The 53,181-nt window shown below is 32.9% G+C and overlaps 3 protein-coding genes and 1 pseudogene across 3 annotated transcripts; 3 read left to right on the top strand and 1 right to left on the bottom strand.

Annotated features, from left to right (window-relative positions):
• Nucleotides 1-7,257: 7,257 nt before the first annotated feature.
• Nucleotides 7,258-8,608, bottom strand: LOC145013875 (transcription termination factor MTEF18, mitochondrial-like). The gene has a single exon (XM_078972223.1). It carries the CDS (start codon nucleotides 8,532-8,534, stop codon nucleotides 7,374-7,376), a length of 1,161 nt encoding a protein of 386 aa, XP_078828349.1. The 5' UTR covers nucleotides 8,535-8,608; the 3' UTR covers nucleotides 7,258-7,373.
• A 947-nt stretch (nucleotides 8,609-9,555) lies between these two features.
• LOC145015483 (Pentatricopeptide repeat (PPR) superfamily protein) lies at nucleotides 9,556-11,690 on the top strand. The gene has a single exon (XM_078973961.1). It carries the CDS (start codon nucleotides 9,659-9,661, stop codon nucleotides 11,516-11,518), a length of 1,860 nt encoding a protein of 619 aa, XP_078830087.1. The 5' UTR covers nucleotides 9,556-9,658; the 3' UTR covers nucleotides 11,519-11,690.
• A 1,710-nt stretch (nucleotides 11,691-13,400) lies between these two features.
• On the top strand, nucleotides 13,401-17,281 carry LOC145017885 (NEDD8-activating enzyme E1 regulatory subunit AXR1-like). Its single transcript, XM_078975839.1, has 14 exons — nucleotides 13,401-13,562; nucleotides 14,516-14,688; nucleotides 14,796-14,959; nucleotides 15,031-15,141; nucleotides 15,217-15,296; nucleotides 15,374-15,524; nucleotides 15,590-15,686; nucleotides 15,774-15,862; nucleotides 15,962-16,035; nucleotides 16,110-16,272; nucleotides 16,361-16,446; nucleotides 16,538-16,621; nucleotides 16,714-16,894; nucleotides 16,967-17,281. The coding sequence occupies exons 1-14, from the start codon at nucleotides 13,501-13,503 to the stop codon at nucleotides 17,048-17,050; spliced, it is 1,599 nt and encodes a 532-aa protein (XP_078831965.1). The 5' UTR covers nucleotides 13,401-13,500; the 3' UTR covers nucleotides 17,051-17,281.
• A 3,144-nt stretch (nucleotides 17,282-20,425) lies between these two features.
• On the top strand, nucleotides 20,426-24,856 carry LOC145016204 (UDP-glycosyltransferase 76H1 pseudogene; annotated as a pseudogene).
• Nucleotides 24,857-53,181: the final 28,325 nt, after the last annotated feature.

Here is a 53,181-nt window from a genome sequence, read left to right on the forward strand (position 1 = left end):
GTGTTTGTTTGATCGTATACCTAACAAAGGTATGCAGGAAATAAGATCGTTTTTAAAAGAGATTGATATGCACGTATAAACTCAATATCCGTACCAATGAGCTTAGATACTCATGTCATTCGATATACGTATGAATTATAATTACATAAAATATCTGATGACATTAAAATCAACAAACACATGTTTACATCACTTTCATTCCTTTTGTATAAATAAAAAAAAAAAAAAAAAAAAAACATTGGAATAACTTGACTGACAATATAATATAATCTTATAAACACTTTATTGTTATGAAGTGTATTGATAAATAAACTTTTATTCCGAGATGCGTGAAATATCAAGCGTAATCTTATGGATGTGTAAGGTTTAGAGCATAATTTATAAACCATTTTAGTTTCTTTAAAATTTTAATTAAAAAACTATGATAATCATATAATATTATTAATGTTAGACTTATAATATGATGTGTAAATCACAACACATATATAAAAATAAAAAGTTGTGGTGTCAGACATGCATAAAACATCATAAATCTAAAATATTTTCAAGTGGCGATTACATCTATATTTAAAGATGTATTTATCAAACTTGATAATATATAATATAAAATAGTAGTTATCTAAATTATGAATAAAATACGTTCTATATCATCATATTTTCCGAGCGATTCTTCTGAACCCATAGATGCTGCCTCATCAGTCGGTTCCTACTCAAAACGTTGTTCATATCCACGATCTGTTTATTTGAAGCTCATTGATGGCATTTAAGTGCATTTGTTCATTTAAATAAAACTTAGATTGAAAATTGCTAAAAGTTGATGTATTTTGATTATCGATATATGACAATCAACTTTGCCATTAACCAAGGCCACAAGATATAACAATTCCCATGCTTTTTTGGTAACTATATTTGACCCGTCATGTTCATTTTCATGTATAATCTTTAGAGTAAATTACAATTTTGGTCCCCATTCTTTACTTCATTTTCAAATTGGATCTATTTTTGGTAATCTTCTCAAGATCATTCTTATTGTTTGCATTTTATTGTGGATTTAGTCTCTATGACAATGAAAAACAAGTATTTAAATAAAATACAATGGAACAGACTTGTAATTTTGAGTAAATCACATAATGCAAACTTAAGCACGACATCGGGTATATTTTGATAAATTGACCATATCTGTACTTTTGAGTAAATAGTGGGACCATATCTGTAACTTACTATATTCTTTATATAACTTTTCAGGTTTAGGCAAAAGTAACCCCACTCATAAAAGTCTCAAATTTGATGAAAACAAATTTATCATTGCCACCAACTCAAAATCATATTATTTGACATTATGTTCTTGAGATTTTCTTTTCAAGAAAGGAAGGAAAGATAAGAGAATATTTTTCTCATTTTGATTTTATAATCTTTCCTTCCAATTCCTTAGGAAAGAGAAACAATGTGATGAAAGGTATTTAGAAAAAAAAAATGTATAATGACAAAAATATGTATTTTTAGAATGGCTACAAAACGTTCTTTTATTTTATCATTTTCATAATCTACTTTAATAAAATATATATTTTGCCATTTGTCACACTTTTATTTAATTTGTCAACTATAATTTTATGGTTATTTTGAATTATTTTTTTTTTTTTCCATATGTTATTTTATGAGTTTTTCTATTTTATTAAAATTCATATAATATTTTAATGTAATAATTACAATAAATATAGTAATAAATAAATATCATTTTATTAATCAACTTACCTTTTAATTTCAAAATTCTCAAAATTAAAGCTCATTACTTTTTTTGTTTATTTATTTAAATTTAAAAGATAAAAAATATTTTCATTATAATAATTCATTATTTTTCTTATTTTCTTATAAATTCAAAGTTTTTAAATATTTTAACCTTTATATTTAGGTTTTTTTTTAATTAACTCACGTAATAGATGGATCACAAAACTAGTTAATTATATATTTACAATATAATGATCAATGATCCTTTTTTTATTATTTTCTCTTCAAATTAAGAACACAAAATGATTTCACTTTCCCTTCTTTATTTGCACTCAATAAAATAATTATTTTTTCATCCAAATAAACTCAAGACGATATGTAATTTTTATGTTCGTATATAGCTCGCTGAATTTATTATATAATTGATTAAAACTCTCTACAAAGTACATTTTGTATGCCAATATAATTAATTAAAATTCTTTCCAATAGTTTTTGTTCCCCACTAGGTATCGTGATGTTACAATTTTGCTATGATATTTTTATTGGTTTACATTAATATATGTATTTTAGTGTATGTAATATGTATTAAATACAAAAATAAAATGGATAGACCACCAATCAATTATGTTCCATATTTTAGTTTCGTCATCAAAGCTTGTAAATCGTCTAATAAAAAAAAGTAAATTTCAGAACAAGTTATATTTATGGAAATATAAACAACTTTGTCATTGTAAATGGTGATATTGTTCATTTTCATTATTATTTCTCATTTTTTTTCCTCAGTATTCAATCAATGGTTATGGTAACTTTTGTTAGCTTATATGCCATTTTAAAATATTGAAAAGTTTGGGTGATTACAAGATTATACCCAATTTTCATAAAAATAAGCATTAATTTTGTTTCTGAAACATATATAATATAATAACATTTTTTGAATGAAAAGAAGATTTTATAAAAATAAAAAGACCAACGAATAACTGAAAACGGTATCACGGATAATACAATTACTTGTATAAACTTTTATTTAGTTATTACAAATATGTCTTCTTTCATTTGATTCCCTTTTGATATGATCAATTAATACCGATAACACGATTAAGATAGCACTGTAAACGTATCTTTTTATAGGGTTTTTTTTTTATCTAAAAGATAAAAAAAGTAGAATCTTTATTTCTTTTCTTGTAAATATTAGTAAAAAGCATATCTCACCTTAAGTAAGTTGCTTCCCTGTTTTGACAACTAATGAAGTGTATAGTTGACATAAACAACAACAAAAGTAGAATCAAAGTGTGATTAACAAATTCATAATGACTCATTAAAGAAAAAGTGATTCTTGATCCAAGAACTTAGAAAGATTTATACCTCAAAACCTAACTATTCACCCCACTTTTTGACTTTGGCCAAGAGTTCGTGAACTAAACAGCATTGTTCTTTCAAATGTGGAAAGTAAAAAAGAATTATAGGTCTAACTTGTGTAATTAATCACCATATAATTTTAGTCTTTGTAAGTGTAAGATTTATTCATGTTCATTGCTTCACAATGTTTTCTAAAGATACGAAGTAGAGATAATATAAATTCATCATACTTAGGATATATATATATATATATATATATATATATATATATATATATATATATATATATATATATATATATATATATATATATATATATATGATACCCTTAAATACTTGACATGATAAAAAAAAAATCTTATGTCATGTTTGTTTTGTTTTTAATAAACCACTTAGTGGTTTAGTCATTTTAAATTCATACACAATTATTTTTGAAGATAATAATAAATAAATAAATAATTTCTTTTTATTGATTAGACATTAGAAAATAAAGATTGTTGGGTTATATTGGGCACAAAGAGGAATATATTATATATGTGATTTATAGGAATAGCTACCAATTGGGAGTTGATTTCTTTTGTTGAATGGGTGGTGTTTAAAGCGAATCTTGAAGATGACATTTCCCCACCTTAAGGGTCCCAAGTGTTGGTTCATAAGATGAGGGGATTATGTGCAAACATCACTAGATTGTGGGAATCAAAAACAACATTCTTAATGCAATTTAATACCTCACAATGCTTCTTCTTTCCTTAATGAAACAATCACTAGATTGTGGCTATCTATTAATACCCCTCATAATCAGTTTTCCAAAATTACAAATATATCTTTCCATAAATATTTTATTGCTCATTACACATGTATATCACAAAAGATTGCCTATAATTAACATCATTTTCGTTTTTCGGTATTAACTTACTTAACTCCAAAATCATTTATTACATTAAAGATGACGGTACGAATAATATAACATCGAATATGATAATAAATAATAAAAATCAAATGTAATATACTATTTGTTAACATCAAATTTAATGTAAATTTAATACTTCGAATTTAAATTTATGCATTTCCAATTTCTTTTAACTATTTCAAGTTTATATATATATATATATATATATATATATATATATATATATATATATATATATATATATATATATATATATATATATATATATATATATATATATATATATGGGAAAAGTGAATATACCTAACAACCTTATATAAGCTTAGGTACCTAACTCCATAAAACTACATCGGTTTGTATCATATTTACATTGTAATTGCCTAAGGTTCTTAAACTTCAACCCCATAACTTTATTACTTCCAAAATCTTTAGATTTTCACCAATATCTTTCTTTCACATCACGTATTTGTATTGAATACCGCCTGATAGGTTTCATATCCTACCGCTACAAATGAAATGATGTAGGAGAAATATAATGATGAATTTCCAAATTTTTTTTGAAGTAAATCAAGTTTATGGATAAAGTATAAAAACCTTGCATGATTGCAATGAAAATTTAATGCAAAATGACATAGGTTGATGAGGTTAGGTACCTAAGCTTATATAAGGTTGTTAGGTATATTCACTTTACCCTATATATATATATATATATATATATATATATATATATATATATATATATATATATATATATATATATATATATATATATATATATATATATATATATATATATATATATATATATATATATATATATATAAGGTTCTAAAAGATGTGAGGCGTGGCGGCAAGATCAATCTTCAAGCTTAATAAGTCATGACGTTTTTCAAAATGTGATATAAGACAACGATTTTGTATTAATTTATAATTATATTACCACATAAATATCGATTTATGTCAACAACTAATAACAAAATGTTAACAAAAAACACAATATTTGTATATCTGATTAGAAAAGACATAAAAAAAAGCAAAAAACTTGTCTCAAATGAAAAACACGTGCCATGTCACGCTATATCACATCTTCCTACGCACCACACCTAACAACAATTTTATGATGCTTTTCGTAATGGCGAAGTTGCGCTTCACGCCTTGGCGCGCCATGACGCTCCTTTTAGAATATATATATATATATAGAATATTATATTTTAAATATTAAATATTTTTAAATTTTAAAGTTAATATAACAAAAAGGTATAAAACAATTAAAATATTGTTACGAAGATCATAAATTTACTTATGATCGTTTTATGTTTTGCAAAAATGAATAAGGATCGAAAGGTCCTAACAACATAGGTTAGGTTTTTTTTTTTAAAGAACACTTATGACTATTTCTGGCTGCTTTGGGTACAACACGTGATATTTTATAGTTGTTCGTTTTTTAAAAGATTTTTGACTTCAAAATTGTTGCGTGTATACTACGCAATGATACACTGGACGTTCATCTTTAAACCAATTCCCACCATATTTTAAGCTGTATTATTCAACATAAATTTAAAAAAAAAAATCAACATGTTTATTATTTTAATAATATTACGAAGGATATTATAAGCAATTCAAGTATAATTTATAATTTACATAATTTCATATAAATGTTTTTTTTGTATTATATTGTCTATAACCAAATACTAATAAATTATAAAATTAATCACTAAAATTACCAAATCAATTGAAGATAACCGACGAAATAACCATTGTCGTGGAAAATTTAACAAAATGAACATGTTGTTCGTTAAATTAACAATTTTATTTATTGTTATATAATAATTATTATGTTTAATTATTTTATATAAACATCTTTAAAAATTATATCGTTACAATGATCTTTATATTCGATTTGCATATGATTAAAACTAAATAATATTTTGATTTAGAATTATTTTAACTATTGTATGGTTAATTTCAATAATTTTCGAATGTTAAAAAAAACATACTTCTTATTGTAGTTTGCAGACGTTTTGTCTGCCTCTTCTGTTGTAGGGAATTGCAGATGTAATCTGCAGATTACATACATTTTAATTTAAAAAAAAACAAACACCACCTTAGCCTTCAAATTTTTCGCAAAGTCATATTTGTGCACTACAAATTATAACTTCATGATGATTAACGGTGGAATAAACTTTGACTGCTTAAGCTATTACCGTAATTTTTTAGATGCAAACCACAATAAGAGACTAACTTGTATGTTGTGATTCTCTACGATGAATGAATGAAGTTATGATGCACTATGACGCTTCACCCGTCTGTCATGTTCGATTTCAAGTTGAATGGTAAAGTTTTGAGGTTCGAATTCAAAATGAAATAGATAAGTTTTAGGCTTCACTTGAGAATTTTTAGCAGAATAGACAAATTTCCTATAGTTTGAAAGACTAAAAACTTGACTAAAAATTAGAATTAAAGAAGTAGGATCAGATGAGAGTAATATCTTACGAACCTAACATGATTAAAATCGTCTTTTGCTTATTGCTTATAGGATCTTAATTTAATCGTCTTTTGGTTATTGCTTATAGGATCTTAAGATTAAGATCGAAATCTAAACAACCAATGAATTATTTATTCATTTTACTATATAAATAATGGTATAGTGGGTTGGATATCAATCACTCTTTTTGCCATTTAATAGACTATTTTTTGGTCGGTATAGAAAACGAGTTATATTAATTATCAAACTTATGTGTTTTTGGTTGTCCATCCATAATCCATTGTCTTACTTAAAAATTGCCTTAGGAAGGGAACAAATAAGTTTTAAATATGACCCCAATCCCCCTTGAGTTTACAAGACAAGACCTATACACATTTCATAATCAAGAAATTAACAATTAACTCACACTAAAATCATTTCTTTAGTGAATTGGCCTTTCATAAGTAATCTTTTTCTTTCCAAAATTGATGTTATGAGTTATGACTAAAGTAAGACACTACTTGTTTTTGTCCCCATAGAGCTTTTTCTTTAGCAAAGATGCATCCTCTCTAGTCTCTACTCAATCTCCAGACTCTTTGTAAAGCAATCATGAATCATCACATCAAAATCAATCAATCTCTTTGTTCTTGCTACCCATTTTGCACTTTCAAAAGCATTGCCACTTGTCTATTATGATATGACCCGTTTCTAGAGATATGTACAACTTGTACTTCACAATGTACAATCCACTAAAACATGATTGCTTTAAGTAGTTCATAGTCATAGAAAGGAAAGACAAAGATTGATTTTAGAATGTAGACTATAACTTCTTTTTTCCAATAATGAATCAACAACATAATCCAAACTAAGAAAGAAAACAAGATTTTAATAATTTCAAGAAAACATACAAACATACAATCAAGCTATCTGATTGTGTGAAGATTGAACAGTAGCATTGGTGTAAGCTTCAAGCAGATGTGGTACAAATTCATGATAAGGAGCCACAAAATCTTTAACAAAATTCACCTCAGAAAAAGCAACAACTGAACAAAGTGAAAAATTGTTCTTCAAAAGCTTCTTCTCTTTCAAAATCTCCAAAACTTTATTTCTAGGCATAACTCTCTTCTCCAAGCTGTAAACTAATAGCTTTGGGTGAGTAGCTAAATATTGAGCTGTATAACCAAGTTCATTCATGAAAAAATTCAATGAAACTTGAATTTTAGCTTCAGATCTTCTCACACAAAAAGGTAAAGCTTTAACCATTGTAAATATTTCAGAATCAGTCCACCCAAAGCTTCTAAAAACTCCAAATTTCGTCTCTAATGTCAATTTACTCAATGAAATAATTATTTCAACCCCATCAACAAATCTAGGGGAATTACGAGGAATTCCTAATACAGGTTCGACTCTTTTAATGGTTGATTCCAACCACTCTGGACTTTGAAGAAGACATCCAGGGTTTCTGAGGAGTATAGTTTCGATTTTATCATTTGGTAATCCGTATTTTTCCAATACGAGCATATTAGCTGACAATTTCTGTGCAAAATTCGTGGATAACATCCACCATGATCTGTAAATAACTTTACTCACTTTTTCATCGTTATTCAGTAACTTCTTCAGATAATCGACGTTGGAACCTAACCTATTGCTGGAGTAAGTCGGACTTTGTTTAACAAGCTTCTCTAAAACCGACCCGGATAAACCTAATTCCTGGAAAACCCTAAATTTGGGTTGGAGGATTTTATCAACGCTGGTTGTTAAGATTTTAGGGGTAAAACATACAATGTTCTTTATCTGAGTTTTGTCGAGACCGCATTGTTTGAAGAAATCAATGACTGATTCAGGGTTTTGAGTGGATTTAAGGTGACTTACCTTTGTTGAAGCGGAGACTGCTTGGTCTGTAGAAAACCCTAGAGAATTGACAAGGTAATCCACCATGAAATGGGGCTCGCTAATCGGATGTTCTTGTGTTGATTTTGTTGAGTAATGTGCTTGAACCTCGTGAAATAGAGTGGATATTGACGATGATAATTGCGTGGCGCCATTGTTGTTGCTTGTTTTGAATCGCAGAGTCCACATACTGAAAAGGAACTCAAGAATTTAACCTAAAACTACGCAGGAAATCGCCTCGTTTGTGTATTCATATTTCATAACAACACCATGTCAAATAATCAAATTTACATTATTTAATATTTATAAATATATATTAAAAATATTTATTTATTTTCATTAAATATGTTTAATATTTAGGGTAAGTTTTAAAGAAATAGGACAATTATGAGGAAAATCACAGTATTATTTAATATCTACTAAACTTTTCCATAGTTTCAATAAATATGTGAAAACACCTATAATAAACATAAAAAGCTTTGTATTAAATTTAATTTTTGACTATTTAAAGCCTCCCATTATTTCGTTACATGTGCAAAAACACATATATTAAACACACACACAAAAAAAAAAAAAAAAAAAAAAAAAAAAACCCTTCAATATGTATTTTATTGAAGTAAACTTTTATTTGGAAACAGCTATTGAAGTAAACTTTTTGAATTAAGGATTTTAGTAAACACAAAATTAATAAAATGTTTCTTGGATAAATTATTAGGGTGTGTTTTTCATTTTTTTTTTTTGTAACATTTTCCTTGATATTGATTAGAAATCAAGAGAAAAGTTCGTTTGTTCTATTTTTATTAATATGTGTACGAGTTTTATATATTATTGTTTCCAATCTTTTGTTTGATTTAAAATATTAGTGCATCTGATTTCATAAAATAATAATTTTGATATTGTGTAATTATTTCTAATTAGATATATTGTCTTTTTATAACGATATTGTATATTTATTTTTCATAATAATTCAATTAAAGCATTATATCTATCTACAAAATATAGACATTCATAACAAGTGCATTTGCTTACATCTTTTGATAAAACTCTTGACAAATTTCAAGTGTATTTTCCTAAATATATTTTAAATTAATATTTATTATTAATATAAAATGTTAGATACAATGGTTATAAAAATAAAAATAATTAACCACTCCATTTAAACTTACTTTATGATTTAAAAGTTACACTACTTAAATATCTAGTTAGCCCCTATCCGAAACACCATTTATGTAATTCAGAAACACGAATTCAAGAATCTGGGATTCCAACTGAAAATTTGCGGGAGAATCGCAAATTTGGACATTCATCCCGAGATGTTCTCTACAGTAACATTTGTTTCTCCCAATCTCTGCTTTCTTCAATCACCACCACCACCGTTCCTTGTCGATATTCACCTTTCCACGTCTTTAAATCACATCCATGAACCCTTAAAGAATCCCAGAAACATCTGTAGCAGTACCCATGAAGATCAACGTTTTCAGTGTTCTTCAGCAAAGCGTAATGATTATCAGACACACTCAGATGATAAGCTTCCATCTTGTTCTGATAACAGTGGCGATAGATACGTTGTTAACGGCAAAACTCTTGGTACTTTGCTTCACTTTTCTAGTTCCATTAAAGAAGTTAAAAGGTTACACGGTGTAGTTTCAAAGTGTCGGGGAGATTCAAGGATGTTTCTTGATAACAATTTGATAAGCGGGTATCTCCGAATGGGGTGTTTGAGCGATGCACGAAAGGTGTTTGACGAAATGCCTGAAAGAAATGTCGTTTCATGGACTGCTATGCTTGGTGGGTATTTAAAATACGGGTTTGAAGATGAAGCAATGAGGTTGTTTATGGATTTTGTTAAAAGTGGGATTCGGGCAAACCCTAAAACTTTTGTATGCCTATTGAATCTATGTAGCAGGAGATTAGATTTTGAGCTAGGGAGACAACTTCACGCTTGCGTATTCAAAGGGCGTTTTGGTAATTTAATCGTTGATAGCTCACTAGTCTATTTCTATGCACAATGTAATCACTTAGAAGAAGCATTTCATGTATTTAACAACATGCAAGGGCGCGATGTCGTTTCCTGGACTACAATAATAACCGCATGTTCTCAACACGGACAAACCAAAGAAGCATTCACTTTATTTTCACAAATGTTAAATGACGGATTTGCCCCTAACGAGTTTACAGTTTGCAGCGTGTTAAAAGCATGTGGTGAAGAACAAGCTATAAATTTTGGGAAACAATTACACGCAACCATAGTCAAAAAGCTATTCAAAAACGATGTTTTTCTAGAAACTTCCTTAGTTGACATGTACGCAAAATGTGGTGAAATAGAAGATTCTAGAATTGTGTTCGATGGAATGAGAAGAAGAAACATGGTGACATGGACATCAATTATAGCAGGGTATGCACGCAATGGCCATGGTGAAGAATCCATCAATCTTTTTAGAATAATGAAAAGAAGAAAAATCTATGTTAACAAGTTAACAATGGTGAGTTTGATTAGAGCATGTGGGATAATCAAAGCATTACAAATTGGAAAAGAATTACACGCGCAAATCCTCAAGAATCACATAGAAGACAATATCTACATAGCAAGCACTCTTGTTTGGCTATATTGTAAATGCCAAGATTACCCTTCTGCAAACAATGTCCTCCATAGAATGAAGTTTAGAGATGTGGTTTCTTGGACAGCTATGATTTCAGGGTGTACAAAACTCGGGCATGAACTTGAAGCTCTTGAGTTCTTGAAAGAAATGGTGGGAGAAGGTGTGACTCCAAATCCGTTTACATTTTCTTCAGTGTTAAAAGCTTGTGCTAAAATGGAAGATATATGGCATGGAAAAGTGATTCATTCATCTATTAGTAAATCTCCTTGTTTTGATAATGTGTTTGTGGGAAGTGCTTTGATTAATATGTATTCAAAATGTGGGTATGTGGAAGATGCGATTGAGGTGTTTGATAATATGCCTGAGAAGAATTTGGTGTCATGGAAAGCTATGATTGTTGGATATGCTAAAAATGGGATGTGTAGAGAGGCTATGAAGTTGATGTATCGAATGGAGGCTGAAGGTATTGAGGTGGATGATTATATTCTTGCAACTGTTCTTACTGCTTGTGGTGATTTTGAATGGAATGATGATGAATATCCATCTAAATATTGCTTGAAGAAAGAAAGTTGATTTGATTCCTTTGTTTAATGCTTATATTTGTTTCTATAATATGTGTTGTGATATGTATGTGTTAGAATTAAATGGTAGTTCATTAAGATAGAATTTGTACATAGGGTGAAATTAGCTCTCACCCCTTTCATATTTGATTAATGATTATGGGTATAAATAATCTTTTTCCACACCCCTCTGCTACAAAACAAATATTCTACATATCTACTTTTGTGAATTCATATTCGAAAAAAGGTAAATGTTTGATAATGTTTAAACAAGAATGAATGAATATTTGATTTGGATTTAATAAAACAACATAATATATAAGAAAAAGTCTGTAATTTGTGGGAAATTTTATGGAAATCTAAATAGTAAAAATATCTACATAATTCATGAAATATTAGCCTAACGTAAATGCTAAATGCACTGATGGTCGTCTTAAATCGAGATTTTTGCAACAAAAAAAAATCTGCACAATTACTTTCTGTTAAAAAAACAGCATCCCAAAAGTATAATTTCACAAAAAAAAAAAAAAACATACATTTTTTTAGTAAATGCTAAAAAAACAATGAAAGGGTGTTAGAACCACCAATCATTTTTGTGATTAGTCATATGCAAGCCATTGAAGATTGAAGCAAAAACTAAAATGACCAGTTCACTGTCATAAATAAAAAAAAGTTTATGTAAAGAAGATTTCAACCCACTTAAACAAACATGTTGACATCGTGTCAACATGACATATAAATTAAATAAGATGTTAAAAAAAAACCCTAATAATGTTTTTTTTTTTTTTTTATAATTATCTATCAGAAAATATATAACGATTTTTTTAGATAAAAAGTAATGGGATTATTTGAGAACTGGTTTTAGCATTTTTTTAATCATAAGTTTATATACATAAATATAAAAATTGGTGTTTTAGGCTATCAAATTTTGGTTAAATCCAAACCGATTTTTGTCCGATTTTTTGTATTAGATATGGATTTACAATATAACATTATAACCATTAATAGATCCAATTAACATTTTTTTAAACAATTAACCATAATCTAGATTTATGACTATCTTATTTCGGATTAGCATATGAAATCTGATTTAAAAAAGAGTTCAAATCCATTGCGAGGCCAAAGAAAAAAGAGAAATTAAATATCTTATTACATTTTCTTCCCATTTATCTTCACCTAGCCTTGAAATGGTGACATATATTATATTTTGATAAAATTAATAATATTTTGACATTTGACATCATTTCAAATGGGTAGGAAAATAATTAGGAAGAAAAATAGAAAGACATTTTATTTCTTAAAAAAATAATTCTAAAAAACTTTTAAAAAATCTGAAAGAAATCAGAATAATACTCTCTACGTCCAAAAATTATTATCTACAAATGAAAAACACATAGATTAATGAAACATTAATTCTCATTAACTTTATTAAATTAAATGACAATTATACATTTTTACATCTAATTTCATAGTAGTTTAACTAATTAATGAACGATATTTTGTTAAAAAAAAAATTAAATTACCTCCTATCTTTTATTTCTATAATAATTTCTACCAATTAAAATTATAATAAATTTATCATTCAGTTTAATTTTATGTGATACATTTCTAATATAGTTTTAATGAATTAGTTAAAAAAATATGGAATGATAATATTTGTCATAATTTTATTAGGTATAAACATTTGTAGGCATAAAAAATACAAAACAATTAAATTTCTCTAAAAAAAAAATTTATTTTTAGAAGAAACTAAAAAGAATATATAGACTATTAATATATTACGAAAATAGAATATTTCATTTACTTGGAAAAATCATCAAAATAATAAAAAAAAAAAAAAGAAAAAAATATTTAAACAACAAAAGATAAATTTATAATATTTCCCTTTATTTTTCGTAGGTAGCTACCCTTTCTTATTCCCTGCTCTCTCGGAAAAACCTCACTTTGTGCACGAACATACTGCCAACGATCGAGCCATCAAGGAAGAGCTCAACAATGGCGGAACCTAAGGCGGAACCTAAACCGGAACCTAAGACTAAATACGATCGTCAGCTCAGGTTTTGTTAATCGCTCTCTATCTCGCTCATACACAATTTCATTAGCCCTAGTTTATGTCAATACTACTATGATTAAACTCAATTTCGTGAGAGAGCATGACATGATGATCCGATTCGTTTTTAAGAATGCTTACTTTAAGTGTCCTGAGTTGCACATTTTGATATCGTAAAGTCTATTCGCTAAGTGGTTTTATGTTGGGTAACTTTTTCTTCCGTAACATACTGCTGGGAGTTGCAGTGAAAACAAGGTTTTCACAGGTGTTGAAATTGGAGTGTTTGATTTTAAGTAGGTTTGGGAATTTTAGGTAGAGTTGGACTGGAATTTTTATTCTGATGGGAAAATGAGTTAGTGGTTTGCTTTAAGACAAAGTTTTTTGATCATAGAGAGAAATTGGCGATTGTTATTCCATTACATGATAATTTACCTTACAAAATAGTTGGAAAAAAGTATCTATTATATCAAGGTCAGTTTCTATTGGATGTATGGAGTATTTATTGATGGAGCAAATTCAATTTAATAGCTTAAACATCTGTTGTTTTTTCAATACTAAGTTACCATGTACACAAATCTCAATGTTTTTCCTTAAGTAAAAAGTGTTGAAGGAAAACTACAAAGAACATGACTAGGGTATGAGTTTAGGTTTCTTTTTTCAAATCATGTACAAACTGTTTTCTCATCTAATGTTATCTTTTTAACCACTACTAGCTTTTGCTCTCTGTAAGTACCAAATTGTCAACTTTCCTCTTCAATAGCTTCCATTTATCAAAATGGTATCTTTCTAGTTCATAGTAATTACTAATCATCTTCATTTATTTCAACTATCTCATTCATCAGCATCTCTGAAATTAGCCAATTTGACTACCAAAACCAAATCAAGAAAATGTACAAGTGTTTTATCATTATGTTCATGTTTAATTACTTTCTCTTACAACATTATTATGTTACAACACAGGATCTGGGGTGAACAAGGGCAGAATGCACTTGAAAAAGCTAGTATATGTTTGCTTAATTGTGGGCCCACTGGTTCTGAAACTCTCAAAAACCTTGTTCTTGGTGGCATTGGAAGCATCACTGTTGTTGATGGATCCAAAGTCGAAAATGGAGACCTTGGAAATAATTTCATGGGTATGTTTTCATCTTTCAAGATCATATTGCAGCATTTTATCTAGTATTTTCTATTTTTAGTTTTTAATGTTAAGAAAATTTGAATCTTGATTTTGTCATATCTTCAGTTAGTGAATCAAGTCTTGGACAACCAAAGGCAAAATGTGTGTGTGCTTTTCTTCAAGAACTTAATGATGCTGTTAAAGCTAAATTCATTGAAGAGCATCCAGTCACTTTAATTGACACAAACCCTTCATTCTTTTCCCAATTTACTGTGGTTATAGCTACACAGGTAAATCATTTCACTTCACATTTTCTTGGATTCATTATCAATTTTCTTAACTGTAAATTTAAAAACTTCAGCTTGTAGAAGCTTCCATGGTGAAACTGGATCGAATTTGTCGCGATGCTAATGTTATGTTGATATTTGCACGTTCATATGGTCTCAGTGGCTTTGTTAGAATCAGTGTCAAGGTACATCTGCAAAGTCAAAAGTCAAAGTCAAACAAGGGGTATAAATGTAATCTTGTTTTTTCCATTCTTTTACAGGAACATACAGTCATCGAGTCAAAACCTGACCATTTTCTTGATGATCTTCGCCTAAACAATCCATGGCCAGAACTTAAAAAGTTAGTTTTTTTTGACTTTTTTTATAAATGAAATATAATTTTGATTTATAAATTTATTTGAGATATTGATTTTTTAGGTTCACTGAGAGCATAGACTTAGATACATCTGATCCTGTAGCTCATAAACACACACCATACATTTTAATCCTTGTAAAAATGGCAAATGATTGGGCTAAAACTCACAATGGAAAGCTGCCATCAACAAGAGAAGAGAAAAGGGAATTCAAGGTTTACTCCAAATTACCAATTTACCCTTTCAGTAATTTTAAGTTTGTAACATATTTGCTCTATAGGAACTAATAAAAGCAAAAACAATCGCACCTGATGAAGATAATTATAAAGAAGCCATTGAGGCCTCTTTTAAAGTCTTTGCTCCTCAAGGAATCAGTAGTAAGTAGTAACATGAAAAAAACCATTTATGAATTATATTCATCTTTATTTTTTATCACAATTTTAATAATATTAATAAAAATTTAGGTTCAAATTTGAAACGTATACTCGATGATCCATGCTCTGAAGTCGATTCTTGTTCATCAGATTTTTGGGTCATGGTTGCAGCATTGAAGGTAGTTTAATTTTAATTCTTCATTCCTTGTTTCATTTTCATTGAATTAAATTTTTATTAATTAAATGAAAAAATTAATATTTGTTTTTTTATATTTTAGGAGTTTATTGGTAATGAAGGTGGTGGTGAGGCCCCTCTGGAGGGATCAATACCAGACATGACATCATCTACTGAGTGAGTTTAATCCATTTTTTTTTTTTAAACTTGTAAAAAAAAATATAAATATATTTAATTTAATTTAATTGTAGGATATATATAAACCTGCAAAAGCTGTATCAAGCGAAAGCAGAAGCTGATTTTATTATAGTTGGGCAACATGTTAGAGATATTCTTAAAAAAATCGGTAGAGATCCATTAAGCATCTCAAATGATCTCATAAAAAGCTTCTGTAAAAATGCAAGAAAACTCACAGTAAGTTTTAACTTTCCCAAATCCTTCACTTTTTATTTATTTATTTACTTTTTTTTAAAAAAAAAACTTTTGAATGAATATCATGTAGGTATGCAGATATAAGTCCATTGAGGAAGAGTTCAACTCTCCAATTCTACCAGAAATGCAAAAATATCTCTCTGATGAAGAGTACAGGTGGAAACATTTATTTTTACCATTATCATATTAAATTAAGAAAAGTAATTACTAATTATTATTTATATTTTTGTTTTTATAAACTCTGTAGTGTTGCTGTGGGATTTTATATTTTGCTTCGAGCTGTTGATCGGTTTTCAGCGAATTATAATGCTTTCCCTGGCCAGTTTGATGGGTAACACCAACAATTTTAATTTTAATAACAAAAAATAAATGCTTTATTTATTTATTTAAATTTTATAAATAGTTTTGTAAAATATCGTGTAGAGCAATGGATGAAGAGATTTCTAGATTAAAAACAACAGCAGTTAGTCTGCTAACTGACTTGGGGTGCAATGGGTCCCCCTTGCCAGAAGATCTAATCAATGAGATGTGTCGATATGGGGCTGCTGAGCTACATGCAGTTGCAGCGTATATCGGTGGGGTTGCATCACAGGAAGTTATCAAGGTTTGGAATTATTTATTTATTTAATTGATTTGGTTTTAATTGTTTTAATTGTTTGAATGTTTTATGCATCAGCTTATTACGAGGCAATTTGTGCCGATGAGTGGGACTTTTATCTTCAATGGGATTGATCATAAGTCCCAGTTGTTGTCTTTATGATATTATTATGGATTTATTTGTAAGGAGGGAGGTGATATGATTTTTTTGGGTGTTGAATCTTTTTTGATAATTAGAACGTGAAAGAAGAGGGTGGTGATTAGTAATTTACTTAATTAGAGGTTGTTTATTAGACTTTAAACTTGATAAATTTGGTCCAAAGTCTTGCCATGTATTATTTTCAAGAATGTTTGTTACATATGTCTCGTTTTAAGATGGAATATGTTTGAACCACGGACAATGATATATGGTATGGTGTTTGGATAAAATATAAATAATGTTTTAGGATTAATATTATAAAAGACCTTTACCTTTATTTCTCAAAAAGTCACATGATTGATAACTTTTTCTATTGGACCAACTTTTTTGTACTTTTTCTATCGGACCAACTTTTTTGTTTTGGTTTATAACTTTTTTTTTTTTTTTCTTCATGTTGTTTATGGTGTTTTTGCTCGCATTTAATCTTAAAATTTCAAGGAAACATTAGATGGTGATCAAACCACTGTGGTAGATTTCACGGAACCACGTCTCATTTTTCATACCTTTTATTGCTTCTTATGTTGTTATGTTTGTTTTTATTTAAGTTCATGATGATCAGAAAGTGAAAGAAAATAAAAGGTAACTATTTCCAAGGTGAAAAATAAACGAAGTGAGAAGAAGAGAGAGTAATATGGCTCCAAGGTGGCTCACAAAAAGTAAGAGGTGTGGTGAAACCACAACTTCAACCTTATAATTAGTAACTAATTTTTTTTTTTTGTGTTTTTTTAGTTTATCATGAGTGTCAAACTTAAAATAAATTATAAAGCCTATTTTTAAAATGATACTCAAACAAGCATTTTAATGAATTTATTTTATTTTATTAATCAAATACATCGTTTGTTAGTTTATAATCTAAAACATGTTTTAAAACCATATATATATATATATATATATATATATATATATATATATATATATATATATATATATATATATATATATATATATATATATATATATATATATATATATATATATATATATAGAGAGAGAGAGAGAGAGAGAGAGAGAGAGAGAGCTAGGTTAAAATGTTTTTAGCAATTATTGTGTGAATGTATACACCAATTACAAATTAGTAAATATTAAATAATTAATTAGATCAAATAAGGGCATTTTCGGTTTTTTGTATTTACAATTAATAAGGTCATTTAATTTAATCCTACAATTAAGGAAAGAAAATCAGTATTTTAAAAACCTAAAAATAACCTCTGGCGTTCATTTGCATCTACAAATCTTCTCTCTCCAACGATTTTCCCTTTTGACGACAGAAAAATTCAATCAATGCCTCCTCTCCAGCAACGCCTCCCCTTCATGTTTGCAGTGATGACCCACCATCATCATCAAGCAACCACCCTCTTCTGCCGGTCTTCATCTTCTCAGGTAAAAGAGTAGAAATCATTAGTCAATCTCACGTCTTAATCTTCAATCAAAAGTTGACATCTTCTGTATTTTTTTAAACAATTTATTTTTTCTTCATGACTTCAAATCACTTAGCTTTTCAATAAATTTGATTGTTTTTTATTGTTTTTTTTTTCTTTATTCCACATCAGGTCACATTTATGTGGTTGTTTCTATGGATTCTTCCTATGCATTTCTATTTCATGGAGTTTCCCTAAGTTTGAGTTTTGATTGGCTCGATTCGTAACTGTCTGCTTTTGTTTTGCTGGGGCTCCTCTATGATTCTTGCTGTCCAAAATGGTTTTCAGGGTGGTTGACCTTTTTACCCGTGGTGTTTTTTTTTGTTGTTTTGCTGGTTCTTTGGCTTGTGTGACTGTTTGTTGTTGCTTAGTGGTAGTGTGGTGGGGTTTTCTTGGAGTTATAGTATGGTTTTTGTTGTTGGTTCCTTTTACCCTGTATATGTGTATTGAGCTTCTCCTTTGTTGGTGTTTTTTCTTTTACACGGAAGCACTTGATAATGCACAGAAGGTGTTCGATATAATGCATAAGAGAAGTTTCAAGCCAAATTCCCGGTAATTGACTAATTCTCAATATCAGGGGAGTTTAATTAGTGTTGTTTTTTAGAAGAAATTAGTCTATTATGATGTGAAAGTTGAGTATGAGGTGTGAATGAATTTGCGTGTATCATGTCATGATTTATTTATATAAATCCATTCTTTCAAAATGTTTGTATTCTTTCAGAATGAATTAATGTTTATTGTTGGATTTTGATGTTTTTGTTGCATTTGTGATAGGAATGACTTGAATGTATTCTATATATTCTTTCAGAATGTATTATGCCAGAATAAAATCTGTGTATTTCTGTCATAATGTATTCTATGTATTCTGTCATATTCTATTTATTCTACTAGAATATATAAAGTGATAGTTAATTGCAAGTAACATGTTTTTAACCATTATTAGTTTTTATTGTATTTGTGATAGGAATGACTGGAAGAATGCACTGAAGACCTAATAGGAATAACTTGAAAAATGAATAAAGTTTGATCATACACACAATTTAGGAATGTTGTTATTTTTTAAAAATTTTATTCATTTTGTTGATATTCTTTTAAAATATGTACAATTATATTAAAATGTATAAGATTTTTAGTTTGTAAGAATATGCATGAATTTGTATTTAAGTTCAGATGTATAAAAATATATTAGAATGTTGTTCAACCTCGGATTCAAGAATTTTATTATTCTTCAATAATATTCTAATAGAATAAAATTATGAAAGAACCTCATTCTAACAAAAAAATATTCTGGCAGAATAAAATCGGTTCTGTTTACAAATTACTTTACAATTAAAACTGAATTAATTAAAAAAAACAAGATTTTAAAATTAGGAGAATTTATTATCCCTAAAAATCCGAAAATTTTCTTTTTTAAATATAGTTAATTGTCCAAAATACCCTTTTGCTAAAATTTATGTGATTATATAATACATGTTATCCCATTGTAGTATCATACACCCTCAAATCATGTCCATTGATGAATTTCATCCGTTGGTCCAGATCTCTGCATTTTGTCACACAATAGTTTGTAAAAACAAAATAACGTATGCATATATATATATATATATATATATATATATATATATATATATATATATATATATATAATGTAATTTAGAAAATATTAGTCATTGTCTTACTTGTTTACGATAAGTGTTCTTATTTTGAAATCAATTTATAAAAGCAATGTTAATATATACTATCTAAAACATGTTTTTTCAACCATTTCTTTTCAACTTTAACCAACTGCTAAATATTCTATCAAGTATCAACGACCAAATACCATGTACCTGATAAAGACATAAATCCCTCTTATTGTTGACTTTTTTCCATATAAATATAATTGCAAAGGATTAAAGTTTAAGTAGCTAGTAGGCAATAGGAAGAATGATGGGAGATGAGAGAAAGAGAGGGAAACCTTTGGTACTGGTAGCAAGTCCATTTCAAGGTCACATGACGCCTATGCTTCAGCTTGGCAGTGTCCTTCATTCCAAAGGCTTCTCAATAACCTTAGCCCATACCAAATTAAACTCCCCTGATCCTTCTAACCATCCTGAATTCGTCTTCCTTCCTCTTTCTGACAACTTTTTAGCCATTGATGCGTCAGCCAACTACACAAAGTTCCTTGAAGCCCTTAACAATAACTGCAAAATGCAGCTTCAAGATCACTTGACTCGAAAGATTGAAGAAGGAAAAGATGAAATGAATCATTCGATCACAGTCATACACGATAATGTCATGTATTTTGCTGAAGAAGTTGCCAACAATTTGAATCTTCCTAGCATTGTTTTGCGCAGTTGTAGTGCATCGTATATGCCGGCTTTCCTTGCTCTTCCTCGGCTTCATGCAGAAGGGCAACTTCCTGTTCAAGGTTTGTTAGTACTTTACCTTTTAACTGTAGATATGTCGCTATATATATAAATATATACAATAACCTTTATATCACGTTTTTACCACTCTACAACACAGATTCTATGCTGCAGGAGCTTGTTCCAGAGCTCCATCCCCTCAGGTACAAGGATTTACCTTTTAATGATACACCTACAGAAGTTGCAACAGAAATGCTTGCTCTTGCGGAACGTGTTAGAACCCCTTCAGCTATTATATGGAACACCATGGAGTTTCTTGAGCATTCAGCGCTGACGCAACTCAGTCAGCACTACCAGGTTCCAATTTTCGCCATCGGACCTCTGATAAAAATGGCTAGCTGTCCATCTACTAGCTTTCTTGAAGAAGACACTGGTTGCATTTCATGGCTTGATAAGCAAGCTCCAAGATCAGTTATCTATGTAAGTCTGGGGAGTTTAGCCACCATGGATGAAACCGAGCTTGCTGAGACAGCCTGGGGGCTGGCCAAAAGCAAACAACCGTTTTTATGGGTGGTCCGACCCGGTTCAGTTAGTGGGTCGGAGTGGATTGAATTTTTGCCAGAAGGATTTACAGAAGAAGTAAGAGGAAGAGGTCTTGTGTTGAAGTGGGCTCCACAAAAACAGGTGCTGGCACATTCTGCAGTTGGTGGGTTTTGGAGTCACTGTGGTTGGAACTCTACTTTAGAAAGTATTTCCGAAGGGGTTCCAATGATATGTCAACCAGTTATGGGGGACCAATGTGTAAATTCGAGGTACCTGAGTTACGTATGGCGTGTAGGTCTGGAACTCGAAAATCTTGAGATAAAAATAGTCGAAAGTGCAATCAGAAGACTCTTGGTGGATGAAGAAGGGCAAGAGATGAGGCAAAGAGCAATTAGCATGAAAGAAAAGGCTAAATATTCTCTCTTCAAAGGAGGGTCTTCATATAATTCCTTAAAAGATTTGGTAGAATTCACCCTCGCAGATTAGATACCAATTGAATTAGACTTAAGAAGCCTCAAAGTGAAAACACATGTATCGTGTATCGGTATATCAACAATGATAATTTCTCAGCGAAAAGCATATGAAATTATTCTCATTATTCATTTACTTCTTTGTAATTAAGAATATTCAAATGACAAAATGTTCAGTAAGACTTGGATTCAGACATATATATTGACAAGAGAGAAATGAAATAAAAATTACAACTTTTTATTACACGGAAAAAATGTGACGAGATGAGATAATAGACCTCAAAAGTTTATTGGGTGTCATTGGGTCCACTCCAAAAATGCAACTTTAAGATCACGGAAAAAGCAATGCAACAATTAAGCAACACCAACAGATAAACATATGTAGTGGTTAATTAACCTTTGCCTACTTACACATGATTAAGTTTAATCATATACTTCGAATAGCATTATGGGATGCATGCTTTTCTATTGACTGCTTTGATTTGCATATGTCAGATGAGTGTGATTACTCCTAATGTCTAGGCACATTGACTGTGTAAATATTTAAAATGGAATGAGACTATAAAAGCATCTATGGAGGACCACTAATTAACCATTCTAAGAGTACTATACGGAATCTGAAGTGCTGGATAGTTAGGTGATTGAAATCGACCCATTGGTCCAATGAAGGGAAAGTTCGACACTTGTCAATAAAAGACGGGGAACCCCACGTATGACCACACGGATATGCCAACTTCATGACAAGAACTAGGCACCTAAGGAAGAAATAAGCAATATAAGGAGAGCCGTAACATGAAAATAAGTAGCCCTGTCGAAAATACCCGTTACCCGAAATACCCGCCCGATTTTTCGGGTATCGGGTAAATCGGGTAACGGGTAAATTTTTCCGGGTAATCGGGTTACCCGATTTTTTTTTCGGGTAGGGTAAAGGGTAAATTTTTTGGGATTCGGGTATACCTGAATTACCCAAATTATTTTAAAAATTCCTTTTTTTTTGTAGAGCTTGTACAATATAGCAGATATTTAATCACGCTTAAACTATATTATTATTGTAAAACATTAATATATTTATTATGACAATACGATACTAACAATATTAAAAGTAATTTTTAAATACCATCACGTTCTTTAAAACTTAACTGTTTTCTTGATTATAGGTTTTATTGCAACTAACAAACTCATTATCTTAACGAAACTTCAGAACATGGCAAAACTTATGGCTACATTTATCTTAAACATTTTAAACTTTTAAATTAAGATCTTTAGGTATTTGTTTTTTTTAACATCTTATTAGATTAGATTAAGTTGTTAAAAAATTACTTGATATCTCATAATTTATTGACTAAAAAATCTCAATGTTCAAAGCTTGTGTAACTTCGTTTATGTCTCGTTTGTTTATATAAACAAGACTAATAAAGCACGACATATTTATTTTATTAAATTTATTTTCAGGTAAAATTCAAAAAATATATATATATATATTTCGGGTAATACCCGAATTACCCAAACCCGACCCGATACCCGAATTACCCAAACCCGAATTACCCGAATTTAGTTTGGGTAGGGTAACGGGTAATTTTTCTAACATGAAAAACCCGAATTACCAGACCCGAATTACCTGAAACCCGAAAAAATTACCCGTTCAACACCCCTATAGGGCTCTAGTTGACGTTAGAGCATCCACATCGGGATCTTTCAAAATTATTTTGCAATGTCAACAAGTTCATGCCACATATAACTTGATCTTTCAACCTGTGCAAGCCTTGCAATTGTAGTTTATTAATTTTTTTAGTCAACCAATATTTGTGATGTAAGGGGAATACATATCAGATTATTTTTAATCAATATATTAACTTTTCATCCACTTGATATATATTAGTCTTTTAATCGGTATATTAACATTTCCACCAAACATTGTACACATGTGACATTTACAATTGATTTGCAAGAACCACCGATGTGGATGCTCTTACATTTAATATTGTTTTCTGAATTAAACAAAATGATAACTTCCATATTCCAATCTATGTTTGGAAATCTATTCTAAGGGTTCAACTGACTTAATTTTTCAAGACAACCCTTTACTTATTCACTTGAAGATTTCTTTAGAACATATGTGAATATTTTTCAAAACAACCCTCACATTTTTCTATTTTTTTCATTCCAACCCGTTTAGTGGGTTTCTGATAATTTAAGAAAACAATCATATTTAACAAACTTTTTGTTGACTCGTATTATTTTGCTCTTGTTGATGTTTTTGATGAAAAAAAGATGGAGGTATGATACTTCGATTATATGTGTGTTTGTGAATTTGGAAATTGAAAGTTATGCATCTACTAACTTCGATGAAATCATATAACAAATGGTTATACATATGTTAATTTGGAGATTGAAGGTTATATGTCTACTAATTTGGGTGAAAGTAAATCACAAATGATTCTACACCCACTAATTTGGAGATAAAAGGTTCTGAATTTTCTAATTTGGAGACCAAATGTTCTATATTTGCTAGCCGAAGGTTTTATGTCTGTTAATTTAAAATTTTGAAGATGAAAAACAATGTAATAGCTAAGGTAATTTTTAACTCTACTATAACTAATGACTATCGATTGGGAAAATTAAGTCAGTTGAACCCTTAGATTAGATTTCCAAACATAGATTGGAATATGGAAGTTATCATTTTGTTTAATTCCGAAAACAATATTAAATGTAAGAGCATCCACATTGGTGGTTCTTGCAAATCGATTGTAAATGCCACATGTGTACAATGTTTGGTGGAAATGTAAGTATGCCGATTGAAAACTAATATATATCAAGTGGATGAAAAGTTAATATATTGATTAAAAATAGTCTGATGTGTATTCCCCTCATATCACCCATATTGGTTGATTAAAAAATTATTAAACTACATTTGCAGGGCTTGCACAAGTTGAAAGATCAAGTCATATGTGGCATGAAATATTGCTTGGTGACATTGCAAAAGAATTTTGAAAGACCCCGATGTGGATGCTCTAAGGTCAACTAGAGCCCTAGACCGATGCTTTTCACCCGCAACAAATTCAGGCATCTTCCAAATAGATTTTAACATGCATTTTGTCACCATCTAATATTTCCTTGAAATTTTAAGATTAAATGCGAGCAAAAACACCATAAACAACATGAAGAAAAAAAGGTTAAGGTCCAATAAAGGTTAAAGTCTTTTATAATATTAATCCTAAAACATTATTTATATTTTATCCAAACACCATACCATATATCATTATACATGGTTCAAACATATTCCATCTTAAAACAAGACATACTACATTCACACATCTGATTATCCAAAAAAAATGCAGGTGAATGACATTCTGAACAACAACAATTTCAATGAATGAAACAGGAGATGATGAACTTCTTATTCGCAAAGAACAAGGTTGGCTTTGTGGACAGGTCGATCAAGAAACTAGAAGCCACAGATCCCATGTACATGGCATGGATGAGAGTTGACGCCATGATAAAAGGTTAGCTAACGACGACAATGGAAAAAGAAATCCGCACCAGTGTAAGGTATGCCAACACCTCGCCGGAAATCTGGAAAGACTTGGATGAGAGATTCGAGAAGGAAGGAGCACCTTGTTTGTGCTTATGAACTGAAGCAATCACTCAATGTCGCTATAATGAAGTCACAAATTTAAAAGAAGCACTCGTCATCTTTCCTAATGGGGATACAATTCCTGTTATGGGTGAAGGAGAACACACCTTACCGGGTGGAGTAAAAATAAATGGAGTCTTGCATGTGCCAACTTTCGGTTATAATCACTTATCCGTTGGTAAGCTTACATGCAATCTTAATTGCATTATAACATTATTTCTTGATTTCTTTTTCATGCAGAAGTTAGTGACGAGGGAATTGATTGGATCAGGTAATTGCGTTGAAGGATTGTATCAGATAGTGACAGCGGAAAGAAGAGAAGCTCTATCCACAAAATTTGAAGTATGGCATATGAAACTCGGTCACCCGTCACCAGAAAAGATTTCTCATTTAGATTTTGTCAAAGTTTGTTCTAGAAATAGTAAAGCCCAAGTTTGTGATCCCTGATCTAAGGAAAAACACACTAGACTTCCCTTTCCCATTAGTGAAATAAAAACTACTGCTAGTTTTGATTTAGTACACTGTGATGTTAGGGGGAAGTACATAACCCTTTCTCTGTCAAAATCCTTTTATTTCTTAACAATAGTGGATGATTTCAATAGTTCTGTATAGATGTTTCTCGTTAAACCCAAACACGAGGCAGACTCTTGACTCATTGATTTTCATAAAATGGTCAAAACAAAACTCGAAAAACAAATCAAATGAATAAGGTGTTACAACAGGGGAAAATTTGTTTCAAGTAAAATGCACGAATTCTATACATAAGAATGGATATTGCTGGAAACCACTTGCCCCTACACCCCACAAAAGAATGGGGTTGTAGAGTGCAAGCATAGACACATGTTGGAAACAACACATGCCCTAAGATTCCAAGCAAACTTACCAAAGTCGTTGTGGGGGGAATGTATTTTGACAGCTAATTATGTGATCAACCACTCGTTGTAGTCAAATTTGACTAGCTCACGAGCATAAATAACTTCATTGTATTCATATTATGTTTTCTTTCTAACCAAGTGAAGCTTCAATGATTCATTCATCAGTTTGGTGCATCTCACTTTGATGATAGGATCACGCTTTGACCTGTGAGTAAGAACATCTCCAAACTTCTTCCTATCAATCTGGTCATTCAGGTCTGAAACAATGTGTTGTTTCTCCACATTATTATTGTAGATTTTCTTGACTTGATTATCAATGCTTTGAATAGGCAAGAGATTGAGCACGTTTGGTAGACAGACGTTTGGCTTTTCTTTCGTCTTTCTTTTGACGAACGACAACATTATATTATACCGTTATTTCTCTAACTTCCTCAATGGGGATACTCCATGTTTCTGCTAATTCATTTAGATCAAATATGAGTTTGCTCTTCTTTTTAGGAGGAGATGCTGAAAGATCACCAACAACAACAAAAGAGTTTCCAACTTCAACATCATAAGCTCCCCTTGAGAAGGAAGCCTTCCTCTTTCAAGGATTGAGTTGATCATTGTCATAGTCAATATCACTATCATTTCCTTTAGGAACCTCTTGATAAATCTCCACCTCAAAACAAGAACCATGATATACAAAATTTAAGGGAACATCATGAACAACAACTTCTTGCATGGAACCAAGATCAAGAAACCCTTCATAGTCATCGATTTCTAATTGGTCACCAATATCTGGAATGAGTTGATCAGTTATAGCATCAACATCTGAAATATCAACAATAACAATATGTTTTTGAGGATCAACTTCAGCTTCAACCCTTCTAGTCATCTCAAACTAAGATGAATTTTGTAGAATCATCACTTGAATTTGCATTGGCTACGGACCCTCTTGATTATTCTCCCCCTTTTTGGCAACATCAGATTTGGGGGGGGGGGGGGAGAGAGTTAGGAGGATGAGGAGTGTTCGGAGGAGGATAATATGGTGGAGGAGGTAGTGGAAGAATGTTTGTTGATGGAGGTGGAGGCGTAGGAGGTTGATTACCTGGAGATATTGGCAGGGTGTCATCAATAACCATATCATCATCATCATCATCACCTAAAGCCATACATCACTTCATTGTGGCCACATCCTTTTCAACTTTTGTTAACCTTCTATCCATTGACTGATTAATCTACACAATTAGAGATAGTTGGGAATGCACACCATTTTGAAAGTTGGAGTTGGATGCTTCCTGATCACCCTGATGAAGAGTAACAGTAGTAATGGGTGTTGGCGTAAGGGGGACCATCTCATCTTGAGGAACAGTATCAACTTGAGGAGAAGGAGACAATTTTGGAGAAAGTTCATCTTGGATCAATTTCTCAGTAGTATCTCCAACAGGAGGGGTTGATCCACAAGGTATAGTGTCATCAACAGAGGAATAGGATGAAAAAGTAGTTGAAAAACGAACGTGCTTGTTCAACCTTGGAGGAGAGTTCATTTTATGAGTGAAGTCTTCTCCCATGTCAGCTACTGATTCTTTTTCATCTTTATCAGTGTATTCTTCCTCATCATCCCCTTCTCTTTTACCAACTTGCGAATCATCATCATTATCTTCTTCATCACCAACATCATCATTATCATCATCCTCGTCATCACTATATTTCATTACTAGCGTCATCATTATCATTATCCTTTTTAGAGTCTGAGGATTCAATCACATAGGGGTTTTCAATCCATTTTTGCATCCTTGCAGTAATCCGAAAATCACCCTGAGATGGAACATCATTGATAATTTTGAGGAGAGGGTAGGAATTGGAATAATAATTCCATGAATTTCAACATAGCCTTCTTTTCGAGACAAGATTAGACCAAACCGACAAGGATAAGTAACATTCAATGGCTTCTTGTTTCCAGTAATGTAGTCAATCGTTTGATCAAGAAAATTTTGAGCAAAGTCCACTCTTTTTTTGTAAACGATGGATTATAAAATCCTTTGCTCAAAGAGATTCACTTGATCCAAACTCCCAGTCTTATGTCCAAGACAATTGCGAATTAGACATGTTAAGTACTTCCACCTTACATTAAAACAATTACGAAGAGTGTTCATGTATGGATCACGAGTGAGGCCTGAAAGATGGAAGTTATACCCTAATTATTCACAAGCAGATTTACAACTTTCTTCAGAGGGAGTTTCATAGTAACTTTCAAAGCGAGGGAGACAAAGAGCAGTTCGAAAGGATTCTACATCAATGGTAACCCTATATTGACAATCTCCAATGTTTCCAGTGATGGTTAGAGCAACAATATCAACAGAGCATGTATAGTAAAACTCACATACTTGTTTAGGGTAGAAAGGGTCTAAGAAATCACAAAATGCATATCGAAGAGGACCTCTCTTAACATAGTCGACGAAGTCCTCGATTTTTGAGTTTGCAAAATGCTTTGGGCTTTCATCCGAGAATGCCACATTTGTCGATTGAATGATGATGGTAGAGTCAGGAGCATGAAGACTTTTGATGATGTTAGCACTGGGGGTAAACTCGTACAGAGACTATGACATGGTGAAAGCTTTGAGTGAGATGACAATTTGGAGTCTTTTTTAGAGAAAGAGCTTAATTTCTTGAATTGCTTGTAAAAGTGACCTACGATGAAGAATTCCATTTTTATACCCAAAATGTTTCTTCCTTTTTACATAATCATGATTGACTATATATGTGCCGTAAAGATCTCGTATCCCAAGATAATGAAGTGTCTTTTTAGAAGTTATCCAAAAAGTTACCGTTGAGACAAGGAAGTTACATTAGTGAGACAAGTGATCAACAACAATGAGCATCAGCTTAAGCGATCGACGAATGAATTTTTGATGATAATATAGTTAGTTTGTGATGTCTCCTGATAGTGTAGGAGAAAACTACCATTCAATGACATAGTATTACAAGATCTCATCAGCGTGTGGTTTCATATGCTGAATCATAATTCTTTATTATTAGAAGAAAAATGGAAAGAGTGGATATGTGCATATAATATATCATAGAAAATGATATACCCATCAGCATAGATTTTTCAAGCTCTCATCAGCGTATGATACATTACGCTGAATCATAAAACTTTAAAGAATAATGTAAGGGTAAGAATGGATTGGTGCATGTGATAGCCTACTATACATAGACTAACCATTGGCACAGACTTTCAAACTTTTATCAGTGTGTGGTTTTAAACAGTGAATCATCAAGTTATGTATTACTAGACTTGTGGAGAGAAGGGATTGTTTTAGTCACGCCGAGGTGAAATCAGCGTGAATCATTAACAGTTTAGCTTATCAACAAGATGTGGTTTAAACTTCCGTATAATGGAGTAAGTTGTAATCTAGAATTAAAGATTAACCATTAAATCATAATGGTACCATGTCATACCTCAGACTAGGATGTCAAGGACATGAAAAACCCTTTGTCATTGAAGGACCAGACAAGTAACTCTTACGTTGATGACTATACAATCAGGGTAAGCCCTTGGGTTATGCTTAATGTTTCAGTAGAACATGAGACTTGATACATACGACAAGCATGCTTCCAGGGATAGGATCAACTAAGGATGATTAAATTAAAAATAAACACCCCAACCTTTGTATCATTATTTTTTATTTAGACCAGGCAATCTTGCTTTGAGAGTTTAGACAATGATATACAATCAACGTGAGAGGGCGACTCAATGTTCTCAGCAGATGGTCTCATTGATGAGAAACTTAGAGAGATTTTTTCACATACAACATCATGCTTCTAGGGACGATGATGTGTCAAAAGTTGCATACTAAGCTCAAAATTGCCATCGTCGGATTCTAGGGACGACGACGATGTGTCAAGGAACTCGATACTAAGATAGTCTCCACATCGATCAGATTGGAGCATCTTTATCTTCCTGCACAGCTGATTCTCCACTTCTTGCTTAAACTCTTTGAATCTTTCAAAGGTTACTGACTTATGCTTGATTAAGTAGACATAACCATATCTACGGTAATCATCAGTAAAAGTCACATAGAAGCGTTTAGCATCTCTTGTGGCAGTTCTGAAGGGTCCACACACATTCGTGTGTATGAGGTCCAACAAACCTTCACCCCTCTCACAAGTACCAGTGAATGGTGACTTAGTCACTTTTCCAAGCAAACAATATTCACAACTATCATCTAACTTTAAGTCAAATGATTCCAAGACTCCAGCCTTTTGGAGTTGGCCTATGCGCTTCTTGTTTACATGTCCAAGACGACAATGCCACAAGGATGCTTTATCCAAAATAGTGGAAGAATCAATATGCAATACATTATTTCCGAAGTTGTCTATAACCATCACAGTTTCATATACACCATTACAAGGTAATGCTCTAAAATAAAAAAAACCATTATAATAAGCATTTATTGCACCAATTTCATTATCAAATGAAAATGTGAAACCTTGTTTGTACAAACTATGAAAAGAAATAATATTTTTCACCATTTCAAACGAGTAACAACAATTATTCAAATCTAAATTTAACCCATTACAAAGCAATAATGAATAAACTCTAATCTTGGTGACATGTGAAGCTTTCCTATTCCCGATGATTAAGTTTATCTTCATGTGCTCTACATCCTCACTTCTTTTTAGTCCCTGCAAATCAGAACAAATGTGAATACCACAACCTGTATCAAGGACCCAAGAATTAGTATGCAGTGAGTTATTAGACAATATAGTGTAAATACCTGCATGGGTGGGTTTTACTTTCCTATCCTTAACATCCTGCAAGTACTTTGGGCAACTTTGCTTCCAGGTCCCCTTATCATGACAATAGACACACTCTGTTTCTTTTGGGTTGGAGGAGGGAGTAGCAGTACCGACTTTAGTCTTGTATGAAGAGGATCCATCAAGAGAATTTCCCTTGTGACCCTTGGAAGGGGTCTTCCTTTTCTTTTTCTTGCCTTGCCCGATTGCCAAGACTGGAGCAGTAGTAGGAGTGGTAACAACATTCTTACCTTTGAGACTACTTTCAGCAGTCCTCAAAAGTCCCTGAAGTTTGCTAAGTGTGACCTCTTCCTTGTTCATATGATAGGTCATGCGGAACTGATCATAACATGGAGGTAAGGAGTGTAGAATAATATCTATAACAAGCTTCTCATCAAAGTTCACATTCAACTTAAGCAAACGGTCCACAAATCTTTGCATTTTCTGCAAGTGGGTCATGATGGACTCTCCATCCTTCATTTTTGTTGTTATCATGGAGGTGATGATTTCATACCTCTCTTGTCGTGCACTTTGATGGTATCTTTCTATCAGGTCTTGATGCATTTCAAAAGGGTATAAGTCCTCATAGGACTTTTGGAGTTTTGCTGTCATTGTGGCCAACATGATGCAAGATACCTTAGTGGCATCCTTCTTATGGGTATTGTACTCGGCAATCTCCCCGGGAGTAGAAGAAGACTCATCAATGACCTTTAGCTCATTGTCAAAGATATTTACCTTGTCCTCGTAGTGCGTGACCATCCTGATATTCCTAATCTAATCATTGAAATTAGTTTCATCGAAGATAACTCTCCCACAAAGGTTCATGAGAGAGAAGGTGTCGGTAGGGTGTTTGATCCAGAAGCATTGTTGGAAGACATTTGAAAAATAAGAAAGACAAAGCTTAGATTAAATATCGAGTCCTTAATATAACACCCAATAATGAAATATCAAGGCTAGGACCCAACACAATATTTTACAATTTGGAAGAGGATGCCGCAATCCAAGTTGCAAAATATTTGAAGGTAGGTAAATGATGATTTACCAATTTCCACCATGAAAAATGAAATTGATTTATTAGGTTTCAGATGAATTGAAATTCCTAGATTCTTTTAAGACTCATTAAACTTTTCAATGGCATGTTTAAATCTCGATTAAGCCCTTCAAGTTTGTGACTGGGATACCGAGGATCATAAACAAGGTGTGAATAACCATACAAATATACTTGGTACTCTTAATGTCATTTATCACCTAATCGATGTGCCGGTTAACCACACACGCTCCATCGATCTAGTGTGCTGGTTAACCACACACGCTTCACTAACGACTTGGTAAGGTGCAAAGTGTAATTTCATGAGTTAGCATCAATTTCACATTTTCCTAAAGTAACTAAAATCGAGAATTTATAAAACATTTAGTTACTTTATAATTATCATTATACTTAATGAGAATTAATGTCTTATCCTACCCATTCGGCTAACGTCCCTCCACCAGTCAAGTAAGCGGTGGGTGAGAGTGGACACCCATTAAACCACCATTTTATAGGCAGTAAACCTTTTACCCCCTTTTAGATTGGCTTTGTGAATGAGGCCTACTAACGGTAAGATAGACTTGTTCTTATACACACACACATACACACACACACACACACACACACATATATATATATATATATATATATATATATATATATATAAATTTATAATATTATAATAGTATAAGGGTAGAATTTTAAACTTTTAAAACTCTAGGGTTTGAAATTAAAGTATTAATGTGTGACTTTACAAATTCCAAAACTTGAGGGAAAGTTTTGAAACTCTTCAAAACTTTTCAACTTCATAACATATAAGTTTAATGATCTTATATAACGAGACGCTTCGTTTTTCTATAACCTATGACTCTGATTGATCCATTTAAATGAAAAACTTTTGGAATTCCATAACTTGAGGGCAATTTATGAAGTCCATTAAAATCATCAAGAACAACAATTTAACTAACAAGTATGTTCAAATTCTAGATTAAACTCATATGAACAAGGTAATTCAAATCAAACAAATTCCATGTAATTAGACTAATCATATAAACTAATACAAAACATGAAATTTTGACAATCACCTTTCAAATGGATGAGCATGATCATTACCATATCTTAAAAACATATTTTTATGATTCAAAATAGTTTGGGGTAATGATCCTATCCATTTGGGGTCAAGAAATAATTTTTTTGCACTCTGCCCAACCAACTCGGCGAGTCCATGAACCTGACTTGTCGAGTAGCTCATTTTATACATGGACTCGTCGATTCCATTAGTGGAATCAATGAGTTCATCAGTCATAATGCATAAAACTTGATTTTTTCAACTTCAAACAACAACTAGCATCAAGTATAAATGAAAACAAGCCTAAGCTTTGATACTTCTGAAGGGTTTTGAGCATTCTAACACTCCTAAGGTGTACATGCAACCCTAAATACCTTGGATCTATGTTTTCTCTATTATACATGCAAACTTGAAGTTTCCAAGGTATTACCCTAACTAGCATACAAAACTTTGATACATGTCTAATAAAACAAGTTAGATAACATACCTTTTGTTGTAGCTTATTCCTTGGAGATTTAAGAGCTTAGCACCAATAGTGTGAATGCCTCAAATGGAATCACAAACTAACACTTGGAAACTTGAAGATGACTCTCTCTAGCTCATAAAATCGGCCACACTCTTGTGTACACTCTAGGTGCCAATTTCTTGAACCAAAGGGCTTCTTATATAGTGTGGTTACATTAGGGTTACACCATGTAAACCCTAATGTGCATGAATTTCCACATTCCTCATGATCCATGGGTTTTAACCTCCATGGAGTATCTATGGGTCACCACATGGGTTAAGCCCAACATAAGGAATCATGGATCATTAGCCCACATTATAAGAATGAATGTTCACACAATCAAATCAACCCCTATATATTTAATTAATCTCTTTTGACCACGAAATTAATTCCAAATTAATTCTTGATCAATACCAATTAAATAATATGATTTCATATTAATATATTATAGCTTATAATATATTAATAAATCATACATATCCTTTTCTCAAGGTCCAAATTGTTTCGATGAAGTGCAACTTAAATGGATCATGCTAAACCGGGTCAAATACAAGACTTTGACACCTTATCCAACAAGGCTAACATGGTGACCGATGATCTTAGCTGCAAGGAGGCTAGTACCCCTATCACAAATATGTGTGTAAGGATGATGATGATTAACCCACTCTTGGAGAAGATCCAAGAGGCTCATGTGGAGGTTATGAAAAAGGAGCATCAGAAGAGTAAGCGTATAGTGGGCCAGGTTTCCTCTTTTGATTATGATATATGAGGATCATTTACCCTTCATTAGAGAGTTTGGGTTCCATATTTTGGGGTACACATTAAATTTTTATGGATGAGGTGCATAAGTCGAAGTTTTCTATTCATCCGGGTGCGAAAAATATGTATAGAGACCTCTGTATTAATTTTTAGTGGCCATGCATGAAGCGAGATGTGGCTTGGTATGTGGAGAGGTGCTTGAATTGCAAGAAAGTCAAAGCCAAACATCAGAGTCCTCACAGAAAGATGGAGCCATTGGGTTTTCCCGTTTGGAAATGGGAAGAGATTACGATGGATTTTATCACGAATCTACCGCAGACTGCATGATAGTTGGATTCGATTGGGGTCATCGTGGATCGATTAACCAAGAGTGTGCATTTCATTCATATTCAGAAGAGAATTTCCGCGGAGAGGCTAGCAGATGTCTATATTCGTGAGGTTGTGGCACGACATGGGGTATTAGTCTTGGTGGTTTCGGATTGGGATATTCGGTTCACTTCAAAATTCTAGAAGATATTTCATGAGGAGTTGGGTACTCGTCCACTTTTCAACATGAATTTAATCTACAAAATGATGGTCAGAGTGGGCAGACTATCTAGACCTTGGAGGATATGCTACAAGCATGTGTTGTGGAATTTCACGGCAGATGGGATACGTATCTCCCATTAGCTGAGTTTTCTTACAACAATAACTACCACGTCAGTATTAATAAAACTTATTTTGAGTTACTCTATGGGAGGAAATGACAAACCTCGGTTTGCTGGGGCGAGGTCAATCAATGAGTCATGGGTAGCACAGAGGTGGTGCTCCGGACTACCGAGTTGATCCAATAGGTACGTGGGAGATTGAAGATTGCACAAAGCTGGCAGAAAAGCTATGCTGATATGAGCCGATCGGATTTGGAGTTTCAGGTTGGGACATGGTACTCCTTAATGTGTCGCCTTGGAAAAGTGTGATCCGATTTAGGAAGAAGGGAAAGCTGATCCCCAAATATATTGGTCCTTTTAGGGTTATTGCCTGGGTGGGCAGGGTTGCTTATCGTTTGCAGTTACCCAAGGATCTTAGTCAGATTCACAACACTTTTCATGTCTCTCAGCTACGGAAGTGTTTGGTCGATGATTCCACAATGATGCAATTGGTGGACATTCAGGTGGACGAGTGACTGAACTACATCGAGAGACCAATTACGATCCTTGATAGGAAGACAAATACTCTGAGAAAAAAGGAAGTGGGTTTACTGAAGGTGCAGTGGCAGCACCAGAAAGGCTCAGATTGGACATGAGAGCTCGATGAGGAGATGAGATAGCACTATCCAGAGTTGTTTTGGAGGTGGAATTCGAGGACGGAGTCTGATTAAAGTGAGGGAGAGTTGTAACCCCCGTGTTCTAGGTATTTTTATTTTCGGATTAATTTATTAAAAAGTTTACAGAATCAGTCCCTGCGCTAGGTGTACGTGATAGGTACGTCGGGTGTAGGTCATTAAAAATGATCGCGTGTTTCCTCGTGTATGCTAGGCGTATGTGCTTGGTACGTTGGGCGTACTCATGCAGGTGTAAAACCCTAATTTTTAGGGTTTGGACCATATTTAAACACCTTAAGACCTCAAGGCATCCCTCATTATCAACCTCTATTGTCTCCAAAACATTATTTCAAAACCCTTACCACCTTGTGAGGTCCTTGAGCTTTTAGAGTGATTCTTGTGTGTTTTGGTTCATTTTGGAGAATAAGAAGTTCATTGGAGAGGAGTTAGGAAGCTTGGAGCTAGGGTTTAGTTTTGGGTTCATTAGAGATGAGTTATTGGTCCTTTAGTGAAGTTATGGGCCTAGGGTTTAGTTTTGGGTCCCATTGAGCCATGCAAAAGCTTAAAGTTGTCGACTTTATCAGTTAGGACCTTGCCAAGATTAATATATATGTGTTGGACATTTGGTCTTAAATCATTAAGAGCTTAAAGCCAAGTTTTGGGAATCAGTGGAGTACGCCGAGAGTACCTTCTAAGGACGCGGGACGTAGTGGCTTTGGCCCAAGTTCCTTTTCTGTCGAAGCCTAGTATGTTGGGTATAGTGGAGTAGTATGCTTGGCATACTCACTTAAATGCCATTTGGGGACTCAGAGAGTCGGAAGGGACTCAATGGTGAAATAGACCCATTACATGCTTTAGTATGATATGTATGTATGGTGTACGGAATGTGGTATTTGGGGAACTTACTAAGATTTGTGATTACGATTTATGTTTAAATATTTTCAGGTACTTAAGCTTCAAAAGGGAAGAACCCGACATGATCGCATCGGATCCACCAGTATTTAGCTTTTATGATTTTAAGATTGTAGTCAGATAACTATTTTAACATTGACGTACTTTCGATGGTTTGATATGAATATTTGATGGTTTTGGTTGATTTTTACTTATTATTTTTGGGATGTTACAAATATGCTCATTTGGAGGGTGTTGATTTTCATGACACATTTGCACCAGTGGCCAAACTTGTGACATTTCGTGTGTTATTGACAATGGCAGTGAAAAACAATTGGATCATACATAAGCTAGATGTTAACAACGCCTTCTTACACAGTGATTTGGAAGAGGAAATATATATGAAGATCCCACAAGGATTTCCAAAGGAAGACGATACTCGAGTTTGTAAGCTCAAGAAATCCTTGTATAGATTAAAACAAGCTTCCCAGAATTGGTATCACAAGTTCACAATGACTCTTTGTAATCTGAATTTTTGACAGTCACATGCAGACCATTCTCTCTTCATTTACAAATATGAGAACACCTTCGTGGTAACCCTAATCTATGTTGACGATGCTATCGTTGTTGGTAAGAATTTGAAGAAGACCGAGAACAAAAAAATCCAATATTGATGAAAGCTTTAGCATTAAAGACCTTGACAATTTAAAATAATTATTGGGAACTGAGGTATCATGTGTCAAAGAAGGTCTTGTGTTGAGTCAACGGAAATATACAATAGACATTTTGAAGGACTCAAGTTTACTTGGATGTAGACCTAGCCGAGTCCCAATGGAACAAAACCTCAAGCTTGATAAGGGAGATGGTCAGTAACCAATTGATGCTAGCATGTACATGCGTCTAGTTAGCAGAATCCTATATCTTCAAGCAACCAGACCAAATATCGCTTATGCGGTTAATGTGTTAAGTCAATTTGTATTTCATCCTAGACAAAGTCATCAGGAAGCTGCTATAAGAGTGCTTAGATATCCCAAGACGACTTTGGGTCAATGAATACTATTTCCAAAAAGAGGAACATAATTAATTGCATACAACGATTCCGAATGGTTGAGATGTCCTTTCTCTCGAATATCACGAACTGGATATTTGTTAATCTTGGGCGGCATAAAAATATCTTGGAAGTCAAAGAATCAATAAGTTGTTTCTTGATCGTCAACAGAAGTTGAATATCGAGCAATGGCTACCACAGTTAGTAAAATCCTTTGGACTTGATGGCTGTTAGCAAATTTTGATGTGCATATAAACGAACCGACACCTCTCTTGTGTGATAATGAGTCGGCATGTCATATTGCTCATAATCCTGTCTTCCACGAGTGTACCAAGAACGTAGAGATGGATTTCTACATTGTAAGAGAATGCGATGAATCAAAAGAAATTATCCCAATTTGAATCACCACCCATGATCAACTAGCAAACTTATTAACCAAACCGTTGGGCTCAAAACGTCTTCATTCTCTATTAATCAAGTTGGGCATTCGTAACCTTCATGCTTAAGCTTGAAGGGGAGTAAATAATCGAAGTTATCCTTAGTGCCATCAAGGATAATTACTAGAAGCCGATTTATTCTATTTTCTTATTATCCGTTCTTTATTCTTATCTTTTGTTTTGAAATAACTTCTGTTTAGATTATATATGTTCACGTTATTTTGCATTAACCTAATTGAATTATGTTGATCAATCAATAACCTAACAGGGGCTTCTGTTATTAAATTATGTATATATGATTTTAGTTCGATTGATATATGATTTTGCAGATGTAAATAATCACTTTTATTGACTTATTGAATGAACACTTCACAAGCATTACTCTCCAATCTTCATAATCCTATTATTAATTCATCGAATTATGCCAATTTTGACTTTGGGTTGTTTATTTTTTATTGTAACAAGACAAAATGGTTATATTTATTTGATTATAAGAATATAAAGTTTTCTTTTAATGACATATTTTTTACAAGCATAAATCTTTCCATTTTGACAATGTGCTCACCTGATCATGGTTTTAAATGTAACAAACCATGTCCAATGTCTTGGTCAGACCTAACAAAGTTTTTTTTTTCTGAAAATTTATATTAGATTATTAAACTTAATTACAAAATATTTAATGGCAGTTCTTGTTCATATGCTGTGTTCATATTTTGCGAAATCCTTCATATATTGCAAAAAATGTATATATTTTTGGGAAATATATAACATATTTGTAGTGACAAAATTTATATAGTATTTTGAAAAATAAAGAAATATTGTAACAATCAATTAATGAAATTAAGGGTTTAATTTAAAAAAGAAACAATCATTTTATATCCGAACTCCCATTTGGATATTATAGTAATTATTTCTTTTTATAATTAAAGAAAGGAAGTAGAAAGGTATATAATTCAGCAATCTTCTAGTACAAAGTTAACTTTTCGGCTTAATGATGGCTCAATAATTGAAACATATGTGCATGTCTTATGTATTCCCAATTCTTCATATTATTTTTCTCCTTATCTCATTCCCCACCCAAATAATTATTTTATTTTATGTTGATTTGTAAATAATTATATCTTTACTTTTTGGTTAATAAATAATCAATTCTTTATTTTGTCTTATTTATTTATGCTCAATTCATTTTTGTTCATCTTTTTTTTATTTGATCATTCTCAATAATTTGAGCTGTCTAATCAATTTGGATATCTTTTATTTTGAATTGGATGAACTGGTCTAGTAATTAAAGTCAATTTTTTTTCTCAATTTTTTTTCTCAATTTTGTCTTTAAGATCAACATTAATATTACGTAATCCTTGTACATATACATAATTAAATAATAAATATCAAACACTTTGTTGTACAAAATTAACTTAAGTTCTCTTAACGATATAGGATGAAAACGATTTTTACTCTTAGAAATCCATATAAAATGATATATTACTTTTGAAAATCATTGAAAACATTATTTGAAGAAAAAAAAACCTTAGTGCTCTATTTGATAAAATTCAGTGTCACCATGCTTGAAAGCAACAACATATAGTGGATTAGTTGATACATGCATGCTTTATTTCAAAAGTAACGAATTAAATAATATGTTGTAAACAAAACATTCTTTGATTAAATATCAATCTAATTATAAAAAAAAGGCTGAATTACAAAAATTATTTATGCATTATAAGATATCATGAATATTGTGTTTACAGTTTTTTTTATAATTTTGTCTCTAAAATAAGAACATTTCATATTTTTCTAGGTATTCATCATATTCTTCATCTTTTTGAAAACCCTAGTTGTTTTTTATAGATGAATATGTGATCGCTAGGCAGTTTCAGAAGAACATGTTAGGGGTATTCACTACACATACAAACAAAAAGGTAAATAAACTAGAGAACAAAATAACTAATGTGGTTCACACGATTAGGGTAATTGACTACTATAGACAAACTAAAAATGTTGTACTAGTTTTGGAACTACAAACTCATAAGGTTTACAAGTACAACATATAGAGAGAAAACTAGGCTTAATAAGTGGAACCAATGAACAATCCACAACAAGATCATCCTAAAAGCTAAAAGGCTCTAGAGTCCTTAAGTGAACAATCCCTAAGGATTCTTTCTTGCTTAAATTTCCAAAGGAAAGCTACATTATGTCTTATGGAATCTCCCTTAGAATATATAGATTATTATCTAGAATTTGTCTTATGAAATTTTCCTTCTTAAGACCACACTCTAGACATCTGACTTCTAGAGATCAAATTTTCGAAGGCAAAACAACAATAACCTTTTATGAACAATTAGATTTCACAACTCAACATAATGGCACGAGATACAATGGTAGTTCATGGGATGTCATAAAAAGTTAAGGAATCAGCTAAGAGTGACCAAACAGACAAAACCTACTTATTCCATAGCCTCATCTGATCAAAGCAACAAAAAATCCATTACAATCCTCTTTACTCTGGTCTCCTCTAATGATGTGCGCCCATGCGTTGGTGGAATATCTATTTATACATGCAATTCCATAGCCTCATCTGATCAAAGCAACAAAAAATCCATTACAATCCTCTTTACTCTGGTCTCCTCTAATGATGTGCCCATGCGTTGGTGGAATATCTATTTATACATGCAATTTTGTCACACCCCCAAACCAGAACTGTGGAAACGCTCGGGGCGGATGACATCATATACAATATCGTAACAATCGAATAATAGTATCAAAGCAACACAACCATCATATTGAAAATATATTATTTACATTGTGTTCAAATCATTGTTTGTTTGACACCAAAACTATAGCAAAAACTAAGATGTGACGCTACTATGCTCCGTCTTCTTGAAACCTGTGTGGGTATCTGTCTACTAATTTCTTGAGAATACAAGTGATTTGAAAATTTGTCATAATTTAAGTTGGTGACTTCATAAGCATTTTGTATGAAAAAATATGTTCTTTGTTCCTTGAAAACGTTAGTGTGTTCTTCCAGAAAATCAAATATTTTCTCTGTATAAATGTTGTAGTCTTAGTACCTTAAGACCAAAATGTATAAGTTTCTTATGCTTAAAATTTGTAATACGAATGTCTAATTGATGTAAGTGGTGTGACCCATATTGGTTCCTCCTATGATCACTTAGTGTATATAGATTATATATAATCAAGATCGAACGGACAGTCGAATGAGTGATTCTTCCCTAAACCTACAACCAAACAAGGAACATGATCTAAGGCGGAATCATGCATTCTAATGCCTATAGGATTTTCATTATATATAACCCTAATGTATACGCTAAGTAATCACTGAGTTAACAATAATGGCCCTTTCAGAGATGTAAGTTGCACTATACTAGAAAAATAGTGTACTGTAGTTATATTTGTATGTAACCCCTTTTAAATGTATGTTTCTAGAAATGTAACACGTGTTGTATTGGGAAGTCGTGTAATGTAGTTTTATCATTACGTAAAACTATTTAAAGGTATGTTTGCCCCGCAAACTAAATGTAAAGTTAATGCTCAAATGATACTATTTGAAAATATATTACTTCGTAAATGTGTCGTTGTTTTCTCTATGTGAGTTCGTATAACCATACTTACCCAGTCGGCCTGACACGACGTTCTTCACGCGTCGGAATGTTAACAACATTTGTCACCCTAAACCTGTCGGTCCAACTGTATCTAACAGTTTAGGGTGTGAGGTTGTCAGTCCCATATAGATCTATACACAAATATCTCACTCTCCCTACAAGAGACTCTAGTTATAAGTCAGGACTTTTGTCGGTACTTAGGTAAGTACTTAAAGACGTGTCTCACAAATTTATTGCTTCAATGAGTTTACGCGTAATGAACTGAAAACCCTTTTAGTAAATGAAAATATAATACCTTTTAGTGAATGAAAATATAATACCCTTTTTTAGTAAATGAAAATGTAATACCCTTTAGTGAATGAAAATGTAACTTTTCCATAGAAATTTCTAAGTGTATAAATATTGTAAAATGAACCATAAACTATACCTATTATAGTTTATAATGTATGTTCTGCTGAAATGAAAACCTTTGTGTATTAACGACTTTACATGTAAAAGTTTGTAATTTTTGGTAGTAATGTTATTTTACGTATAAAAATGTAAGAAAACATAAGTAATTTAACACAACTTTTCCTTTTGTTTCACTTGTATCCTCCCCCCTCTAAAACATAGAAAAACTTTGGAAAATGTAGGGGTATGAACTCACCTTGGTTGTGCTCTTGGCTAGATAACGAGGTAAGAATGATAATCTTCGAGTTAGATAGCACGATAATGTTCATGTCCTAATGGTATTAACACACAATATTGTGTGTAAATTAGTTTAAATAACAATTAAAGTGTTGTATAAAACACTAGATTAATGAGGAATACTTACTTTAATCTTAATGAACAATGATGATTCAAAGGCTTCTTGAGATTTATTTGATGAAGAACTTGAAGAGAAAAGGAAGCTTTGCTTTTGAGAGAATTGTGAAGTGTGAATGTTTAACTATGAATGGTTTTTGAAGAATGGTTCTTGAAGTAAGCTTTATATATGGGTAGTATGAGATAAGATATGTAAGAGAAGTGACACTTACGTTAGTAAGTGTAATATATCGCATTTGGAAGGCATCTAACCAATCGAGTGGCACCTTATCTTGACTTTTAAGGGAGATTTCGGTCCTAGTATAACCGAAATCCCTTATACATACTCACGAAGTGATGATTTCGGTCCTAAAGGACTTTAAGCAAGAGATTTCGGTCCCAGAAGGTGGAGTTTTTGGCCTTAGTGGGCTTAACTTGGTGATTTCGGTCTTGATAAGCTTCCATGGGGGTGTTTTCGATCCTAACATCCTTAAAAGGAAGTGATTTTGGTCTAGAAGTGTTTCCTAGATTCCCAAAACCGAAATACCTAAAGTAATTTACAATTTAATGCTTTTACGCTTATCATTTTGACTTGTGTTGACTCCTTTGATTTCTTGATGTCTTGTTAACTTGTATTAACTTTCTAAAGTTTATCTCATCATGAATCTCATGGTATATGCATATAATAATTTATATAAACATGCCCTCTTGGCTTTCAAATTTCTATTGCCTTAATGTTATGATGTGAACTCACTTGTACACGGTTAAAGTTTAGATTGTGTTTGCTCTAGGAAGTTTCCAGTTGTCAAATCATCCCCCCTTAGAGGGAATTTCTTACAAAACTTAGTTCTAGAGTGCTTACTCATGATCTAGGGAAGAGATGTAGGTACTTTTATTTCATCTGATCTTCTCGTTCTGAATTGAATTCAGGTCCTCGTTTGGCGTTCCAGCGGACCTTCACTATTGGTATACGAGTTTGTTTAGTTCTCTTTATCTCCCTATCCATGATTTCTATTGGTTCTTCTACGCAGTGTAGACTTTTATTTACTTCGGCTTCATCGAGTAGGATTACTAGAGTCTCGTCGGACAGATACTATTTCAGATTGGACATGGAAGATGGGGTGTACATTACTAAGTTCCTGTGGTAGTTGTAGTTTGTAAGTCGATGGGCCAATCCTGAATTCTTTTAGTCGTTCATGGATTCGAACGATCTTCTCTGTTACCTCCTTTATAATTCTCAAGGTCAGTGAGGGTGTTTTTAGCCACTTGACTTCTTTGCCCGTTGGGAGTTCCTAACTTTAATACAACCTAATGGTGATCTGCACTTGTGTCCTTATAGTGCTTCAATCGGAGTAAGGGGATCATTTCACGCTTAGTGACTTGGCAACCCTCTTATTTATGAGCATATGTTAAGATCCTAACGCTTAATCAAAGGTTTATAGCATTTACATGTTATCTTAAGTTGGGATCTTCCCAAGTTATTTTCTAATTTGGGATCTTCCACAGTTAATTTATAAGTTGGGATCTTCCCAAGTTATTTTCTAAAGTTGGGATCTTCCCTAGTTATTTTCTAAGTTGAGATTTTCACCAATATTTCATAAAATTGGGTTTTTCCCAAGTGAAAGCTAAGTAAGGACCTTCTTCAACAAGTTGGATTATCCAAAGAAGGATCCTCTCCATACAGGAACACAGAAAACTAGCTAAAAGACTTACAACACGAAACTTCTCTAAAAGATAGAAGACTAAAGGAAAATTCTAAATGTCAAGACTAAACCTAAGAATCATCAGATTCTATATATCCTTGCTTCTTAAAACTATATTTCTATATTCTAACTAAAGGTTTATCTTTCTAAGTACATAGATTGTATAACTTATATGCTTGCTACAATACAAATCATGTCATACTCCAAAGGACACTCACTACAAATTAGACATATCGGGTGTGCTATTTTTGTAATTTCTACCTTATAATGGGCATTGCCCAGTGCCCTTTAGTACCTTATTTTGATCCCACACCTTACCTACGATGCCCAAGAAATATGTTTATTCTTGCATGATCCAATGGGCGCATAGTTTAGTACTTTGGAGCATATTATCTAGTATGTTAAAACGTTGACTACAATTTATAAAGACATGTCGTAGATACTATCGTTCTTATCACATACCCTAATACGAACAGATGAGGATGTCACTCTAATCATCACTCTTTTTTTGTGACTATGTGTTTCTAAGAAGTAATCTCTTATTTTATTCTTATAAAAGCCATAATGTTGTTTCTCAATCCAATGCCAAGACTGAGTATTGTAGTATTCGAATCCTTGTTGGCTATTCAACCTTCTTTGTGAGTTACATGCCTCAGCAACAGGAATACAACAGAACACTGCTTATGGAAGTGGAAATGATAATGTTAGAGATCCACAAACCTTAGAAGGCAACACCTTCAATCTTACAACCAAGGATCCTGAATTTTTATTATACAATATCCCTAGGGAAACGTTCGAAATCGACAACCCCAACATCTATTGTGTAACGTCCCAAAATATGAACCAAAAATTTCATTTTTAGTTTAGATAAAACAATATTCCAAAATCATCATCAATACAACCCACGTGAAAATAAGTATATCAAACATCATAACAATCGGAGTATATCACAAAAGCGGAACTACACGGTGTGTGCGATGCAATCATCCCGAGCTCTTCCCTGTGGAACCAGAAGTACCTTAAACATAAACTAAAAACCGCAAGCACAACACTTAGTGAGTTCCCTAAACTACCCCATACCATACATAATAATTTACATATTGGGCCCCTCCCCTTCATCGGGCCCCGCCTAACATTAAGCCCCTCTCGGTATACAAATTTATTATTCTTAGACCCCGCATAACATTGGGCCCCATCCACTATACACATGCAATATATATCACATAATCATGCTAACACATACAATGATCATAAACAATAGCATAGGTTTCAGTCATCGGGCCTCGCCCGACATGAAGCTCCGCTCGATATATATAACAACACATAACACATGCAAGGGTCACGTAGACTCCTAGCATCCTAAAATAAACAATAAGGGCCAACATTGGTGCCTTAGACCCGCTAAACCCAGTAAGGAAACTCGCCGCGACTGCTGAATCTCACTAAAAATCCTTGGCTGCTGGTCCGATGAATCCCCAAGCTATCCATACAAAATAACACCCAATTAACATTTGGGTCCCAATCCATATCGAACAATCCATACTTGGGGTAAGAAGACCAATTTACCCCTCACCTATTTTGGTCCAAGGCTAAGTCCCAAAATCAAAATCTAAAAGGCCTAACACTAATTAATCATCCAAGGCCCATTTATGGCCCAATTTTCCAAATTGAGCCCAAACCCTTATATGGGCCTTACCCTAAAGCCCAACAATCTTTCCTAGCCTAGACATTTGTCTTTAGATGTCCTAATAAGGCCCAAGCACTTTAGCCCAAAAAGGAAGGCCCAACCTCGAAGCCTAAAAGCGCACGACCCATCATATTGAGTACACGGGGCATACTAAGTTGTATGTTAAGTGTACACGCTAAATGGTTTGTACGCCTTACGTACAGAATTTTACGCCTAACGTACTCACCCATTAAGTCAAAATCTCCATTAAGCACTTAATGTTTAAAACCATAAGCCCAAAACACATATCTAGCTTTTAATAAGTGTCTATAACCATAAAGTCACTGACTTGGTGACTTTGCACGCCCCAAAAGATCCCAACTTCAAGATTTAGCACTTTACTTCCACTTAATGGACATAATCTCATGCATGGTTGCTAACTTTACGGACCTTGAACCTCAGAAACACAAAGAGTGGCAACTCAAAGCTCCTAGAGTGGTATCAAACCACTAGATCTCATTCATGGGGCCAAAAGGGACCAAAACTCATATATATATATATACACACATACACACACACACAAAGCCACTAATAATCAAGCTCATAGCTTTTTACCTCAAACAAGTCGGAAATGGAGTAGAGAATCAGGATCTACAAGCTCTTCCTTGATCAACAACCTTGCACTAAGCTTCTACTTCTTGAATATGGACGTAAACACACCAAAATGGACACAATAATCTCAAAATACAACAACGGAGGCTAAGGAATGATTTCTAGGGTTTTGAAGGCTTAGAGGCTAGTAAAGAGGCCAACACTAATGACTTAAGGTGTTTATATAGGGTGCATCAACCTAAATTAGGGTTTCATTAAATTACACGTACGCCCAATGTACATGGATGTATGCCCCACGTAGATGTACGGAGTCTCGTCCCAACCTCGCATTAGTACGCTAAGAGTACCAAGTGGTACGCCCTGCATACTCGCTTTACAGCTTGTACGCTATGCGTACCTAGTGGTACGCCCCACGTACTGCCCAAGGACCAAAATGAAAACTTTTCAATAACAAGGGCAAAATAAGGACTATACCAAGATTCAAGTGTTACATATTGCCACCCCAACAGGGAGAGCAATCCTAAACATCCAAACTCCTGTGGCCCAAGATCTCGATGAGATCTTCAATACTCCTAATAATAGAAATACTGGTAACTTCCTTAACAAGAGCACTATCAATACTAACTCTATGGATCTTGATGTAGGAATAAGTCCAATTATGGCCAAAGAACTCCAACAACTAAGACATATGATCTTAAGTGTAACAGGGGTTGTCCAACCTATACCAGAAGCATCCCCCACCATTTACATGATCTCAATATTTATCCCTTCAATAGTCGATACTAAAGTTCCCAAGAACTTCCAAACTCCTAGCATGAAGCCTTACAATGGAACCAAGGTTGTAAAAATCGCTTGACGTTAGCTAGTCGGTGGATTGGGGTTAAGAGATTAATCGGTTAGGCGGAGATTAATCGGGGGATTAATCGGGGACCATTAATTGCTGATTTGTTGAATTTTAAAAAATTAAATATGACTAATATTATAAAAAAGTTCATAAATACCACTAATATCATAACAAAAAGGGTTATTATGATTAATAAAAGACTAATCATACCTTAAATAGTTTCTATTGAGATATAACTTCTTCAAAGTGTTAAAATTTCATCGAGTTCTACTGTTTCACTCATTGTGTATGCAGGGATTAATCGCTAGGCGCTCTCTAATCGGTTGAGTAGCGCCTAGGGATTAATCGGAGATTAATCGGGACCTAGTCGGGATTTTTACAACACTGAATGGAACCATGGGTCCTGAAGATCATATCGCACAATATCGGGAGAAAATGGAGATCAACCCCATTTTGCCACACTTGAAAGAAGCTTATTTGTGCAAAGGCTTTGGATCGACCCTTACATGATCATCCTTAAAAGGTCTTCTTAATGTTCCTCCTTGATCAATTACCTCTTTTGCTCATTTAGTTAATCTTTTCATTAATCAGTTTTCTTGCAGTAAAATATTTGAAAGGATCTCCAGTGATTTCTACCGACTGATCCAGGATCCCAAAGAATCCTGAAGGGTCTTTGTAAGCAGGTTTGGTATAGAAGCCCTGAACATACCAAACATCGACATAGCCACTGCCGTGGAGGCCTTTAAGTTGGGTTTGAAGAATGATTCCCGATTTTTCGAAGACCTATTGATAACCCCATGCAAACGTATGTATGAAGTCAGAATCCGAGCACTAAGGTTCATCGGATTGGAAGAAGAAAAATAAATACAAAATAGGGCCAACACACCAAGTTCCTTTAGTAATCCCAATAGGAAAGTTGAATCCTCAGCCCAGAAATCCTATAAGTCAAAACCATATTCTAAAACCGATCATTACAGGGTTAATTCCCTCGACGATGAATAGGAAGAAGACGATTTTCCTAACAATACTGACTATTGCTTCTCTGTAGACGTTTTAGTTTTAATATTCGTCATACATGATCTTGGTTGATAAAGCAAGATGGCCGAGAAAGGGAGAAAAGTCAAACAATTAGAAAGATAAATCCAAGTGGTGTGCATATCATGAGGATTTCGATCACAACAATGAGGACTACATAGCCCTCAGAAAGGAGATTAGTTATATCTTGGGCAAGGGTTATCTCAAAGAGATCTTAGGAAGGAAAAAAGAAAGATCCAGGGAAAAAAGAAAGACCCTGCAGACATCTTGGAAAATCCAGGATCCCCTTACTCGGATCCCAAGGTAATCAAAGTTATTTCTAGAGGATCTAATATCTTTGGAACTTCTTATTCTGCAACTAAAGGGAACGCATAAGCATCCAAAACGGAAATGGAGGAAAGACCCCAAAAAACACATCGATAACAACCAGCAAGGAGATCAAATTTTACGAACAGGATAGAGAAACGTCAATGATCCTCACCATAATGGGTTAGTGATTACTCTATATATTGCTAACCACTTCATCAGAAGGATCCTAATAGACGGAGGATCCTCAGTGAACATCATACTTTTAGATGTTCTACCCAGGATGAACATCTCAAAATCAGAAATAATCAAGAGATCCTCGATCCTAATAGGATTCAGAGGTGAAACAAAGTACACCATTGGAGAAATCAAGTTGCCTATCTACATCGAATGGGTAAATTCGATGAAATGTGTTTGTGTTATTGATGCTTTGTCTTCCTATAATGTTATATTAGGTAGACCATGGATCTATGGCATAAAAGAGGTCCCATCAACGTACCACCAGTTCATCAAGATGCCTATCCCATGGGGGATAGTGAAGATCATCGGGGATCAACAGGAATCTAAAGAATGCTACAAGACCTCGATGAAATCTTCAACGATACCACGACAAGAATAACAATTAAAGCAGGGGACACGAGGTGTTCTAGAAACAAGAGAGCAAGATGAGAAGGAAGTGCCCCTAAACATTGAAGATTCCGAAGCCAGAGTCCTCATAGGATCCTCCATATAAGAACAAATCGAGCAAACATATAAAGTTCTTAAATGACAGAAGCAAGACCTTCGCTTGGAAGCATGATGATATGAAAGGTATAGATAAGAAAACTATATGTAACATCCCAAAATCGAGACCCAATTTTTTTTGCTTAATTACATTGCTTACGAAAATAGTTTACGGAAAACATCATGGTTATCATTTGTAACGCCTGTAGATCAGGACTAGTCAATTTAGAGACAATGAACGTCAAAAATGACTTTATGATGGAAGATTATTTAGAAGGATTAATCTTAACTAAGTTTTAGTATATGTTACAAGGATTCCATACATATAAAGAATACCGAAATCCGAGTTATAACGAAGAAGTTATGGCCCGTCTAAGTTTTATGGCAAAACCGACACGACACCAGGAGACGTAAATAGTGAATTTTTGATAAAGGACTTTTTAGCCTTAGTGATCTAAACAAAAGTTTTAGTATACATTAAACCGAGAACATACAAAAAAAAAAGAATGCCCAAATCTGACTTCGTATGAGGTAGTTATGATTTTTCTAAGATTTAGCATAATAGTGCAACGCTCGAAACTCGAATTTTAGCTCGAGCGGTTTTTAGCCTATGCGACCTAAATAAGAGTTTAATATCTCATTAATAGGAACTCAACGATAAAAAGACAGACGAAAACAGAGTCCGTATGAAGAAGTTACGAATTCTTCGCGGTCATTTAACAATCTAATATCCTCCCACTGTTAAATTTAAGATCAGTCGAGAATTAGCTGACCGAGTCTAAATGAAAGTTGTAGATCTTGTTTTTACCTATGCGTGCATATAAAGAACTTCAAAAACGGAGCTCGTATGCGAATGATATGAATTGAAGTTCGGGGCACGAACCCCGACGCTGTGTCAGAGTTCACAACGTGAACTCAGTATTTATGACTTCTAGAGCCTGACATACGCAACTTGCGATGACGTACCTGATGACTACTGAATTCACGACGTGAATATTTGAGATTCACGACGCGAATCCAGAAAAATGGCCCTATAAATAGAAACCGAAGGGCAGCCGACCATGGTTGCTAATTCCTTCATCCTTTCACTTCCTACACCCTCTCTAGCCCTCTTGAAGTACCACCGAAGCTCCGGTATTATCCCGATACCCGAACCAAGTCCCTAAGCCCCGAATATCCCGAGAGAAAGAGTTTTCGAGTCGAAACTTTGCCCGTGAGAAGTCCGATTTCTGAGAAAACATTTCGGTTTCACCGAAGAATACTACTTGAAGAGCCGTAGTGTTGTCCGACTATCATCTTAACAAGTGAGTGTGTAGTTAATTTCTTCTAACACATAAATATGAAGTATTTGCTATGAAATACGTTCTATGTGTTTATATATTGTTGTTTATTTGAGATGAGTGTGGAGCCTTGTAAATAAAGAGTAAATCCTACCCTTTTTGACCCAGGTCTTTGGCAGGAGATCCCTGTTAGGAATAGTGTTGCGCCTCACAAAAAGTACTTCTCTTTCCGTACTAAGTCATTGTGTTTTGATTTCTGAATGAGTGGAGATTTTTTGGGTTTGAGCTTTAGCAAGAAACGAGAATCCCTGAAGGTGGAGAGATCGTAAACATGAGCTAGTTCAACAACGCCTATGCCTAGATCATTGGATTGGTTCAACTAATTGATTTGGAATAGGATCCTCCATATGACAGGCATAACTTGGATATATGAAATGTTTGTGATTTCGAAAAACTCATAAATAATTCCAGAAAAAGGGTACTTTAAAGCCAAATAAAAAGGGTAATCAGGAAAACAAATCCAAGAGGAAGAGATGAAATCTGGCTGAATTGAAGCATCAAAAGACCTAAAAATCGTGTCTACGAGCCTCACTGGATTTCAAGAACCCAATATCCTCTTCATCAAATGATCAAGTCTCATTATAAGCAAGGAGCTTTTGATTTGTAAAGGCATCATCAGAAAGGGCAACGATGCTAGCTCGAGAGCGAAGCATCTTTTTACGCATGCTTAATAGATTGCAAAAACTAAAAATAAGGAGAAAGAAGGTTACCTTTGGGATAGCCAGAGAAGGTTACCTTTGGGATAGCCAGAGATGATCAGGCAACAGGTGAAAGAATTTCTCACTATTTACCCCTATTTATATGGGAAACAGGAAAGAGAAGATTGATTTCACTGTGACATCATGAGGGTTAAACAGATAAAATTCTATCCGTTAGGGTTTGAAATTTAGAAAATCTTATCTCCATTTAAATTAAATATTTAGAAATTAACTTAATATTTCGCAAGTATAATTTGGGAGCAATTGTTAGGGTTAAGATCATCAATCATATTTAGGATCCCGAATCTTCAAGAACCTTCAGGATCCCGAACATATCTCAGGATCCTGACCATTATTATTATTATTTCCTAACATTTCTAACGTATATATTTCTAGTCTTTTTCTCACTTGTGCAAAATTAGTTAACATAAGACTCATTATAAACGAAGAAACACTTCAATCAGGCGAAAGACCCGGAAATACCAAGTCAAAGCAACGTGTTAATTTTTATTCAAGATGATCTCGAGAATATTAGACTTATTGTTACTTAGACTAGATTATAAATACACTTGTATTTCGCACACTACACACACCTAGACTCACTGCAATACTTGTACTTGTTTTCAAAAGAATTGGTTTTGCCATCCAGAAAGGGCTTGCAACGCAGCTTATTGCCCGATTGCCTTCAATCGATATGTATTAAACTATTGTAGTCGTATTCATGGATTCTTATTATTTTTACAAAAAAATAAATAAAACAAATGATCATTATCACCTACTAAGATTTTGTATCAGGAATCCTATCAAAGATCAATGATTTTCCTTGTAAACCACTTGTACCATCTTGTTCTAATTTTGATAATTACTTTACAAATAACATGACAACCTCTCATATAATTTAGTTAATATCTACTCAAATGATTATTGACCAAAACATTAATTTAGTTAATATCTACTCAATTGATTTTTGACCAAAACATTAAGATAGGCATTCATTTTGTCCGTAATAGATTGCTTTGGGTGAGGTTTGATTTCTTCATGTTTCATCCATTCTCAATATGTTGATAACTTTACTAAGACAATTCTGTCATCTTTATTTCATGAGTTTAGGTCTAGATTGAACGTTCGAGTCACACCTTCCTATAGATGTTAGTGTATACGCATGACATATTGTTAAACCAATGGTAGGCCCATTTTATATTTTCCATTCATTCCCTTGGATTCTTGTATTTATACGAGATAAATGATTTTATATCATTAATGGAAAAAATACGTTCTGATAGCTTATTGCATGCATACGTTTTATTAATGATATAAAACCAATATTTCAACCATTTCAAACTCGCATCCAAATAACTCGAGATGACTTGGTGTATATACAAGATAGTAAACTCGAATCATTTTTGAACAATAAAACGTCTAGTTAAAGACTAGCCACAGGCTGGACAAAAGCTACAACACGGTTCACAAAGGGGAAAAAGCCAAATAATTAGGAGAGCATAAACAAACTAACGAGTTCGACATAGCACCACTCTCACAAATAGGACAGTGAATCGACAATGCAAATCAATAGATGGACTCAATTAATATTTAATATGTTTGCAAACAAATTTTATAAAGTAACCATATGTATATGCATGTTTTAAATCTTCTAAAATA

Source organism: Lactuca saligna, chromosome 9 (assembly GCF_052625555.1).
Source record: "Lactuca saligna cultivar CGN05327 chromosome 9, ASM5262555v1, whole genome shotgun sequence".
Classification (NCBI taxonomy): domain Eukaryota; kingdom Viridiplantae; phylum Streptophyta; class Magnoliopsida; order Asterales; family Asteraceae; genus Lactuca; species Lactuca saligna.

What these genes read in the sequence shown, in the direction of transcription:
- LOC145013875 (XM_078972223.1), bottom strand. Translation starts at nt 8,534, where the DNA reads ATGTGGACTCTGCGATTCAAAACAAGCAACAACAATGGCGCCACGCAA.
- LOC145015483 (XM_078973961.1), top strand. Translation starts at nt 9,659, where the DNA reads ATGTTCTCTACAGTAACATTTGTTTCTCCCAATCTCTGCTTTCTTCAA.
- LOC145017885 (XM_078975839.1), top strand. Translation starts at nt 13,501, where the DNA reads ATGGCGGAACCTAAGGCGGAACCTAAACCGGAACCTAAGACTAAATAC. An exon ending in CCTTGGAAATAATTTCATGG is followed by an intron (nt 14,689 to 14,795) that starts GTATGTTTTCAT and finishes TCATATCTTCAG; the next exon opens with TTAGTGAATCAAGTCTTGGA. An exon ending in CTCTCTGATGAAGAGTACAG is followed by an intron (nt 16,447 to 16,537) that starts GTGGAAACATTT and finishes TAAACTCTGTAG; the next exon opens with TGTTGCTGTGGGATTTTATA.